This window comes from Dendropsophus ebraccatus, chromosome 5 (assembly GCF_027789765.1).
Source record: "Dendropsophus ebraccatus isolate aDenEbr1 chromosome 5, aDenEbr1.pat, whole genome shotgun sequence".
Lineage (NCBI taxonomy): Eukaryota > Metazoa > Chordata > Amphibia > Anura > Hylidae > Dendropsophus > Dendropsophus ebraccatus.
Genome location: NC_091458.1, coordinates 161,368,029 through 161,434,092, shown reverse-complemented (window position 1 = coordinate 161,434,092; position 66,064 = coordinate 161,368,029). Strand labels below are relative to the sequence as shown.

At 46.6% G+C, this 66,064-nt stretch overlaps 2 protein-coding genes across 3 annotated transcripts in view; both read left to right on the top strand.

The window, feature by feature from the left end:
• Positions 1–5,519: 5,519 nt before the first annotated feature.
• Positions 5,520–35,558, top strand: INTS2 (integrator complex subunit 2). The gene is made up of 24 exons (XM_069971785.1): positions 5,520–5,787; positions 9,973–10,269; positions 10,349–10,487; positions 12,438–12,540; positions 13,530–13,643; positions 14,890–15,020; positions 16,346–16,519; positions 16,968–17,188; positions 17,667–17,792; positions 18,339–18,410; positions 18,822–18,936; positions 20,231–20,299; positions 21,185–21,319; positions 22,696–22,978; positions 24,209–24,313; positions 25,698–25,862; positions 27,060–27,261; positions 29,552–29,677; positions 29,762–29,966; positions 30,091–30,273; positions 31,549–31,656; positions 32,068–32,173; positions 33,215–33,391; positions 33,731–35,558. The coding sequence occupies exons 2-24, from the start codon at positions 9,977–9,979 to the stop codon at positions 33,901–33,903; spliced, it is 3,525 nt and encodes a 1,174-aa protein (XP_069827886.1). The 5' UTR covers positions 5,520–5,787; positions 9,973–9,976; the 3' UTR covers positions 33,904–35,558.
• Positions 35,559–55,245: 19,687 nt separating this feature from the next.
• BRIP1 (BRCA1 interacting DNA helicase 1) overlaps positions 55,246–66,064 on the top strand; it is a 176,841-nt gene continuing 166,022 nt past the window's right edge. The window contains exons 1-2 of one of the 2 annotated variants that reach the window (XM_069972725.1): positions 55,246–55,386; positions 65,114–65,211. In XM_069972725.1, coding sequence (XP_069828826.1) covers positions 65,119–65,211 — 93 coding nt within the window. In that variant the 5' untranslated portion in view covers positions 55,246–55,386; positions 65,114–65,118. The remainder of the gene's footprint in view (positions 55,387–65,113; positions 65,212–66,064) is intronic. The other variant, XM_069972726.1, reaches the window with a different exon arrangement.

Sequence of the window (66,064 nt, the reverse complement as noted above, 5' to 3'; positions counted from 1 at the left end):
GGGGAGGGATCATAGAGCAGCAGGAACCAATGAGAGGAGCGCAAAAAGGGGCGTTTTGCGCCTGATTGGGTAGAAACAAGCGGGAAGGTAATGGGAGCAACCATTGTGCCGGCAGAAAGGTGCGCGGCCGTGAGCGCGTACAGGCGACGGAATTCCACAGAATTTATTCGTGAGAATTCCATAGTCTGAACTAGGGATGCACGATGCACCAAAAAATCGATACTACGATGCTCCCAAACCAAATCTTACCTTTAAGTATTTTGAGCAGTTTCCTTTCTGGCTGCTGCCATTCTTGTGTTACAAGTTTTTCTAAAAGCCAGTCTATAGCCAAGATGGCGCTGGCCAGCAAAATCCGTTTCCCTGCATAATACTATTTTCTTTGTTCTCTGTTGCGGTGCCTGGCTGCAGATCTCCTCCATTGCTTTCTACCTCCTCTTTCTTTCCCCCTTGGGCTTGGCATACTGGCGATTTCCTGGTGGGTCTCTTCTGGACTTTGTCCTCTAAGATCTTTTATTTTTTATTTCTCCTTTCCCTTAAGAGCGGTCCTTCTGCTTCTTGGTTTCTTCTGCTTCCCTACTCCCTTTCCTTCTTCCCAACCCTCCCCTTTGTCTCTCCTGCCCTCCTTTTTTGTTGTTGTGTTGTTTGTCGGATTCTCTGTCTGTTTCCTCTTCCCCTTGCATGTCGGTAGACAATAGTGTCCCTCCTGGCTGACCTCCGGATTGGGCCTACATGACCCTGGTAAGTGTTCAATATTGCTGAACTTCCTAAAGAAACAGAAACTTCATGTTGCATTCCTTTAGGAAACGCATCTGCAACAATCTAACCGTACCTCCCTCTCTAAATCTGCATTTCCCTCTGTCAACCATAGCTTTTCACCAAATCCTAAATCCTGAGGATCTTGTACTTTTTCACTTTTGCTCCTTTTTACTTACCTACAATGGGCTAAGGGGAAGCCTTGTCCTCAATGTTGAAGCTCCTGGACGACTTTGCAGAGGGGATGCTGGTTCTGGGGGGAGACTTCAACTTAGTGCTAGTCCCCCGGTTGGACACTTTAACAGGCAGGACACACTTGAGTTAATTGTCGCTAGGATGGGTTTGCCAGACCTTAAATGACCAGAGGTTAGTGGACGCTTGGCGTCTTTGTCACCCTAGTGATAGGGACTACACATTCTATACCCAGGCTCACAACGTCTATTCCACAGCTACCTTCCCTCCAACGTCCCAAGTGGCAATGGAGATTGAATTCTTCCCTTCTCCAAGATGAGGTAGTCCGAAAAGATGTTGAGACCACACTGACACACTACTTTCAGGATAATCTAGCGCCAGAGACATCCCCCATGACGGTCTGGGAGGCCCACAAATGTGTACTAAGAGGAGTGCTGGTGAAACATGGAGCTCGCCTTAAGAAGGACAGAACCCTGAAGACGATTAAATTGCTAGATCAGCTAAGGGAGGTGGAAATGGCCCACAAAAGCTCAGACTCCAGACTCTACAAGGCCTTGATACAAAAACGCGATGAACTGCGCACTCTTTTGCTCCACAAAGCTACCCTGTCTAAGTGTAGACATCATTATGAACACGGTAACAAATCAGTCAGATGGCTAGGGCGTTGCGCGTGCAACAAGAACGGTCCTATATCCCTAGGATACAGACCAGACATTGCACGATAGCTCATCTGCATTCCGAGACTTCTATGCTGATCTTTACTCTATAGATACCTCCAACTCCAATGTGATTAGTGGAGGCTTAAGGAAGCGCATCCAGCAATATCTTGTTCAGTCGGGCCTGCCTCGCAGATGCACTGGAGGGACTGGAGAGCCCATCTCTCAAATTGAGCTTTCTTTGGCCATCCAAGGATTCCCTACAGGCAAAACTCCAGGCCCTGACGGTCTTTCTTTGGCCTACTATAAATCTTTCCAAGGCCTCTTGGCCCCCCACTTTCTGTCAGCCTTTAACTCAGTCTCTGGATTAGGGGCTCTGCCCCCGGACTCCACACGAGTGCATGTTGCTGTAATCCCCAAAGAGGGAAAAGATGTCTCACAATGTAGCAACTATCATCCCATATCACTTTTAAACATTGACCTGAAGATTTCTGCTACGAGGTTGTCTGCTTTGTTAGGGTTCATTCTGACCAAGTTGGCTTCATGCCCAGCAGGGAAGCGAGAGATAACACCATAAGGGCCATTTCTTTAGATTTATATATATACTGATAAGTCTAAATTTAGATGTTGACCCCTCTCTATGGAGAAAAGTCAAATACCCAGGATAAAGGATGGTTATCAATTGATAGCTAGAGCTGTAACCTGCAGTATTACCAACTCGTCACTTATAAATCACGGACACAGATAAGACATTGTATCATGATTATAAGCCTGGATAATGGCCACGTTTTATTATGGTAATCACATTTTATAGACAGAATATGGGGCGGTACTACTCATTCATATGAAATATGTAACATCCAATACAGGCGGGGTTCCAAGTCACAAGACACATACATGTCACACTCTGGTAGGCCGGTCCATATATGGTCAGTAGCTTCCTGTACTGCACAGTCAGGGTAACACAATGTTTTATTATTCAAAAATTGTTTATAGATAAGAGTCTCTGCTTCGTTCCTCCGTTCCTTGGGTATTGTGACTATAAATGATAACTTTCCAGGAGCTGTTCTCATTGACGTGCTTCCAGAATTCCTCTTCTTCATCCAGAACATCTCTCGGTCACCCTCTGATCATCTCCAGTCTCTTCAGAGGGCAGTATATATAGGTGTAGTCATATAGGTATGGTGCAAGTAGGTAAAATCCCAATACCTGGCCTTATCAATACACACTTTGATATGCTTACACCTATACACTTTTGTATGCTTACCCCTATATACTGTGTAAGCTTACATCTATACACTTTGCCTGCTGAAGACACAAAGATTGCACCTTCACCTGAGACTACACCCAAGATGATTTCATCTAAGTCCAAGAGGAAGAGCGGCCATATGAAGAAACAACCAATCCTGAAGTGACCCGTCCACTATGGAATGTTTGTGCAGGGCTTTGCACACAGCACCGGACCCAGCCACCTATATAAACAACTGTAACCCACAATAAAGGAGAGAAGTCTCTTACAGCTGAGCTTGTGTTTAGTGTGTGATTCTTCCAGTGCATGCACCAATCTTCACCTATTTGGACGGGGGCAGACATTTGCAGTGGTACACATTAAAGTACTGATCCAAAACAAACTTACTTCTCAAGATCTTGTCTACAGACACCGAAAAGGCCTTTGATAGGGTCAATTGGCCCTTTATGCTAGAGGTGTTATGTTATCTAGACCTCGGCTCCAATTTTATGAACTGGATATTATCCCTGTACAGTAATCCTTCAGCTAGGGTGAGAGTGAACAGTCTCCTCTCTGGGGACTTTACCATTAAAAACGGTACAAGGCAGGGCTGCTCTGCAAAATCAGGTCCAACCCAGATATTGGGGGGCTGCCTGTGCGTGACACCATCCATAAGGTAGCAGCGTGTGCCAATGATTTATTATTTTTTATCTCCAATCCAGTCATATCCCTGCCTAATTTGATGGATGAATTGAATAATTTTTTTCAGTTGTCCAACTTCCAAGATAATTTTTTTCCAAGTCGGAGGCTCTCAACGCTGGCTTATCAGATGGGTTGGTGTCATCGCTCAGGTCGTTCTTCCGATTCCGGTGGGCATCAACTGCTATCCGTTACTTGAGTATTTTTCTCCCTGCAGACCTAAAAAAGTTGTACTCATTGAATTTCCAGCCTCTTTTAGCCAAAATATAGAAGCAATGCGCTTCTCCCAAAGCTTCTCTATTCCTTTCAGTGCATCCCGACCCGTATCCTTCCTTCCTTTTTAAAACACTGGCTTCACTACATATTACGTTTATATGGAACAATCAACGTTCCTGTATTCGGAGATCTGTCCTGCATCGCCCTAAACAGAGGCGGTTTGGGCCTGGCCGACCTTCGTGCCTATCACATGGCAGCTTTGTTGACCCATGCAATCGACTGGTGTCGTCACGTGGAAACTAAGCCCTGGTTGGGCCTGGAACAGTTCTTCACCAGCATTCCTCTCAAATGTGAACTTGGATTCACCCGGCGCATTTGGCTAGATTACGGTCACATCCAACTATAGGCCCTACTTTTCTTGCATGTGCCAGCTCTACTAGCTGATCACATCTTCTCCTGATGCATTCAGCTCAGTTCCCTATCTTGGGAAATCCTATGTTCGCTCCTAGACTAGAGGACCCGACTTTTCGGGCCTGGGTGAAGGCAGACAAGTGTAGAGTGGAATCCTTTCTGACGCTGAGTGGTTATCATTTACAGCATTGTAGAATCAGCCAGACCCTGTCCCTTTGGGTCCATGGTGGGCTGCACAATTGCGCCACTTTCTACACACTCTGCCTAATCTCTCTCAATTTTTCTAGGACTTACTTTGAGGCTCTCTGTCTGGATCCTGGCCCTTTCAGACATTCTCTATCCCTAACTCAGCCTCATTGCCCCCCCCCCCCCCCCCGACTATCTACTAAAATGGGAGACTGACCTGAATCTGACGCTTACTTCAGCTCAGAGAGAGCGTCTATTTATTCTGGTGCATAATTCATCCATGTGCTTCTGTGATTCTGACCCGTTGGTGCAGAGTCCCAACTAAATTACCCTCTATTTGGCCTCATGTGGATCTGTTGTGCTGGTGGTGCGACTCTTCAGAGGTCACCCATTTACACATTTAAGAATTAAAAATAAATAAAAAATCTATGGAGCCATACATTAGTGGCTGTAGTAGTACAGTCATCCATGGAGCCATACATTTGTATCTGTAGTAGAATATGGAGCCATACATTAGTGTCTGTAGTAGAATATGGAGCCATAATATTATCTGTAGTAGAATATGGAGCCATACATTAGTGTCTGTAGTAGAATATGGAGCCATACATTAGTGTCTGTAGTAGAATATGGAGCCATACATTAGTATCTGTAGTAGAATATGGAGCCATACATTAGTGTCTGTAGTAGGATATGGAGCCATACATTAGTATCTGTAGTAGAACCCTCCTCCATGGAGCCATACATTAGTATCTGTAGTAGGATATGGAGCCATACAGTAGTATCTGTAGTAGGATATGGAGCCATACATTAGTATCTGTAGTAGTACCCTCCTCCATGGAGCCATACATTAGTATCTGTAGTAGGATATGGAGCCATACATTAGTATCTGTAGTAGAACCCTCCTCCATGGAGCCATACATTAGTATCTGTAGTAGAACCCTCCTCCATGGGACAGGTAGTGCCCGCCACTTACTGGACTCACGTTACACTCCACACACATCTGCTATCAGTATACAAAAACAGCGCGCTGTATACGGCCTACAGCGTGCCGGTGCGGCCAGCCAATCACAGGCGTCCTTACAGAGCGTCACCTTTAAGAAACCTTCTGCTATTGGTTACAGTCGTTCAGGCCTCTCGTTAGTTGCACATAATGAGAGGCGGGGCTAAACTCTCAGGGGAAGTGGACGCTTCGGCTGCTACCTACTTCCGGTCCCCTGGCGCACACTCATCCCACGGTCAGAGGTTCCGGGCTGGATGGTACCGCCGGGATCTGATATAGACCGCAGTACCGGCTGTCCGGGATAAGTGTGACCCGTCTCCTATACGATGAGCGCTCGGGGCCGCGGGTCTCATCCCGGACATAGGACGACAGCGCGGCCGTGTATTGTAGTAAACGGGAACTAAGTGTCAGTTGTGTCCCGCAGAGCGGTGTGTCCTCCCTGTCAGGTACAGTACAGTGATGGAGGAGAGAGGGCAGAGTGATGGAGGAGAGAGGGCTGAGTGATGGAGGAGAGAGGGTGATGGAGGAGAGAGGGCAGAGTGATGGAGGAGAGAGAGTGATGGAGGAGAGAGGGCTGAGTGATGGAGGAGAGAGGGCAGAGTGATGGAGGAGAGAGGGTGATGGAGGAGAGAGGGCAGAGTGATGGAGGAGAGAGGGCTGAGTGATGGAGGAGAGAGTGATGGAGGAGAGAGGGCAGAGTGATGGAGGAGAGAGGGCAGAGTGATGGAGGAGAGAGGGCAGAGTGATGGAGGAGAGAGGGCTGAGTGATGGAGGAGAGAGGGCTGAGTGATGGAGGAGAGAGGGCGATGGAGGAGAGAGGGTGATGGAGGAGAGAGGGCTGAGTGATGGAGGAGAGAGGGTGATGGAGGAGAGAGGGTGATGGAGGAGAGAGGGTGATGGAGGAGAGAGGGTGATGGAGGAGAGAGGGCAGAGTGATGGAGGAGAGAGGGCGATGGAGGAGAGAGGGTGATGGAGGAGAGAGGGCGATGGAGGAGAGAGGGTGATGGAGGAGAGAGGGTGATGGAGGAGAGAGGGTGATGGAGGAGAGAGGGTGATGGAGGAGAGAGGGCTGAGTGATGGAGGAGAGAGGGTGATGGAGGAGAGAGGGTGATGGAGGAGAGAGGGTGATGGAGGAGAGAGGGCTGAGTGATGGAGGAGAGAGGGCTGAGTGATGGAGGAGAGAGGGTGATGGAGGAGAGAGGGTGATGGAGGAGAGAGGGTGATGGAGGAGAGAGGGCTGAGTGATGGAGGAGAGAGGGCTGAGTGATGGAGGAGAGAGGGCAGGGTGATGGAGGAGAGAGGGCTGAGTGATGGAGGAGAGAGGGTGATGGAGGAGAGAGGGCTGAGTGATGGAGGAGAGAGGGTGATGGAGGAGAGAGAGTGATGGAGGAGAGAAGGTGATGGAGGAGAGAGGGCAGAGTGATGGAGGAGAGAGGGCAGAGTGATGGAGGAGAGAGGGCTGAGTGATGGAGGAGAGAGGGCAGAGTGATGGAGGAGAGAGGGCAGAGTGATGGAGGAGAGAGGGCTGAGTGATGGAGGAGAGAGGGCTGAGTGATGGAGGAGAGAGGGCAGAGTGATGGAGGAGAGAGGGGGTGATGGAGGAGAGAGGGCAGAGTGATGGAGGAGAGAGGGCAGAGTGATGGAGGAGAGAGGGCAGAGTGATGGAGGAGAGAGGGGGTGATGGAGGAGAGAGGGCGATGGAGGAGAGAGGGCTGAGTGATGGAGGAGAGAGGGCAGAGTGATGGAGGAGAGAGGGGGTGATGGAGGAGAGAGGGTGATGGAGGAGAGTGAGTGATGGAGGAGAGAGGGCTGAGTGATGGAGGAGAGAGGGCAGAGTGATGGAGGAGAGAGGGGGTGATGGAGGAGAGAGAGTGATGGAGGAGAGAGGGCAGAGTGATGGAGGAGAGAGGGCTGAGTGATGGAGGAGAGAGGGCAGAGTGATGGAGGAGAGAGGGCTGAGTGATGGAGGAGAGAGGGTGATGGAGGAGAGAGGGTGATGGAGGAGAGAGGGCTGAGTGATGGAGGAGAGAGGGCTGAGTGATGGAGGAGAGAGGGCTGAGTGATGGAGGAGAGAGGGTGATGGAGGAGAGAGGGCTGAGTGATGGAGGAGAGAGGGCGGAGTGATGGAGGAGAGAGCAGAGTGATGGAGGAGAGAGGGCAGAGTGATGGAGGAGAGAGGGCAGAGTGATGGAGGAGAGAGGGCAGAGTGATGGAGGAGAGAGGGCAGAGTGATGGAGGAGAGAGGGCAGAGTGATGGAGGAGAGAGGGCTGAGTGATGGAGGAGAGAGGGCTGAGTGATGGAGGAGAGAGGGTGATGGAGGAGAGAGGGTGATGGAGGAGAGAGGGCTGAGTGATGGAGGAGAGAGGGCTGAGTGATGGAGGAGAGAGGGTGATGGAGGAGAGAGCAGAGTGATGGAGGAGAGAGGGCGGAGTGATGGAGGAGAGAGGGTGATGGAGGAGAGAGTGATGGAGGAGAGAGGGCAGGGTGATGGAGGAGAGGGTGATGGAGGAGAGAGGGTGATGGAGGAGAGGGTGATGGAGGAGAGAGGGCTGAGTGATGGAGGAGAGAGGGCTGAGTGATGGAGGAGAGAGCAGAGTGATGGAGGAGAGAGCAGAGTGATGGAGGAGAGAGCAGAGTGATGGAGGAGAGAGAGTGATGGAGGAGAGAGCAGAGTGATGGAGGAGAGAGGGCTGAGTGATGGAGGAGAGAGGGTGATGGAGGAGAGAGGGCTGAGTGATGGAGGAGAGAGGGTGATGGAGGAGAGAGGGCTGAGTGATGGAGGAGAGAGGGCTGAGTGATGGAGGAGAGAGAGTGATGGAGGAGAGAGCAGAGTGATGGAGGAGAGAGGGCTGAGTGATGGAGGAGAAAGAGTGATGGAGGAGAGAGCAGAGTGATGGAGGAGAGAGCAGAGTGATGGAGGAGAGAGGGCAGAGTGATGGAGGAGAGAGGGCAGAGTGATGGAGGAGAGAGGGCAGAGTGATGGAGGAGAGAGGGCAGAGTGATGGAGGAGAGAGGGTGATGGAGGAGAGAGGGCTGAGTGATGGAGGAGAGGGTGATGGAGGAGAGAGGGCTGAGTGATGGAGGAGAGAGGGTGATGGAGGAGAGAGGGCTGAGTGATGGAGGAGAGGGGGTGATGGAGGAGAGAGGGCAGAGTGATGGAGGAGAGAGGGCAGAGTGATGGAGGAGAGAGGGTGATGGAGGAGAGAGGGCTGAGTGATGGAGGAGAGAGGGTGATGGAGGAGAGAGGGCTGAGTGATGGAGGAGAGAGGGCTGAGTGATGGAGGAGAGAGGGTGATGGAGGAGAGAGGGCTGAGTGATGGAGGAGAGAGGGCAGAGTGATGGAGGAGAGAGGGCAGAGTGATGGAGGAGAGGGTGATGGAGGAGAGAGGGCAGGGTGATGGAGGAGAGAGGGCAGAGTGATGGAGGAGAAAGGGCAGAGTGATGGAGGAGAGAGGGCAGGGTGATGGAGGAGAGAGGGCAGAGTGATGGAGGAGAGAGAGTGATGGAGGAGAGAGAGTGATGGAGGAGAGAGAGTGATGGAGGAGAGAGGGCTGAGTGATGGAGGAGAGAGGGCAGAGTGATGGAGGAGAGAGGGCAGAGTGATGGAGGAGAGAGGGGTGAGTGATGGAGGAGAGAGGGCGATGGAGGAGAGAGGGCTGAGTGATGGAGGAGAGAGGGCTGAGTGATGGAGGAGAGAGGGCAGAGTGATGGAGGAGAGGGTGATGGAGGAGAGATGGCTGAGTGATGGAGGAGAGAGGGCTGAGTGATGGAGGAGAGAGGGCAGGGTGATGGAGGAGAGAGGGCAGGGTGATGGAGGAGAGAGGGCTGAGTGATGGAGGAGAGGGTGATGGAGGAGAGAGGGCTGAGTGATGGAGGAGAGAGGGCTGAGTGATGGAGGAGAGAGGGCTGAGTGATGGAGGAGAGAGGGCTGAGTGATGGAGGAGAGAGGGCAGAGTGATGGAGGAGAGAGGGCAGAGTGATGGAGGAGAGAGGGCAGAGTGATGGAGGAGAGAGGGGTGAGTGATGGAGGAGAGAGGGGTGAGTGATGGAGGAGAGAGGGTGATGGAGGAGAGAGGGCAGAGTGATGGAGGAGAGAGGGGTGAGTGATGGAGGAGAGATAGCTTAGAGGGAGTGCTGGCGAAGTTCTGGCAGGTTGATGGCGGAGGGGTTGCTGGCGGAGTGAGTGCTGGCGGAGTGAGTGCTGGCGGAGGGGTTGCTGGCGGGGTGATGGCTGAGTGCTGGCGGAGTGAGTGGTGGCGGGGTGATGGCTGAGTGCTGGCGGAGTGAGTGCTGGCGGGGTGATGGTTGAGTGGTGGTGAAAGTAAAGCGGTCTTCCAGACGCTGGAGAGAGATTCAGCTGCGCACTGGGCAGTCAGTTTCCTATGATAAGCGAGCGGCTGATGCGCACGGATCCTGTTACTGATAACCGTGTATGATACTCGCTGGTGGCAGAAGTTGTGGAAGCCTCCCAGTGTGCGGGCTAATATCCATGGACGTCCCTTATTATAATATATTACTCAGGTACAGGATAATCCATCATGGTTCTATGTCAGAGAACGATCCGGAAGGTATTGGAGGTGACTGTGCTGTTTTGCTTTCACTCACTTGAGTATATGATTTCCTTCTTCAGGACGATGGGGGAGAGCTCGTGTCTGCAGTATGTCAGCCCGTACGCCTTTGAGGCCATGCAGAAGGTGGATGTGGTGCGTCTGGCGGCCCTGAGTGATCCGGAGCTGAGACTTCTGCTGCCCTGTCTGGTGCGCATGGCCTTGTGTGCTCCGGCCGACCAGAGCCAGAGCTGGGCCCAGGATAAGAAGCTGCTGCTCCGGCTGCTGTCCGGCGTGGAGGCGGTGAACTCCATCGTGGCCCTGCTCTCCGTGGACTTTCATGCATTAGAGCAGGACGCCAACAAAGAGCAGCAGCTGCGGTACGTCCTAGTGTCACTCTTCTCCTTCACTCTTCAGCCTGTGGATTGTGTATGACTGCCAGCTTCTTCTTCTCCTCAGACATAAGCTCGGTGGAGGGACAGGAGAGAGTATCCTGGTGTCACAGCTCCAGCATGGCCTGACATTGGAGTTTGAGCACAGCGATTCTCCTCGGCGATTACGCTTGGTCCTCAGTGAGCTCCTGGCTATAATGAATAAGGTATGGACTCCAATATGGTCGGGGAGAGGCCGCTAGTGACAGTGATAAGTGCAGTGCACAATATTCTGTGTCAGGGCTGTAATACTGCTATATTCCCCGACCACCCTTATCTAATAGGGCCAGTGCTGTATTACTGATATATCCCCCGACCACCCTTATGTAATAGGGCCAGTGTCCTATTACTGATATATTCCCCGACCACCCTTATGTAATAGGGCCAGTGTCCTATTACTGATATATTCCCCGACCACCCTTATGTAATAGGGCCAGTGCTTTATTACTGATATATTCCCCGACCACCCTCATCCAATAGGGCCAGTGCTTTATTACTGATATATCCCCCGACCACCCTCATCCAATAGGGCCAGTGCTGTATTACTGATATATCCCCCGACCACCCTTATGTAATAGGGCCAGTGTCCTATTACTGATATATTCCCCGACCACCCTTATGTAATAGGGCCAGTGTCCTATTACTGATATATTCCCCGACCACCCTTATGTAATAGGGCCAGTGTCCTATTACTGATATATTCCCCGACCACCCTTATGTAATAGGGCCAGTGTCCTATTACTGATATATTCCCCGACCACCCTTATGTAATAGGGCCAGTGTCCTATTACTGCTATATCCCCCGACCACCCTTATGTAATAGGGCCAGTGCTTTATTACTGATATATTCCCCCGACCACCCTTATGTAATAGGGCCAGTGCTTTATTACTGATATACTCCCCGACCACCCTTATGTAATAGGGCCAGTGTCCTATTACTGATATACCCCCCGACCACCCTTATGTAATAGGGCCAGTGTCCTATTACTGATATATTCCCCGACCACCCTTATGTAATAGGGCCAGTGTCCTATTACTGATATATTCCCCGACCACCCTTATGTAATAGGGCCAGTGTCCTATTACTGATATATTCCCCGACCACCCTTATGTAATAGGGCCAGTGTCCTATTACTGATATATTCCCCGACCACCCTTATGTAATAGGGCCAGTGTCCTATTACTGATATATTTCCCGACCACCCTTATGTAATAGGGCCAGTGTCCTATTACTGATATATTCCCCGACCACCCTTATGTAATAGGGCCAGTGTCCTATTACTGATATATTCCCCGACCACCCTTATGTAATAGGGCCAGTGTCCTATTACTGCTATATCCCCCGACCACCCTTATGTAATAGGGCCAGTGCTTTATTACTGATATACTCCCCGACTACCCTTATGTAATAGGGCCAGTGTCCTATTACTGATATATTTCCCGACCACCCTTATGTAATAGGGCCAGTGTCCTATTACTGATATATTCCCCCGACCACCCTTATGTAATAGGGCCAGTGTCCTATTACTGATATATTCCCCCGACCACCCTTATGTAATAGGGCCAGTGTCCTATTACTGATATATTCCCCCGACCACCCTTATGTAATAGGGCCAGTGTCCTATTACTGATATATTCCCCGACCACCCTTATGTAATAGGGCCAGTGTCCTATTACTGATATATTCCCCGACCACCCTTATGTAATAGGGCCAGTGTCCTATTACTGATATATTCCCCGACCACCCTTATGTAATAGGGCCAGTGTCCTATTACTGATATATTCCCCGACCACCCTTATGTAATAGGGCCAGTGCTTTATTACTGATATACTCCCCGACTACCCTTATGTAATAGGGCCAGTGTCCTATTACTGATATATTCCCCGACCACCCTTATGTAATAGGGCCAGTGTCCTATTACTGATATATTCCCCGACCACCCTTATGTAATAGGGCCAGTGTCCTATTACTGATATATTCCCCGACCACCCTTATGTAATAGGGCCAGTGCTGTATTACTGATATATTCCCCGACCACCCTTATCTAAAAGTACGATGTGTATCCGGTGTAGGTTTTGTATATTCTATTTATTGCTCTTTTTAATTTTTTTAATAGGTTGCAGATTCTAATGGTGAATATTTTCTGAAGTCATCTGAGCTCTTTGAAAGTCCTGTGCACATGGAGGAGGCTGCCGATGTGCTCTGCATTTTACAAGCCGGTACGGGTTTTTTTTCTCCTGCACATCCAAATACTGAGATCTGCTGAAGGGCCCCTGCCACTAACAACCTTTGACTTGTCTTAGAGAAGTTTGATCGGTGGGGTCTGGGTGCTCAGTTCTCCGTGATTGCTAGAACCAGTGGGAAGAATTGTGCATAGATGGCCGCCTCCTGCTGCGAGGACAGTGTGTGGGAAGAGGGCATTAGAAAGTGCTTGTCCCCACTTGTTCCAGTGATCAGTGGGGGTCCGAACACACAGACCCTGACCAGAACATTGCTATAGACAGGTTTTATCGAGCGTTCTCTCCCGATTTCCTGGATGACAGTCTCAGGGTTATGACTAATTTCTCTTCTCATCACAAAATATTTTAACTTAATTATTTGTCAAATTTTTTTGTGTTCAAATCTAGTGCCCCGCCCTCTGATGCGCACCCCCCCCCCCCGCCCTCTGACGCACCCCCCCCCCGCCCTCTGACGCACCCCCCCGCCCTCTGATGCACCCCCCCGCCCTCTGATGCACCCCCCCGCCCTCTGATGCACCCCCCCGCCCTCTGACGCACCCCCCCGCCCTCTGATGCACCCCCCCGCCCTCTGGTGCACCCCCCCGCCCTCTGACGCACTCACCCCCCCCCCCGCCCTCTGACGCCCCCCCCCCTCGCCCTCTGACGCACCCCCCCGCCCTCTGACGCACCCCCCGCCCTCTGACGCTTCCCCCCGCCCTCTGACGCCCCCCCCCCCGCCCTCTGACGCCCCCCCCCCCCGCCCTCTGACGCTTCCCCCCTCCCTCTGACGCTTCCCCCCTCCCTCTGACGCTTCCCCCCTCCCTCTGACGCTTCCCCCCTCCCTCTGACGCTCCCCCCCCTCTGACACTCTCCCCCTCTGACACTCTCCCCCTCTGACACTCTCTCCCCCTCCCAGCCCTCTGACACTCTCCCCCTCCCAGCCCTCTGACACTCTCCCCCTCTTACCATTTTGCTGTGTTCATTCCTAGAACTGCACACACTCCTCCCTATCACCGACATGGCTGAAGCTCTCCTTCATGTTCGCAATGGAGCCTGGTTCCTTTGTTTGCTGGTTGCCAATGTTCCGGACAGCTTTAATGAAGGTGAGCGACTTTTCAGACTGACTTTGATGATCACAGCTGATCTCTCACTCTGCATAGGAGACACATGGTCCCTTTCCTGTATCTTTCTGGGCTTTCAGAAAAATTCTTTTATTTATTGGTGCAAATTGTCAGAGTGGTTTTCTGATGTGCTGAGACCTGTAGTGCCTCCTATTCCTGACAGTGCAGGAGCCATGGGGCAGCATGAGGCAAACTCCGGAGCTGCCATCATGTCTGGTACGTCCTGGCCGCTGTCACCACTCATCGCTTTGGCATCAGTGATCATAGACTGGAATGGCAGGTCTGAAGGAAATAGAATCTTGCTGTTATATTGTAAAATAATACTGGGCATGCGGTGGTCCTGCTACCAGTGCCGGGGTCTTCTTACTAAATAATTTTACCTATAGTCCATGTAAAAGTACAATGAAAATGATGCTTCTAGTACTCCTCTAGGCCAATTTTAAGTGTGGGGAAAAGCCTTAAAAATTGAAATGAATGTACCAGCAGGTGTACCGCTTTAAGATCTTTACATCGATAGACTAGCACCGACGTGGGGGGGATATCAGTGGTGTCACTTCTTGGGGACGAGGACAGGCCGATCCCGCTCTGCTGACATGTGTGCAGGTTATACTCACACAAAGCTCAGCTTAGCGTTGGACCAGGGATGTGCGGCTTGTTTCTCTTCTTAGGGCGCACTTTGTAGCATTTTTGGATCATTTTTGCCGAGCTTCAGCGGCTTTGATTCCTGGTTGTCCTATATATAAGTGATAAAACAGGAATTTTTGCTGCTTACCTGTAAAATGTATTTCACACTTGGTTCATTGGGGTCACAGCTCCGCCCAGTTACTCTATGCTGTGGTATTGGACACTTGTTGTTCCTTCTTTTGGCTCAGCTCCTTTCGTTCTTGGCGCTTATCCATTTGGACGTTTGTCCTGGTGTTACCTATCATGTTGGTTCCTCCTCTTTTCCTACTGCTTGCCTACAAATGGTTTATCCAGTGTCTGCGGGAGGGTCAGGCTCTGTGCGGGAGGGTCAGGCTCTGTGCGGGAGGGTCAGGCTCTGTGCGGGAGGGTCAGGCTCTGTGCGGGAGGGTCAGGCTCTGTGCGGGAGGGTCAGGCTCTGTGCGGGGAGGGTCAGGCTCTGTGCGGGAGGGTCAGGCTTTGTGCGGGAGGGTCAGGCTCTGTGCCTGCAGATAAGTGACAGGTTCCCTTTAAATACTCACTGATAACATTCATATATTTTGTATAGTGTGCAGAAGCTTGATAAAAAATGGAGAACGACAGGATGAAGAAAGTGCCGGAGGGAGGCGCAGAACTGAAGCTCTTCGTCAGCTGTGCAAGATGAATCCGGCTCAGGCCCTTAAAGTGCGAGGCATGGTGGTAAGTAGTCTATTATATAGTTACTATAAAGCATGGGTCTCCAAACTGCAGCCCTCCAGCTGTTGCTAAACCACAATTCCCATCATGCCCGGACAGCTCAAGCTTTGGCTAGTATTGCAACAGCTGGAGGGCTGCAGTTTGGAGACTCATGCTATAGAGCAGGGGTGGGGAACCTCCGGCCCGCGGGCCGCATCCGGCCCCTGAGACCTCCCGATGCGGCCCGCAGCTCCCCTGTGATGCGCGCCGCTCTGGAGGAGGAAGGAGCCGGCATACACAGCATCCTCCGGTGTCTGTGACAGCTGCCGGATACAGGAGGATGCTGTCTATGCCGGCTTCTTCCCCAGCAGAGCAGCGCGTGTCTTCAGTCTCCTGCGGGCCGCGCGCGATGACGTCATTTCATCGCGCGCCGCCTGCAGGAGAAGACCGGCACAGAGGACATGGGCAGCGTGGGAACGGAGGTAAGGTGAGTGGGATGTTTATTTTTTTTATTTGGGGGTTAACTAGGCCACCAGGGACATGTCTGATGGGGTTAACTAGGCCACCAGGGACATGACTGATGGGGGTTAACTAGGCTACCAGGGACATGCCTGATGGGGGTTAACTAGGCCACCAGGGACATGCCTGATGGGGGTTAACTAGGCTACCAGGGACATGCCTGATGGGGGTTAACTAGGCCACCAGGGACATGACTGATGGGGGTTAACTAGGCCTACCAGAGGCATCACTGGAGCGGTTAACTAGGCCACCAGGGACATGCCTGATGGGGGTTAACTAGGCCACCAGGGACATGCCTGATGGGGGTTAACTAGGCCACCAGGGATATGCCTGATGGAGGGTTAAATAGGCCACCAGGGACATGCCTGATGGGGGTTAACTAGGCCACCAGGGACATGCCTGATGGGGGTTAACTAGGCTACCAGGGACATGCCTGATGGGGGTTAACTAGGCCACCAGGGACATGCCTGATGGGGGTTAACTAGGCCTACCAGAGGCATCACTGGGGGGGTTAACTAGGCTACCAGGGACATGACTTGGGGGTTAACTAGACTACAAGGGGCATCACTGGGGGGGTTAACTACAATAGCAGGGGCATCACTGGAGGTTAACTACAATAGCAGGGGCACTAGGGGAACAATACTTTGCCTTGCCCCGGGTGCTGCAAACCCACGCTACTAACTGCTGCGCACGGTATGCGGCCCTCGAATGATTTTATTAATGCCCGACCGGCCCTCGACATGGAAAAGGTTCCCCACCCCTGCTATAGAAGAACCATAATGACACGCTCTAGAAAATCGAGGTTTATTTGTCTATCTTCCTTGTGACAGGTAGAAGAATGTCACCTCCCAGGGCTCGGCGTAGCATTGACATTGGATCATACCAAGAATGAAGCTGGTGATGATGGTGTCAGCAACATGGTGTGCTTTGTAAGTGGACTCCTCCTCGGGACCAATGCAAAAGTTAGGACCTGGTTTGGCACGTTTATTCGCAATGGTCAGCTGGTAAGATTTCCTTTCTGTGTCTTGATGATGATGATGATGGTATAACCTTCTGTATCTTTATATTATTATTATTATTATTATTATTATTATTATTATTATTATTATTATTATTATTATTATTATTGTATTATGGGTATAACCTTCTGTATCTTTATAATATTAATATTATTATTAATGTATTATGGGTATAACCGTCTGTATCTTTATTATATTATTATTAATAATAATAATAATAATAATAATAATAATAATAATAATAATAATAATATATTATGGGTATAACCTTCTGTGTCTTTATGATGATAATAATGTATTATGATATAACCTTCTGTATGTGGATTAAACCTGGAATTTACAGAGAACTTCTGGCCATTAATAATGTAATTTACATTCTACTGTTTATTTTCTACTTTTGCCCTAAAAATGTTAATTCTGCTTCCCACTTTAGAGGAGACGAGAGACCAGCAGCTCGGTGCTGTGGCAGATAAGGCGGCAGCTCCTCTCCGAGCTGATGGGTATTCTCCCTACGGAGAAGAAGCCGCAGCTATCGGAGGGAGGACATATTGAGCCTGAAGGATCTGCGTACTGTGCGCTCAAAGAGGAACATGTAGTCAAAGCCAGCGCCCTGCTTCGCCTGTATTGCGCCTTGATGGGAATTGCCGGCCTGAAGTAAATACCATCTTCTTATCTTGCACTGTTACCAAGTCTGGGAAAGCTGAGGTCCTGTCAACTGTGCCGACCAGACTTTTGTCTTATTAATTCTGCGACAATTTAGTAAAAGAGGCACATAACCTAAAATACACTTTAAATGGGCAAAAACAAAAACTACAGTGTGGGCAGGGGGTGTCAGGAACATAATAAATAATGTATACTTACCAGTCCCTGTGCCCCCACAGTGCTGAGTCAGCAGACTCCCAGACCCCTGCGACATCACGGTGACTGCAGCATGTTCTGTCCTAGTCACTGACTGGCTGAGCGGCACATCCATCAGCTGTGTTGTGATGTTGCAGGAGGATGCTGGTGAGGGTCCTCCGCTGTATTTTTGTTTTCCCCCAGAGTACCCCTTTAAGTACTTCTACAGATGGACCAAACATCAATAATCACTGGAAATTATACATTTTGCACCTTTTTATTTTTTTTATTTTAGGCCAACAGATGAAGAAGCCGAGCAAGTGCTTCAGCTCATGACCAGCCGCCCTCCTGCAACTCCTGCCGGGGTGCGATTTGTCTCACTCTCTTTTTGTATGTTGCTGGCGTTTTCCACACTAGTAAGGTAAGATGGGCAGCACAAGTTTTATTTTTACCTGATTATAGTCTAAGGGACCGTTCACACTATGGAATGGGGGCTAAAATTCTGTGCTGAACTTGGCGCACAATCCTGCCTACTATCTGTTTGAATGGGACGGTTCGCGCACCTGTGCTCTCTGCGCCTCTCCACTTAAAGACTTGACATGTCAGGCGCGGAGACCGGGGAAGCACGAGCCCTTCCATTCAAACAGTAGGCGAGATTTGGTGCTGAGTCAGTGCGGGGGTTCCGCATGGAATTTCTGTGCTGATTCCATAGTGTAAACAGGCCCTAAGACTTGACATTGATTGGTGATCCAGGCATGGTTCAGTTTTCCTACATCTTTTAAAAGGCATGCAGGGGTTTAGAGGGTTAAGGTTCCAGTTCATCCAGCAGTATCTTCCCTGATGCATATGCGTAGGTGTCCTATAGCAGGAGTCTGTGCTTTGGCTTCCACTATATACGTGTTATATTGGCCGCAGGCTCAGGTACATGGGTGGGGCTTTGTCTCATTATTTTGCACATTTCTTTCAGTACCCCGGAGCAGGAGCAATTGATGTTGATGTGGCTCAGCTGGATGATAAAAGAGGAAGCTTATTTTGAAAGGTAAGAGCCCTATTACATGGGACGATTATAGTGGGAAAAATCGTTATATCGTTCAAATTTAAACGATAATAATTTCATGTGGATGCAGGCAGCAATTGAAAAATGGTATGATTGTCGATCTTTTGAGCTGAACCTAAAATCATTGCTAATCGGTCAGTGTTTTCCACATCGTTTCTTCATTCGCTGGGATCAGATAGAGAGAACGACCATAGTAACTATTGTAAATAACAACTATCGTTCTGTGTAATATGGTACGATTTCAGGTAGCTCTCGTTTTCAATCGTTTTCTTTAATCGTTAACAATCGCTTTCTCTAATAGGACCCTAAGTCTTTGTGGAATGAGAGTAGCGTGTACATGTAATGTAGGTGGAATCGGTAATTGTAATCTTATTATTAACCTGTCGTTTACAGCACAGCCGGAGTCTCGGCCTCGTTTGGAGAGATGCTGCTTTTAGTCGCCATGTATTTCCATAGTAACCAGCTGAGCGCCATCATCGATCTGGTCTGTTCCACGCTGGGAATGAAGGTAAATAAAGCCACATTACTGCTGCTGAGTATTGGGGGGGCGTTCCTGCTGTTTTGTATAGAGAATATTCTAGGCTTCTTTCATACTACTAGTCTGTAAATTCTTCCAGTCCTGGTACCTGTGGCAGACATGCACTTATTGCCATACATTGGTTTGATCATGTTACAAGGTAAAAAGATAATTATCCTGATATACCATCATTTATCATACAGGTGTCGTATAGAGAAATGCTCAGGCACTCGACTCCACCATGTAACCAGGCGCCTTTACTTGGCAGAAACGGAGGGGGCCTGGTTAACCTATATAACTGTTTTTGTTCTAATTTTTGTATACTTTGTCCCTAGAAGAGCTGTGTAAACAATACAATAGGTTTCTACAAGACACATTAGGGCTGGGTTCACACTATGTATATTTGAGGCTGTATTTGGTCCTCATGTCAGGTCCTCATAGCAACCAAAACCAGGAGTGGATTGAAAACACAGAAAGGCTCTGTCCACACAATGTTGAAATTGAGTGGATGGCCGCCATATAACGGTAAATAACTTCCATTATTTCAATATAACAGACGTTTTAAAATATCTGCACATATTTGCCATTAAATGGCGGCCATCCACTCAATTTCAACATTATGTGAACAGAGCCTTTCTGTGTTTTCAATCCACTCCTTGTTTTGGTTGCTATACAGCCTCAAAAATACGTAGTGTGAACATAGCCTAGAACTGCGTAGGCATGCCCTCATACTGCTGGAATTCTTAGACACAGTATGGCGGCGTACCACCGGCAATCTAATGTGTTTTGCAGAAATCTGTTGTCTTTTTTTCTTTTGTCCTAATTTTTGTTTACTTAGTTTATACAGCCCTTCGAGGGACAAAGTATACAAAAAAAATAGAACGGTGGGGGGGAGCTATACCTGACGGCCGAGTTATCATGAAGGTGTATGGCCACCATTACCGGAGCACCACAAGCAAACGATCTCTATGCTCACTCAGCACCAGTGTCAAACCATTACCCATTATTTATTGGGTGGAAAACTGTGGTAACTGGTTTTATATCTAGTACTTCATGAAAAGTTCTCCATGGTGGTGCACCGCTCTCAGCATGTGGTACCGTACCATTAGGCTTCTGTTTTATATGTGTTAAATGACGTGTTTAGTATCCATCTAGAACAGGCCAGGAAATGTTTCTGGAGCCTTCTCTGTGTAACGTTTTGTGGGAAGTATTGTGTTAGCCGACCTTAAAATGCACCGATATAAAAGATGGCGGAAGTGTAACTAATTCATGTATTCTTTTTCAGATTGTCATTAAACCGAGTTCTCTTAGTAGAATGAAGACGATTTTCACTCAGGAGATATTTACAGAGCAGGTAACAGCATATCTTCTATCATCTATCAGGAGTATACAGACCTGTATCATCTATCAGGAGTATACAGACCTGTATCATCTATCAGGAGTATATAGACCTGTATCATCTATCAGGAGTATATAGACCTGTATCATCCATCAGGAGTATACAGACTTGTATCATCTATCAGGAGTATATAGACCTGTATCATCTATCAGGAGTATATAGACCTGTATCATCTATCAGGAGTATACAGACCTGTATCATCTATCAGGAGTATACAGACCTGTATCATCTATCAGGAGTATATAGACCTGTATCCTCTATCAGGAGTATATAGACCTGTATCATCTATCAGGAGCTCTACAGACCTGTATCATCTATCAGGAGTATATAGACCTGTATCAGGAGTATATAGAATTTAGCCTGTTCATCTAATTGGTGACTGCAGTGGTGTCCCACCCCAGTCGCTGGCTAAGTGAGGTGTCAGTCAGCCGGGTTGTAACGTAGGCGGAGGGGAGCTCAGAAGACTGTGGGGTCCAGGAGTGGGATGCGACCCTGCACAGGTGCTGGGACAAGTGAATATGACCTTTTTTTATATATAATGCCCCGTCCCCCCACCCACCTCAGGGATCCGTGATATCGTTGTGTGTTCGGTAGCTCTCTATAACTCCATTTCTAGGGCTGATTGAGCCGCCATATACCATAGCTATGAGGATGACGTCCATGATTGTCTTGTCTTATTTTACTCTGCTTTTTCCCTCTATTCCCTTTGTTACCCGCTGTGATGTATGACCCTCGCTCGGCTATTGCAAAGGGAAATTAAAAATGGAAAACCTACACCTTTTGGAGCAATAGTGACCTGATAGTAATCAAATTATTGTGCTGCTTGTGTTTTGTGTGCAGGTGGTCACGGCCCATGCAGTTCGGGTCCCTGTTACCAGCAATCTGAGTGCAAACATCACCGGCTTTCTACCTATTCACTGTATATATCAGCTACTACGGAGCCGAGCGTTCACCAAGCACAAAGTCTCCATAAAGGTAGGATCCTCCTAATGTCTGACGCTGAGCCGCCTCATTGTGCTCTGTATATATGTTAGACAATATCCCATGTAGATGAATCCCGCTCATGTGGATCCTCTCCTGGATGAGGTAGCAAGGTGTCCCAGTGACAGAGACAATTGCAGCATCTGAAGAAGCTGGATGCCTCCCTAAGGGTGGCTTCACACGTACCGGATCTGTAGCAGATTTCACGCTGCGGATCCAGTACTGTGAAGCTGAATGAGTCTCATACACACAGCCTGTATGGGACCCGGCCCCTATAACAACCCCCCCCCCCCCCCCCCCCCCCACTGCCGGCCAGCCGCCTGCCCGCAGCCCCGAGCATACATTACCTGCACTCCCCTCGCTCATCAGCCAATCACTGCTGCCATGCACTGATTGGCTGAAAAGGAGTGAGGGGAGCCTTGAGCTTCACACAGCGGCGGCGCCGTGCAGGTAATATATGCTCGGGGCCGCAGGTGGGCGGCCGGCGGCAGGGGGGTTAAAGGGGCTGGATTTGAAATCCACCTTGTGGGAAGAAACGTGTCATGTCACCTCTTGCACTTTTGTTATATATACAGTAGATGTGTGTGTGTGTGTGTGTGTGTGTGTGGGGGGGGGGTGCTTTGTTTTTTCACAGTGCAGTTATTCTCTAGGTCATTCTACTTACAATACCCATGTGTGCATAACTTTTGCTATCTGTATACCGTTATGTGCATTGATCAGTGGGACTGACGTTCTTCTAGGCAGGCTATAGCAAATTGCCAAGTGGCAGTACAGGGGTTTAAAGGGTTACTTTGGTGAAAATGATTTTCTTTCAAATCAGCTGGTGTCAGAAAGTTATACAGATTTGTAATTTACTTCTATTTGAAAAAAAAATCTAATCTTCCAGTACTTATCAGCTGCTGAATGTCTTGCAGGAAGTGGTGTATTCTCTCCAGTCTGACACTGTGCTCTCTGCTGCCACCTCTGTCCATGTCAGGAACTGTCCAGAGCAGCAGCAAATCCCCATAAAAAGCCTCTCCTTATCTCCAGACTGGAAATAATACCACTTCCTGCAGGACATACAGCAGCTGATAAGTACTGGAAGACTGGAGTTTTTTTGTTTGTTTTTTTAAATAGAAGTAAATTACAAAAGAAGTTTTTGTTGTTGATTTCTTAAAGAGGTTTTTGCTCTAGAAGTAGCGGCTGACATGTCTGTTGGACATAGGGAGTTTACCAGGAATTGCTGACTATAGTGACTGGTCCGTCTACAGAGGAAGGTAGATCCGTCTGACCTGCTGCTAGAGTCACCTTACAGCTTTGTGCTATAGAAGGATGGTTGTGCCCTGAACGTCCCCGGATAACTTCTTACTATAAATGACCCGGTGTTACAGGACTGGATCTACACGCAGATCTGTGAGACCACCACCCCCCTGCACCAGCAGCTGATCCCACTCATTGATGTCTACATCAACTCCATCATCACTCCAGCCTCAAAGTCCAGTCCAGAAGCCACCAACAAACCAATCACCGAGCAGGAAATATTAAAGGTTTTCCAGAGTCACATGGGGGAACATCTGCGCCAAAACCAACGTAACAAGATCACCACCCAGCTGCTGTTACTCTATTACCTCCTCTCCTATGAGGAAGCTCTGCTGGCCAATTCCAAAGCCTTAGGTAGGTTGTTTTATACATAAACTATTCAGGATTCTGGTTATGAAACCTATAATACTAGGCCGTTCCTTGAGTTTTTGGAGAAGAAGTCAAAAAACGCAGAAGGCAGGAGTGTTCGGGAAAATAACAAAGTATACTTACCTGTCCTTGTGCCGCTGTAGCGCCTCTCCCAGGTCTCTCTGACAAGCAGCGGGGGTTATATTCAGCTGGAATCCGGTCATGTCATGGTGTCCTGTCACTGATTGGCTGAGCGGGCAGTCGCTCAGCTGGGCATGTGATGTTGCAGCTGGAAGAGCTGCAGGACACCAGTGGCTGCCAACAGGACCCAAAAGTGTCGCTACAGGCACAAGGATAAGGAAGGTTTATTTTGTCTATTTTGCACCCCCCTGCCTTCCTCCGTTTTTTGACTTCTCTTTTAGGGGACGTTTACACTTAGCGGATCTGCAGCAGATTTCATTTAAATTACTGAACACCGCATCAAATCTGCACCATCAAATCTGCTGCGGATCCTGTAGGTGTGAACGCACCCTTAAGGTGGGCATACACTTTAAATAACCATTATCTCTCCTGTCCTACCCATACACAGGAACGTTTGGCATAGCCGAGTGTTCCTGTGTTCTCTTTGGGGAGGTGTAAACCTCAGCCAGACTGCTTTGACAGTAGCTTATGTCTCCATGAACAAAGGGGTTTGGCAGTGATTTTTCATCTCCACTGACATGATCTGTTGATGGAGTGACAGGAGCGCCCCTTACACCCTATACCATGAGCGGAGGGTACGGCCAGCGGATGTATAAAGTGCACGGGGACCTTTAGAATTTCTGCAGCTAAAACCATCTATTCCAAGGTCCTGTATTACTCTGGTCCTGTAATGAGATGGCGTTGTGCAGTAGGGCTAGGAGCATATCGCTCTCACCAGCAACATTTGTGCAAAATACTTTATATTTGTAGATCTTTTGGCTGCTTATTACAGACCAGAGATGGTTCATGTCCATCTATCCCAGAATGCTGCCAATAGAAGCTACTAACCCGAGGCACTACTACTACTTATAGCTTCCTATCGCAGATGACCTCTCTGTATTGAGTTATAATGCGGACTTTGCGGGGCTACATCGGGTTTACATGCAGCTCAAACACTGACTGTATCAGCTGATGAAATAACATTGAGAATAGAAATACTAAGCAATAATGTGGGAAAAATAGATAAAAATGTGTTTATTTTCCTTGTAATTACAGCGGCCATGCAGAAGAAACCAAAGTCTTACTCCTCATTATTAATGGACCAGATACCAATCAAATACCTTATCAGACAGGCCCAGGGTCTACAGCAAGAGCTTGGAGGTAAGTGTATGGGCCTGTGTGTTTTTGGTGTTACGGTATATTGTTATACGTGATGACATTGTGTTACATAGATGCTACCACCACACGCATCATATTTCATTGGGGTGCAATTTAATGTAGCATTGAATGTGTTGTCTGCTAGAGAGGCTGATGTGCTCTGTAATGGGATTATTGGGTAGGATCTCCATGGAGAATGGGTTATTGGCTTGGATCTCCATGGAGAATGGATTATTGGCTGGGATCTCCATGGAGAATGGATTATTGGCTGGGATCTCCATGGAGAATGGATTATTGGCTGGGATCTCCATGGAGAATGGATTATTGGCTGGGATCTCCATGGAGAATGGATTATTGGCTGGGATCTCCATGGAGAATGAGTTATTGGCTAGGATCTCCATGGAGAATGGATTATTGGCTGGGATCTCCATGGAGAATGGATTATTGGCTGGGATCTCCATGTAGAATGGGCTATTGGCTGGGATCTCCATGGAGAATGGATTATTGGCTGGGATCTCCATGGAGAATGGATTATTGGCTGGGATCTCCATGGAGAATGGATTATTGGCTGGGATCTCCATGGAGAATGGATTATTGGCTGGGATCTCCATGTAGAATGGGCTATTGGCTGGGATCTCCATGGAGAATGGATTATTGGCTGGGATCTCCATGGAGAATGGATTATTGGCTGGGATCTCCATGGAGAATGGATTATTGGCTGGGATCTCCATGGAGAATGGGTTATTGGCTGGGATCTCCATGGAGAATGGATTATTGGCTGGGATCTCCATGGAGAATGGATTATTGGCTGGGATCTCCATGGAGAATGGGTTATTGGCTGGGATCTCCATGGAGAATGGATTATTGGCTGGGATCTCCATGGAGAATGGATTATTGGCTGGGATCTCCATGGAGAATGGGTTATTGGCTGGGATCTCCATGGAGAATGGGTTATTGGCGATTATATACCTACCCCTATGATTGCTGCTTTATCTGAAATCTCCAAAAACAGCGATCTCAAGATCTCCGCAGCTAGAATTACATAGACTATGTAGACTGCACACACAGACTATGGTCAGCACAATGCATAGCTGGCCCAGAGAGTGTCACCCGTGGGCTGCCCACATTTATGGATGTGAGGCCCATAAAGCCAGGGCCGCAGATGAGCTCTGTATAATTACATGTCCTATTTGTGGTCTGGGAGGATGCACGGGCCGTGGCCCATAGACCAGCGTGGGTCTGATACTGCATGCGGATGGAAGTTACAGATGTGTGCAAATATTGTGACTGTGTCTGCTTGTTACAGCTTATAGCAGTGTATGTGAAGGCCAGCAGAGGATTGTTATTGGAGGAGGTTACGTGACCACTACTGCTGTCTGTTTTCCAGGGTTACACTCGGCCCTGCTGCGCTTGCTGGCCACTAACTACCCCCATCTCTGCATTGTGGATGACTGGATATGTGAGGAGGAAATTACTGGCACTGACGCTCTCCTAAGACGGATGTTGATGACAAATTCTGCCAAAAATCATTCACCAAAACAGCTGCAGGATGGTGGGTAACCAGTATGACTATAAGACCTGGGCTCTAATGGAGGCGCTGTAACATTGGACAAGTAGTTACTCGCCATCTCGAATGATTCTCTAGTGTGGAAAATCTTCCCTTTCTGTTGGACGGTGGAATGGAGGGGATATCTGTCCATCATCTTCCTGAATCCATTGTAAGGGGGGGGGGGGGGTCGTCACATGTACTGGATCACAGCAGAGTTCTGCTGCAATATTCTGTCATTCCCTCATTTCAGTGATAATGTAGCCCCTGGCCACGTAACCCACCAAGTGCCAGACTAATACATTACCTGTCGGCGCTCCTCTCTGCTTCTCCGGCTCCCTGACGTCCCGTTCAGCCAATCAGTGAGAACAGCGGGACAGCGCAGTGATTGGTTGAGCGGGACGTCAGGGAGCCGGAGAAGCAGACAGGAGCGCGATTGTATGTGCAAAGGCATGCTAAGATAGAACCTATACACCTTGCTAGAAACCACATAATGGTGCTATCTGCTTAAGCCTGAATGTGGTCACTAGCCGAGCCGAGGACATTCAGACCATTACAGTGTCTATCATTGACTCTCTGCATTAACCCCTTAATGACCATATTACGTCTTTTATCAGCGACCATAGTAGCCTGGCACTGGACTCCTGTGCAGGATGTTACATGACGGCAGGGCCCCTGCGCTAACTATCAAGAGCAGAGAAACCTCCAATCCTTGTTGTTTAACCCCTTAGGTGCTTCAGTCTAATTGTTATTGTGGTATTTAAGTGGTTTCTGGGCTTTTGTCCCCCAATTAAGTACCTGGGTGACCCAATCGCTGGGATGCAGATTATTTTCTAGAGCAGCAGGAGGCTAATGGTTTTGCCTCTGGCAAGGCCGGTTGGGTCAACTAGGATAATACACTGCGCTATACTAGTAGTACAGTATACTGAATAAGTCCCCTTTGTGGGACTAATAAAAAGTAAACCTTTTTGGAAAATATAATTTTATTATATGTATCTAAAAATGGTGCCAATAAAAAAATACAACTTGTCCCACAAAAAACAAGCCCTCGTATAGGTATATCAACTAGTAAATGAAAAGGTTATGGCGACAACAAAAAAACATGAATCTGTTCCGTAAGGTGTTAGAGCTTTGTGTATATTATATACAGTAGTTTTTCAGTGTTAATACTGTGTGTGTTAATGTCCTTATTTTTTTGTGAAGCGTTCTTACAGCTGCAGAGTAACCACACACAGGTGATGCAGATCCTCGAGCACCTGACCTTGCTTAGTGCCAGTGACCTCATCCCGTACGCAGAAGTTCTCACTGCCAATATGAGCCTTCTCTTGAATGTCGGTGCTCCACGCAGGATACTGCAGACAGTCAACAAACTTTGGATGACCTTGAACACAGTCATGCCAAGAAGGTAAAACTTATATTGTCCTTTCGGATTGGGAATTTCTACCTTTTAGTTTACATATATATATTACATATATAAATAAATAAATATATATATATACCTGGTGTATACATATATCTATCCTAAGATAATAAGAAGGGAAATACTAAAAGGGCCGAATAGATGGACCCAGTGGTCTTTTTCTGCCCACAATCTTCTATGTTTCTTATTTCAGACAAACTGTCATGAATACTTTTCACTTCACTTTTCCACTTAAAGGGAATCTGTCACTAGGTTTATTCCGCCTTAAATGAGGGCAGCAAAAACTAGTGACAGAAATGCTGACCAGATCATGGTATGACTTACATCATCTTGTTCAGCTGTTCTCCTAATATGCAGGAGAATAGAATTCTTGCTCCCCTTTCAGATCTTGAAAAATAAATGGAACTTAGGAGTGAGTTCTCCGAATCGACCTCCAGCACTGGTGTGAACCTGGCCTTATTTCATTTTTTGCACTGCACAAATTAAAGCACACTCTGTGTGAGAGGGAGCAGCAGGGCTCTGAGCCTCCTATACACTGCCGCCGGCTCTGAGCCTCCTATACACTGCCGCCGGCTCTGAGCCTCCTATACACTGCCGCTGTCTCTGAGCCTCCTATACACTGCCGCTGGCTCTGAGCCCCCTATACACTGCCGCCGTCTCTCTGAGCCTCCTATACACTGCCGCCAGCTCTGAGCCTCCTATACACTGCCGCCGGCTCTGAGCCTCCTATACACTGCCGCTGTCTCTCGGAGCCTCCTATACACTGCCGCTGTCTCTCGGAGCCTCCTATACACTGCCGCTGTCTCTCTGAGCCTCCTATACACTGCCGCTGTCTCTCGGAGCCTCCTATACACTGCCGCTGTCTCTCGGAGCCTCCTATACACTGCCGCTGTCTCTCGGAGCCTCCTATACACTGCCGCTGTCTCTCGGAGCCTCCTATACACTGCCGCTGTCTCTCGGAGCCTCCTATACACTGCCGCTGTCTCTCGGAGCCTCCTATACACTGCCGCTGTCTCTCGGAGCCTCCTATACACTGCCGCTGTCTCTCGGAGCCTCCTATACACTGCCGCTGTCTCTCGGAGCCTCCTATACACTGCCGCTGTCTCTCGGAGCCTCCTATACACTGCCGCTGTCTCTCGGAGCCTCCTATACACTGCCGCTGTCTCTCGGAGCCTCCTATACACTGCCGCTGTCTCTCGGAGCCTCCTATACACTGCCGCTGTCTCTCGGAGCCTCCTATACACTGCCGCTGTCTCTCGGAGCCTCCTATACACTGCCGCTGTCTCTCGGAGCCTCCTATACACTGCCGCTGTCTCTCGGAGCCTCCTATACACTGCCGCTGTCTCTCGGAGCCTCCTATACACTGCCGCTGTCTCTCGGAGCCTCCTATACACTGCCGCTGTCTCTCGGAGCCTCCTATACACTGCCGCTGTCTCTCGGAGCCTCCTATACACTGCCGCTGTCTCTCGGAGCCTCCTATACACTGCCGCTGTCTCTCGGAGCCTCCTATACACTGCCGCTGGCTCTGAGCCTCCTATACACTGCCGCCGGCTCTGAGCCTCCTATACACTGCCGCCGGCTCTGAGCCTCCTATACACTGCCGCCGGCTCTGAGCCTCCTATACACTGCCGCCGTCTCTCTGAGCCTCCTATACACTGCCGCCGTCTCTCTGAGCCTCCTATACACTGCCGCTGTCTCTCTGAGCCTCCTATACACTGCCGCTGGCTCTGAGCCTCCTATACACTGCCGCCGTCTCTCTGAGCCTCCTATACACTGCCGCTGTCTCTCTGAGCCTCCTATACACTGCCCCCGGCTCTGAGCCTTCCAGGCCGGCCCATTCCAATGGCCGTTGAGGGGGCCAGCCTAGGGGCCTAATCCACTAATAATAAGCATTTTTGTCTGGACCAAGAACCAAGAAATCTATTATAAAGTAAGGCATGAAAACCTGTTAAGAGAAGTCCTCATACAGAAAGAGGGTGACAGTGTCGCTGTATCCATGCTTTCCTGACAGCCCCATGGCTGCATCCATCTTCTGCAGCCGCTAGGAGTCAAATGTTTGGCTACAAAGAACGTTGCCGAACTCGAACAGTTTTACAGGTTCATTCAGCCAGAAGATTGGGTAACCATAGATAGGTCCACACCAGGTGAGCTCCGTGCCCCATCTGTGGACGTATCTGTGATTACCTGATCGGCTGCACATGAGCCCCGGATATCCATGAGCCTCTGCAGTAAAATCCTATGATCTGCTTTGCCATTAATCTACTCTTCCTTTCAGGCTATGGGTTATGACTGTGAATGCGTTACAGCCCTCACTGAAACTCTCTCGGAACCATAAGTATACCCAGAATGATCTGATGATCGACCCCTTGATTGTCCTGCGCTGCGATGGCCGAGTCCTGAGGTTGGTTCTTACTTGGCTTTCTGTAGAATTACGTGTCTGCTAGTCTGGATTTGTAGCGACCATGTGCTGCTTCTGTGCTTCCAGGTGCCCACCTCTGATGGATATCACCCTACACATGCTGAACGGCTACCTTCTCGCATCCAAAGCTTACCTCAACTCTTACCTCAAAGAAACCGCTGACCAAGATATTAAACCTTCTCCCAGTAACACAATGGCCGCTCTAGCAGGTCAGACCGAAACTATGGAGGTTACCAGAGAAGAGCTAAAAAATGCTTTACTTTCAGCCCAGGTAACATAATCCTCAGCATCTAAGTCAGGGATGGGAACCTTTAGGCATGATGGGAGTTGTAGTTCTCACTGTCTAGCATCCTTTGCGGTACCCCTATAATAAAGCTGCTGACCTGTGTCCTTAGGATAGTGCGGCGGTGCAGATCCTGCTGGAGGTCTGCCTTCCGTCAGACGAGAAGATTCCGGAGCAGCTGGAAGGAGAGGACAGTCTGCTGTGCAATCTGCGGGAAGTCCAGTGCCTCATCTCTTGTCTTCTGCATCAGATGTTCATTGCAGACCCAAACATTGCAAAACTTGTTCATTTCCAGGTAGGTGTTATGTCTCATAAGAAATCTGTCATGTTACTAGAAGATTTATAGATTTGGTCAGATATGATTATCGTATATTACCCAATAACTATAGAAAAGAAGAACAAACAAAGCAATTGATGAGAAATATGGGCTTGATCTTGCAGGCATAATTTATATAACATTTATTTGTTATATTGTAATATAAAGGGTTACTCCGGCTGAGACCCTTTTCTGCAATACCTGGGGGGGGGGGTGGGGGGGAACAATTCATGCACTTTCGCTTGCCTCCCCGGCTCCATTGCTGCCACTGTGGTCCCCTGGACACTTCCTGGTCTGACATGGGACTAGAGATGAGACATGACGTGGCCGGCCCGCTCAGCCATTCGGCAGCACAGGCAGGACACTGTCTGAAGTCCCTAGTCAGACCAGGAGACTGCCAGACATCGGAGGACCAGAGCGGTGGAGTGCGGGTGGCAGTGCTGGAGCCGGGGAGGTAAGTGAGTGTAATTGTTTTCACCCACCCCCTCCCCAGGCATTGCAGAAAAAAGGGTACCGGCTGGGTACCCCTTAAAAGAAAAAAAAAAATTCCGGCTGACCTAGACCTAGACAAAAAGTCAAACAGGCAAACGTTTCCAGGCGTGCTTTATCTATTAGGAGGAGCGCATATTTTACTTTATTAAAGGGGTACTCCCACGGCAACTAATAAATATTTCCACATTTATATTTAAGTTGTGGTTGGTAACCTAGACAACGAGCTGTCAACAATGGGAGGAAAAGAGTGGACGTATCAGGAGAGGGAAGAGGGTGATTTGTATTTGCAAAAAAAAAATTCAATTTGACGAGCTCTAAAAATGTAACTCTGTGTGGATGGGAGTCCTCCTTAAAGGGAATCTGTCAGGTCCCTACCAGGTAGAGCTGCAGACAGGTGCGGCACTTCAGATTCCAAGGACAATGCTACGAGCAGATAGCGGTGGCACTTCAGCTTCTGAGGAAAAACGCTATTTTATAACTTTGCAAATGGCCATCAGCAAAGACAAAAGCATCACCTGTTTTATCTCCTTCCCACCGATCTGCCGGTGTCGGCCGCTCTCTACTTGTTATGGACCTGACAAAGTCCCCTTAATGTTATGTTTTCAAATACACAGGCACAAAATACAGCAGTATTAGTAAATGTGAGTAACGCTCTCTGATATAACACCATATATATATTATAGTATATGTATGTATGTATAATATCATTGAATTTCAGACTAAATGTCCTCTCTTCTCTCCCCCCCCCCCCCCCTCCGCCAGGGTTACCCGTGTCAGCTTCTGCCTCTGACGGTTGCCGGAATCCCATCCATGCACATCTGCCTCGATTTTATCCCAGAACTCATAGCTCAGCCAGAACTGGAGAAACAGGTAACAGGTTATTGTAGTATTGTAATGCCCAATGAATGTAGATTCTCTCCAACCTCTAAGCTACTGCAACAAAACACATGCAAATAAAATAAATTGTGCAAACAGACCTATCTGCACATACATAATACACACACACACATATATATGTATGTGTGTGTGTGTGTGTGTGTATATATATATATATATATATATATATATATAATATATTCTGCACAGACACATATTTACCCATATATATCTGCACAGACACATTTGTACGTGTTTGCTATTTATTAAAGAGTCCACCAATAGTAGTTCCTGTAATAGAATGTATATAATAGTCCGGCAGTAGTGTACCTCTATATATGTATAGTAGTTATACACATTTGGTCCCATATCGGGTCCATTACTAACTTCTTTTTACTATTGCAGATATTCGCCATCCAGCTTCTCTCACACTTGTGTATCCAGTATGCGTTACCCAAATCTCTCAGTATGGCTCGTCTGGCTATAAATGTAATGGGGACTCTCCTTACAGGTAGTGTTCTTTCTCTATCTACAAAAGCTGAAATTGAGCTGTAAGTGGCCAGAATAGCCAGCCTATGGCCCTCCTCTTCCATCATGTTGTCTGTGCTCCACAGGCTGAAGCTTCAGCACACAGACCTCCTGCTCTGCCCGCTCTTCGCATTCACTCTGCATATAATACTTTTATTACTATCCCTAGTACTACGAGCTCTCTGCTGACTGGCTGCTAATTTTCAGCTTTCTTGTCCAAATACAGGAGCAAGTGGTTAAAACAGAGCAGAGCTTTCAGTATAAGGTTACGTTCACACTATGGAATTTGGGCGAAAATATTAAGCATAGGCCCTGAGTCCACAGTCCGCCCAAAGAAGTGACATGCACGGACCACCGTAGTGTAGGGGGCAGGCAGAGCAGGATGTCTGTGCGGTGCAGCTTCCACCTGTAGCTGCTGAGTGTGGGGAGGGGGGTCATTTTTGGCAACTTCTGTTGTACAACCCAGTAACACAAGGCCATTTTGTTTTCTCCTGTGTACAGAGAAAAATTTTAATCCGTCAAGATTTTTCACTTTGATACGCCATTCCCATCACCTAAACTTTTGTTAAGTGATATGAAATGCAAAAAAAAAAAAGAAAATCTGCAAATACATTGCATTAGCCTAGGATCCCGACCACCGCTCTCAGCTATGAGAGTGGTGGCCGGGCAGTGACTGGTCTGGTAGTCAGGACCTGGCAAGTATGATTTTACTACTTTTATTTCCCTCGGACATCCCACATGTCTACAGGGCTTGGATTGTCTCTGAGTGTAATGTCCGGGGGAGACACAGCTGTCCTGAGCCGATCACCGCTCCGTCCTCTCCTCGCTCCCCCGAACCTTGAAGTGAGATTGGGAAGTGGCAGAGCGTGTTGAAAAGGGCACAACCCATTTAATGTACCAAAGAGAAGCTTAGCTTCATGTCATGCTTGGATGAAACGTAGATATTATTTACTTAGTTTTTTTTAATATTCAGCCATGACTTACTATTTGCTATAATATTTCTTTGTATCTTAATATCTTGCAGTGTTGACTCAAGCCAAGCGATTTGTATTTTTTATGCCAACATTGCCCTGCTTGGTACCGTTCTGCCAAGCGTTTCCTCCATTATATGAAGACGTCATGTCACTCCTCATACAGATTGGGCAGGTCTGTGCATCCAATGTGGCTACTCAGACCAGAGATGTTGACCCAATTATTACACGTAAGTTCATTGTTGGCGACAGAGACTGAGCAGATGTGTCTAACAGATTTGGTTGATCCAAGTAAAGGAATATGGTGGCTTAAATTGTAAAAAGTGTGGCATATGGATTTCATGTGGACGTAGCTCTGAGATATAGTACTGTTAGGTTCTTGGTATAAGTACAAGATGAGTTATTTATATACATATATATCTCATAATGATGGAATGGGGTGTTCAGTGCAGTTGCAGGAGATGCACTAAATACAGATGGCAAATGCACAAATGTTAGAGGGATGATCCGCACCACGACGCCTATTTAGTATGTCTGTTGCAATATTAATCTGTTCTTCTTCTCAATAGGATTGCAGCAACTTAAAGAGAAACCAAAGGAACTCTCCAGTGCATTTAACCTTTTCCCACTTCCGGTTGCTGCAACAAAGGATCTGGAGAGTTTGGATCCAGATGTACAACTCTGTCATCAAGTTGAAAATACCATCATTGATATCATTAACATAAGTGTCACCGGAGTGTGAAGACTTTCCCTTCAGCTCGTCACTGATGTAGATATGACGGGGAGGAGGCAGATGGGAGGGACATGAAGAGAGACAGAGTGATGGCACCAGGAACCGCTGTGACCTAAAGGGTTGCTGTCATTTAACAAAACATGTGATTGGTCATGGACTGGTTGTTCAGCCCCACACTGATAGCCCGGTGCTGCTCTTCTCATCTCGCTGTAGGAGACGGACACTATAGGAAGTCTATAGAGGCAGGGAGAGAAGTGCTGAGCCAGTTGCTTCCCCCGGCATGTTCTAGAGATCGATGGGCACTGTACACCCAGACCCCGACCAGTCATAACTTTGGACATGTCTCTTTAATGATTATTTTTGCTGTTAAATAACTACTATTACTATATGTTATATTAATGATACTGTGTGGGGATATGCAAAAAAAATCCTGCTGTTCAGAGTACATGAAGCCTATGTCCTTCCTGCAATGTATCTCTGCATTGCCTATATCATTTGCTTCATACTCGTAAACATGGAGCAAAGCTGGAAAAACCTAGGAGAGAGGTTTTTGAAAAAGTACAATAAAATATTGTGGAAAAAAAAAGAAAAGAAAAACCTATGAGATGCAGTCGAAAGAAACAGCACTTAATGGTGCCACAAGGTACTACGTGTACTATAAGATACTACCCATATGCTGAACATTCAGGTACAGCTGCCTTTCGTAGGTCAGCATGACATGTACTTGCTTCTTTACCTCCCAAGTGATCCTTGTTCTGTATATTAGCTAGCGGATGGTATTAAAGATCCACTGTGATTGTGTGATGTTAACACTCTGAATACTTCCTTAGTGTACTTGGTGTTTGCTTCTAGCGGATGATGCTGTATCAACAATATCACAAGTACTAGTACATATTTGTACTGACAGACTGAGAAGACGGGCTGTATCCATGTTCCCGGACTGCATCCAACTTCTTCCGCCACCGGTATTCGATGCCGCACGATCGGACTCAAGCTGCTCGTTGTGTCATCTCTAGTCTTAATCTTTAGCAGAACTTATGACCCAGGTTTGTTTTTAAAATAATAGTTGTGAAAGCTATTACTTCAGTTAAAGGGAACGTTCTATCTGGTACATTTGCTTGTGTTACACATGAACGATGCGCCAGTCTACTACCGAGCATTGGAGGTGAGACCACCCGCCCGAGTCGGAGGAAACCCCTGCCCCTCTATTGATTCTTCTCCAAAGAGCAGCACCTGATGGTACATTCACTTTAAATTCCATTTGCCACAATCTGTTAATAATTTTTTAAAACCTTTTACCTGTATATATTTTTCATGTACGGGATGTCATGTATTTACACAGGCAAATTAGTAACGTTGCAATGAAAAGTGACTCTGGAAAAAAGCTGAAAATAAGGTGTCCAGCTCCATCATAGAAGTGCATTAGATTGGAGATATCCAGGCAAGACATTGCTATTCTGTGCTCAGCTGTATAAATATTCAGGATGTTTTCATGTTTTCCACCATGTAGCGGGTCGGATGTGAAGCACTGTAAAATAAATTTATATTTTTTACTGTAATTTTTGTTTTTAATCTATGGTCAGTAAAATACAGCCGAATGTATGACTCTTAAAGGGATTATCTAGGGATTTGGCTAGGGTAAAAATAAAATCGATCCTCACCTGCTTCGGCTCCTGGTAAACTTCTTAGTTATTTTCTAGTCACTGAGACGCATTCTCCTTGCAGAAACTACCCCGCTCAGTCAGTGCACTGCCACATACCTGGGAACTTTCACAAAATGTTGGCAGGTCCTATCTGTTTATTTGTTGCCACCTACTCTTTTCCTCCATAGAACCTCTTAAAAGGGTACTCCAGCCCTTTAACTTTATTTATATATATATATATATATATATATATATATATGCACTTTTATATCTATCTATCTGCACTTTTATAGAAAATAGTCTATTCTTACCTGACCACCTCCCCACACAAGGTCCTCCTGCGGTGAGACACTAGTCTTGGCAGTGACAGCCTGCTCAGCCAATTACTGACTAAGAAGGGGCTGAGCAGGTTGTCACTGCCAAGACAAGTCTCCCTGCAGACTCCCAGAGCTGTGCGGGCTGTGGCTGCTGGAGAGGATGATGGCAGGGGGATGCTTAGTGTCCCTCCAGTGCCCTGTGTACCTGATTGTCCCCCTGCCATCATCCTCTCCAGCAGCCACAGCCGCACAGCTCTGGGAATAGGGGCGTGACATCACCGTGTTATCCAGGAAGTGACATCAAAATGTTATCCAGAAAGTGAAGCCTTGATGCAGTAGTAAGTGCAGGGAAAAACACTTTATAAGCTTTTCCTGTAATAAATCTATATTGGTGATTTGTATAACTTTTGGGGGGCAATACAATAATTTAATAAAAATTTCCCTATCGACATGACAGCACCACCAGAGAGAGAGACTCCGCCCCCAGGAACAGGAAACCTGGAGAGATAAAAGGAAAGGCCCTCCTCTCCCTCCTCAGTGGTTTCCTGTTCCTGTGGGAAGCCTGGAGCAAGCAAGCAAGCCTAAGTTGCCGGAGCTCTCCCTATTCCCTGGGGCACTGTCAGGCCGAGGGGGAGTTCAGACGGACCGTAGGTCGGTCTTAGACCCTTTCCCTGCAAACGACTTACCAGGCAGGATTTTCGGTGAGTCGGCCAGGCCGGAATCTACGTGCGCAGCGTACGACAAACACCTGCAGGGCGAGCGGCTGTCTTCCGGTCTGGCGGCGGGACCCGAAAGCGACGCCGCACGCCGGAATCAACGTCACGCCGAGCGCTATTCAGTGAGGAGTCGCAAGCGTGCTCTGACTGTGCGGTGGGGAGAGGGCCGGCACCGTCCGAGAGCACGAGGCACCATGAGCGGCAGCGAGAGGAAGGACGCAGGCTCTTCGGGCAAATCCAGGGTAACCGGCGAAGGCATCGACAGGCTGGGTGAGATACTCCATGTATAGTCTGTTACTGACGCAATGTATGCTTTGTATAGGAGGAGGAGAGCAGGAAGTCTGTAAAGAAAGCCAAAAGAGAATGCAGGATTTGCAGGGGGAAACTTACTTCAGAGTCTGAGCAGTCCACATGTGAAGCTTGTATTGCCAAGTTGGTAGCAGCTGAAACTCCAAATATGTCCTCTTTCCTATCATCTATGAAGTGAGCAATGTTGTTGGTGTTCTGTTTTATGCCGGTTTATGTGTTCAACTCGGTAAAGGGGAAATATTTTCCTCTTTTATTTTAGAGATTTAATTAAGGAAGTGCTTAATAAATTCCTTAAGCATCTACCTCCCGCATCCTCCTCTGCTTCTACTTCTGTGGCTGAGTCACCGAGTGAGCCACAACCATTAGTGCTTGATTCTCAACAAGATCCAGAGGAGGAAGTAGTGAATAGAGATGGATCTGAGGCTTCTGAGGCTTCAGAAGATGTGTCCACAGGGAGATCATTATTTGCCCTGGAAAATGTGGACACTCTGGTAAAAGATGTTCGCTCAACCATGAAGTTAGAAGAACAAAAAAAGCAAAGATCAGTGCAGGACATAATGTTCAGCGGCTTGGACTGTAAGAAAAGGTGGGTATTCCCAGTCCATAAAAGTATATCCGCTCTCATTAAGAGAGAATGGGCTAAGCCGGATCGTAAGGGATTTATCCCAAGGGCCGTTGAAAGGAAATATCCTTTTGAGGATACAGAGAACCCGGGTTGGGACCACCCCCCTAAAATAGACGTTGCGATAGCAAAAGTATCCAAAAAAGCCTCACTCCCTTTTGAGGATCTAGGGGCCTTGAAGGATACTATGGATAAAAAGGCTGATGGATATTTAAAAAAATCTTGGGAGGCAGCAGCAGGATCATTTAAACCAAGTATAGCGAGCACATGCGTTGCCAGATCCATGATGGTTTAGCTGGACCAGTTGGAGGAAGGCATTAAAACAGGACAGTCGGTGGAAAGTTCACTGAGTTCGCTATCTCGCCTAAAGAAATCTGCTGCCTTCATAGCCTCAGCAGATTCATTAAGATTTTCAGCCAGATCTGCGGCTCTGTCAAACTCGGCCAGAAGGGCAATCTGGCTAAAAAACTGGTCTGGGGATGCAACGTGTAAGGCGAAACTCTGTAATATCCCCTGTGAGGGTAGCTATTTATTTGGTTCAGTCCTGGAAGACCTCCTAGAAAAGGCAGGAGACAAGAAAAAGGGGTTTCCCTCTACCTTTCAATCAGGACACTATAGGTCCTTTCGTCCCCAATCAAGGGGTGGATTTCGTGGCAGAGGTTCTGACGCCAGAGGAAAAGGAAGAGGTGGGGGAAAAACCTGTGGATTTATGTTTAATCAGAAATCAGAACCAAATAAAAAAACACCACCTAATAGGTGTGGGGAGCAAGTAGAGGGTAGGCTTCAGTTTTTTTTTCAAGAATGGAGTAAAATTTCTGTAAGTTCCCGAGTCCTGAAATATATTAAGGACGGCTTAGATTTTGAGTTTACTTCCCTCCCCCCTAATCGTTTTGTAGTCACCAGAAGCTATATGGGTGACATGAGCAAAAGACATTGGAGAAAGAGGTCATTTCTCTAATAGCCAAAAAGGTGTTAGTCCCGGTTCCGGTGTATGAAGAAGGACGGGGGTTTTATTCCACGCTTTTTTTGGTGCAAAAACCAGATCGCTCGTACAGAGTGATAATTAATTTGAAGCCCTTGAATACGTTTTTAAAATACTATAGGTTTAAAATGGAAACAATAAAATCCACAATAAATTTGTTAACCAAAGACTGCTTCATGGCGTCAATTGATTTAAAAGACGCTTATTTGCATGTACCCATACATAAAAACTACCAAAATATTTAAGACTGGCGATTTTTTTGAATGGCTCACTTTGTCACCCTCAGTTTCAGGCATTGCCAATCGGCATAGCGATTGCGCCCAGAATTTTTACAAAAGTTGTGGCGGAAATGGCAGCGCACATGAGAGAGGGTCCAGGTTTGTTTGTTCCCTATCTGGACGATTTTTTGTTAGTAGCTGATGCGGAAAAAAATCTACAGTCCAAAATATCTAGGACTTTAGGTGTTATAAAACAGCTAGGGTGGATAGTTAATGTGGAGAAATCTTCTTTATCCCCAGCTCAAAAGAAGAAATTTCTAGGGATTGTCTTAGATTCCTCTTCACAAAAGTCGTTTCTTCCAGAAGAAAAAGTCCAGAAAATAGAGGCTACAATTTCTTTAATCCTAAGGAATCCTTTAACTACAATCAGAAAGGGTATGTCCCTGTTTGGGTTGTTTACAGACGCCATACCAGCTGTGCCTTGGGCCCAAATACACTCTAGGCCCCTACAGTTATACCTTCTGGGGTTATGGGATGGTTCCCCGAGTGGGTTGGATAGGAAGGTCACTCTTTCTCAAGAAGTATTGCAGAGTCTCCACTGGTGGTTAGACAGAAAGCATACTACAGGTGGTCTTAGTTGGGTAAATCCTTGTCCCATAATTTTTACCACGGATGCCAGCCTTAGGAGGTGGGGAGCCCATCTAGGTGAGTTAGATTTTCAGGGGTCCTGGGATAGATCCTTCAGGGATAGATCCTCTAACTTTAGAGAAGTAGTGGCCATTTTAAAAACCCTTAATGTTGCAAAAGATTACATCCAAAATTCTAGTGTCCGTGTGTTATCAGATAATTCTACAGCAGTCACAATAATAAATAGGCAAGGAACAACAAGAAGCCAGTCTCTGTTAAGTCTTTCATACCAGATTTTTTTGTTTGCAGAAACAAATCTCTTAAGTCTGTCAGCAGTCCACTTAAAGGGTTCCCTCAATGTGCGAGCAGACTATCTAAGCCGCAACCAGCTTCGCCAGGGAGAGTGGCAGTTGAACCCGAAGGTGTTTCAAAAGATTACACAATTATGGGGGGGTGCCAGAAATAGATTTATTTGCCACCCGAAGGAATCCACAAGTAAGGAAATTCTTCTCACTGTCCCCGGAAGATCACCCCTTAGTGGTGGATGCTCTGTCTCAGAGCTGGAGGTGGGACCTGATGTACGCCTTTCCCCGGCAGCTCTTCTTCTAAGGGTGCTAAAAAAGATAAGGCAGGAGAGAGCCAGAGTTATCTTAATTGCACCATTCTGGCCCCGAAGAACCTGGTTCTCTTGCCTGAAAGACTGGGCCGTGACAGATCCATGGGTGCTGCCGGATCAGCCAGACCTACTACTTCAGGGGCCAGTACAACACCCGCAGGTCAAGCAGCTGCATTTGACGGCCTGGCTCTTGAAAGGTTAATCCTTAGGGGGAAAGGTCTGTCAAATGTAGTTATCACTACAGTGCAGAAGAGTAGGAAGCCTATAACATGCAAAATTTACTTTAGGATTTGGCAAACCTTTTTTAATTTTGTTGGGCAGAGTACACTGGATTTTGATAAACCCAATCTGGCGCAGATTTTTTGCAAAGGGGTTTGGAAAAAGGGCTCAAAACAGCGAGATTGAAGGTTCAGGTCTCAGCTCTAGGGGCTCTGTATAACCAACCTCTAGCCAGACATCCATAGGTTATAAGATTTTTTTACTGCTATGTCTAAACTTTGCCCTATGATTATAAAAACAGTTCCCCCTTGGGACTTAAATATAGTTCTGAATGCACTTATGAAGGCACCATTTGAACCAATCATTGATGCATCTGTTAAGTTAGTTATGCTCGACATTATAGGTTGGATCTTTCCTCTTCTTCTGATATGGCTTTTGGGAGGAAAGTGTTGCAAGCTGTTGTCCCACCCCAAGTACTCTTCTCTGGTATTCTCTCTGGTGGTGCTGTCATGTCGATAGGGAAAACAGGAGTTACTCACCAGGTAATGATGTTTCCCAGAGTACATGACAGCACCATCACATTCCCACCCTTTATTTTCCTTCTTTTCTGCACTAAGGTGTTCACGGGGGTGTTTTTTTGTTAGGTTATGTGGTGTTTCTTTGATTATGAAATATATAGACATATGGCTGTTTAATAAGGCTCTCTTCGGTCTCGGAAATTCACTGAGGAGGGAGAGGAGGGCCTTTCCTTTTATCTCTCCAGGTTTCCTGTTCCTGGGGGCGGAGTCCCTCTCTCTGGTGGTGCTGTCATGTACTCTGGGAAACATCATTACCCGGTGAGTAACTCCTGTTTTTCGCCGGACTTCTCCTTTAACCCTTTAAGGACATGGCCTATTTTCGTTTTTACGTTTTCGGTTTTTCCTCCTTGTGTTTAAAAGGTCATAGCACTTGCATTTTTCCACCTAGAAACCCACATGACCCCTTATTTCTTGCGTCACTAATTGTACTTTGCAATTACAGGCTGAATTTTTGCATAAAGTACACTGCGAAACCAGAAAAAAATTCAAAGTGTGGTGAAATTGAAAAAAAAAACGCATTTCTTTTATTTGGGGGAAATGTGTTTTTACGCCATTCGCCCTGGGGTAAAACTGACTTGTTATGCATGTTCCTCAAGTCGTTACGATTAAAACGATATATAACATGTATAATTATATTGTATCTGATGGCCTGTAAAAAATTCAAACCGTTGTTAACAATATACATTCCTTAAAATCGCTCCATTCCCAGGCTTATAGCGCTTTTATCCTTTGGTCTATGGGGCTGTGCGAGGTGTCATTTTTTGCGCCATGATGTGATCTTTCTATCGGTACCTTGATTGCGCATATACGACTTTTTGATCGCTTTTTATTACATTTTTTCTGGATTTGATGCGACCAAAAATGCGCAATTTTGCACTTTGGGATTTTTTTGCGCTGACGCCGTTTACCGTACGAGATCAGGAATGTGATTAATTAATAGTTCGGGCGATTACGCACGCGGCGATACCAAACATGTTTATTTATTTATTTGTTTACTTTTATTTAAAACCTGGGAAAAGGGGGGTGATTCAGACTTTTATTAGGGGAGGGGGCTTTTTACTATTAACAACACGTTTTTTTTTTTTTTTTTACACATATACTAGAAGCCCCCCTGGGGTTAGGGTTATTCCCCCTGGGGTTAGGGTTATTCCCCCTGGGGTTAGGGTTATTCCCCCTGGGGGACTTCTAGTATATACACTTTGATCTCTCATAGAGATCTCTGCAGCATAGATATGCTGCAGAGATTCATGAGATCGGCACTCGTTTGCTTTCGGCTGCTGCAGCCGGAAACAAACGAGTGCCGAGCCGAGGACGGCGCCATCTTGGACGCGTCCCCGGCCGGCATCAGTAACGGAGATCGCTCCTCCGGGACAAGGTCCCGGAGGAGCGATCTCCCCCACTAGACACCAGGGAAACGTTGCCTCCGGTAATCGGAGGCAGCTGTCAACTTTGACAGCTGCCTCCGATTAGCTAATTAGCGGGCACGGCGATCGGACCGTGCCCGCTAATAGCGGCGGTCCCGGGCTACACGCGGCACTCGGGATCGCGGCACTTCAAAGCGGGGCCGCCGCGCGGCCCCGCTTTGAAGTGCTAATGAGGACATAGGACGTACCGGTACGTCCTATGTCCTTAAGAGGTTAAATAGCTGGTACAGAGGATCACGCCATGTCTGCTATTAGCAGCATCCTGAATCTGCTCTATGTGATGAGGAGTCTGCTCCATACAGGCATGCTCGTCCTGTGACATCAACTGGTTAATTAGTATGAAATATTTCCTTTCTGTTGTCCGTCCAATATAATATATATATATATAGTTAACAGTCTGTATGTTAATGTGTTTTCCCTTTAATCCCCACAGCGGCACAATAATGGGGTATTCTTGCCCCTTTGAGCTTGGCAGGACTAAGGAATTTTAATAGTAAACCAATTAAACAAGAGAAAGACACTCCTCCTCCCAGGAGTATATAAGGTGAACTGCCCTCAACCACAGCGAGTAACTGTCAAGTAAAAATAAAAGATAACATAAGAACAAGGGAGGGGAGCTTGTGCCGCAGTGGGGACTAAAGGGAAAACACATTATCATACAGAATGTTAACTTCCCTTACATGCCACAGTGGCACAATAATGGGGATTTAGCACGTAACAACCCCCTATCGGAGAGCCTCACACACTGCTGATGATAACACGGATCTAGCAAAGGGCGTGGTGGAGGATGTTAAACTAGAAATTTTATAATGCGAAACGAACATGGCATAGACCAAGAGGCTCACAAACAAATCTGGTCCAGGGGTATCAAAGCCTTCTCCACCCACGAAGTAGACACAGCCCTTGTATGGGTGTTGGTAAATTCTGGAGGCTTTTGACCTTGAGTGGAGTAACAAAAGTTAATATATTCTGAAATCCACCTGAAAATAGTGGGTTGGATACATTTGCACCCTTCATCTTCCCTGCAAAGGAGACAAATAAGTTCTCCACTTTCCTGAATTCTTCAGTTCTCTGAATGTAAGTTTTCAAACATCTGACAACATCCAGACTCTCCAACAATGGATCTTCAGGTGAGATGAAAGGAATTGACATCATCTGATTCATATTTGAAAAAGGATATTTGGAAGAAAAGGATGGTAGATATCTTAGCAATACTTTATCGTCCATAAAGGTAGTATATGGTTCCTTTGCAGAAAAGGCTTGAAGCTCTCCAATTCTTTTTGCTAAAGTAATAGCCAGCAAAAATACAATCTGCATAGATAGAAGTTTGAGTGATATAGACTCTAGGGGTTCAAAAGGAGCAGAACCTAAGGCTTTGAGGATGAGCGACAAATTCCAGGGATTAACCAGCCTACAAATCCTGGGTCTTAAAGGGGTTATCCAGCGCTACAAAAACATGGCAACTTTCTTTCAGAGACAACACGACTCTTGTCTCCAGTTCAGATGCGGTTTGCAATTAAGCTCCATTCACTTCAATGGAACTGAGCAGCAAAACCCCGCCCAAGCTGGAGACAAGAGTGGGGCTGTCTGTGGAAGAAAGTGGCCATGTTTTTGTAGCGCTGGTTAACCCCTTGGGGTTTGGTCTTGATGAAATCTTTAATCCCCTGGATTTGGAGAAGCCTTTTATGAAAGAACGCAGACATAGCCACCAGTTGAACCTTCAATGTACTTTGTGTCAATCCATTATCATATCCATCTTGGAGGAAGTTTAGGATCTGCGGCACCGAAAGGAGCACTAGGGTCTATGTTCTTAGGGGTGCACCAATTTTGGAACAGTCTCCTGACTCGCTCATGTGACTGGTGGCTTCACTTCTAGAGTGAGACAATGTCACCAAAACCCTTTCAGAGAAACCAATGGTTCTTTATAGGGGGCGGTCAATCTCTATGCCATCAGATTCAGGGACCCCAGATTCTGGCAGAGCTGCGTGCCCTGAGACACCAGATTCCACACAGGTGGAAGTCTCCAATATGTGCCCCGACTCATGATCATGAGATGGGCAAACCAGGATGTCTTCAGCCAGAACGGAATTACTGCTATTACTGACAGCTGATCCTGTCTTATCTTCACCAAGACTCGTGGTATCATTGCAGTTGGTTGAAATATATATGCCAGATTGAAGTTCCATGTGAAGGTCATGGCATCTACTATCTCTGGATTGTCCTCTGGATAGAGGAAACAGAACCTGGGTACTCTGGCGTTCTTGTGTGTTGCCATCAGATCTATTTCTGGCAATCCCCACTGAACCACTAGTTGATTGAATATTGTTGAATTGAGTGTCCACTCCTCAGGTATGGAGAGATTCCTGCTGAGTCTGTCCGCGAGGACAATCTATGTTTCCTTCACATAGACGGCAGCTATCCTCGTTAGCGAATTCTCTTCTGAAGAGAGGATCCTTTCTATATCTATCAACAGGGCTGGAGAGCGAATGCCTCCTTGTTTGTTTATATTATAAACTGCAGCCATGTTGTCCGTTATCACTTTGACTGCTTGCCCCTGGAGGAGAGGAGAAAAATGAAGAAGAGCCTTGTAGATGGCTTTTAACACTCTCTCGTTTAAAGAGGATTCTTTCTGAGCTTGACCATACTCCGGAGACTTTTTTGTCTCTTAAATGTGCTCCCCATCCTGACCCTGAAGCATCGGTGGTTAGGAGGTTCCATCTTGGCTCTAGGAGACTGGCACCATCTTGAAATTGTAGCCACAAAGTTAGAGATCTTCTTGACTTGACAGAAAGAATGATCTTTCTGTCTAGGTCTGTACACCTCCTTTTCAATACGTGAAGCACCTCCATCTGGAGTGGTCTCAGATGCCATAGAGCCCATAGTACGGCTTCTCCTGCTGATGATAGCAGGCCTAAATAACTCAGTGTCCTGACAAAGACTCGACGAGGTATCCTCAGAAATCTTGCGCTGTTTTGGATTCTGGCTTTCCTCTCTTCTGTCAGGAAGAGTCTCATGCGTAGAGCGTCTATGACAAACCCTAGATAGCTCTTTGTGGTAGATGGGCTGAGATTGGACTTTTCTTGATTTACAAGCCAACTCAAAGAATCTAGAGGTTCTAGAGCGACACAGACATGCTGATTTAGGAGATCTTTTGATCTGGCTAACAGGAGCCGATCGTCCAGATAAGGTACAATGTTTATGGCTTGCACTGAAGCCACAACCTTTGTAAAAACAAAGGGGGCAGATGTTATCCTGAAGGGGAGGTCCTTGAATTGAAGATGTTTCAATTGGCTTCAGAGGTAGACCGCAATCCTTAAAAATTTTGTGACCTGCAAATATTGTAATATGGAAAGATTCATCATTGAGGTCCAAGGATGTCATCAAGTCCCCTTCTTGAAGAATCATCTTGACCGACCTTATTGTTTCCATTCAAAATCTTGCTTTGGAAATATAGCAATTGAGCAAACGCAAATCTATGATCAATCTCCACTTGGAGGGTTTGGGTACTAGAAAAACTGGAGAGTAAACTCCCAGCCCTAGTTCTTCTTCTGGTATTGTCTCCACAGCTGATAACTATTAGCTCGAAAATGGATCTCTCCAGTACTGTCTGTTTGTCTGGAGGAAGACGAGAGGATACTAAGGGGGTAGAGGATTAAGTGGCAAGTAATAACCTCTCGATTTTGTTGAGGACTCATGAATCTTTTATTGCCTTCTCCCATGTTGGAAGGAATTGAGAGAGGTGACCCCCTACTAGAAGAGGGTTGGCGTCAGAAGTCCTTTTTTTGGAGAGGACTTCTGTCCTTTGGTACCACCTCTTCTTGAGCTGCCTGCACCTCTACCCATACCATGAAAGCGGTTTGTCTTCCTCTCTGGGGGTACCTGTTTTGTCTCCTACGAAAGAAGCTACGACTTTAAGGCAAAGATTTACCCTTGCGGTCAGACAGGTCTTCCATAAGAGAGTCAAGTTCTGACCCAAACAAGCTCCCTGGTGAGAACTTCATATTACATATACTGTACTTTAAAGAGACATCCGCTGACCAGGGTCGCATCCATAAAGCCTTTCAAGCTGCAGTAGATAGAGTCATAGCTCTAGCTGCCAGCTTAAGCTCCGCCCACTTCCGGGCCCGTGGTGTACAAAGACCCCCTGGTCCGGAAGACATGAAAAAAATCATGTTGCACAGCTTTATTAGTACCAAGGGTAAGCCTTGAAAAAAATACTGCAGAGTTAACGCAGAATGGGGCTATGCTAACCTATTTCCGGTTCTGAGGCAGTTGGGCGCAAACAGCATACCACCCGACCGGAAGTTGTGTGCCCTAACTTCCGGTCCGGACACAGTTGCACTATGTTAAAGGCCCAATGATCTCCTGACCGCGCTCTGCAGCAAGGCATCTGGAAACAGCAAGACCAGATCTGTAGAAAAAAACAACAGGCTACGTGAATATAAACCAATTCTCTAGGAAGGAATCTCCCAGGGAGAGTCCTGCCATACTCAAAGGACAAAAAAAAAATCACTGTGGTTGAGGGCAGTTCACCCTATATACTCCTGGGAAGGGGGGTGTCTTTCTATTGTTTAATTGGTTTACTATTAAAAATTCTTTTGTCCTGCCAAGCTCACAAGGGAAAGAATACCCCATTATTGTGCCACTGTGGGACGTAAGGGAACAGTGTTTCTTAACCTATTCAAGCGGAGTACCCCCAGGTGATCAGATGTTCCAGTCGAGTTCCCCCAGGTGATCAGATGTTCCAGTCGAGTTCCCCCAGGTGATCAGATGTTCTAGTCGAGTACCCCCAGGTGATCAGATGTTCTAGTCGAGTACCCTCAAAGATACAATTATAAACATTTGTCTAGATGAGGTGAAGATCACATTGCTGCCGAAGACTACGTGTAACATCTCTGTCAGCTGATTCTCGCAGATCAGAGACCCTGATAACAATGTAACTATAAAATTGCTGAAGTAGCCCTGTAGCCATTATTACCACCTTCCCCAATAATAATGCCCCCTCTATTCAGGTACAATACTCTGTAGTTATTTATTCCCCCTATAGTCAGATACAATACCCTTTGTAGTTGTATATGCCCCCTGTAATCGGATACAATACCCTTTGTAGCCAGGTGTGCCCCCTGTACAATGCCCTCTGTAGTCCTATATACCCCCTGCAGCCACATGCTCCTTGTTACCTGCTTTCCCCAGCCGGCTCTATAGCAGCTATTTCCCATAGCTGGGAACCTTCTCGGCCCCTAGTGGTCAGGTCCTGAATAGATCCAGTATTTAGCCATTTCATAGTGAATTTCCCATCACTCAGCAGGAGTTGGTCCTCCCCTGTCACGTAGATTAGCCGGCTCCACAGCCGCTCTCCATTTCCCATCATCTGCAGAGACCATTTTTTCCCCTATAAGGGTCAGTTCACACTGAGGAATCAGCAATGAAAATCCGAGCGGAATCCCCGTTGCAGATTCTGCTCGGAATTCCGCCTGCCTCAATGTAAGGTGTAGGGCGTCGGGGCTCTACACTGAAAGAAAACCTTACGCTGAGACAGACGGAATTCTGAGCGGAGTCTGTGATGGGGATTCTGCTTGGAATTTCACAGCTGATTCCTCAGTGTGTACTGACCCTTATGGTCCTTTTAAACGGAACGATTAGCATTCGAACGTGCACGATAACGATGGCATTTGAGCGATAATCGTTCCGTGTAAACACAGCGAACGATCAAGCGCCGAGCGAGAAATAGTTCATTTTGATCTTTCAACATGTTCTCAAATCGTCGTTGCTCGTTCGAAAAAAATTTGCAGATCTTTCCGTGTAAACAGTCTTTCAACGATTTCACCTGCCCATGGCTAGAATTAGCTTGGAAGAAAGGGAAGAGTTGGATAGACCAATAACTCTAACAGAGTTGTATAAGGCGCTGGATGACTCTAAGGGAGGATCCTCTCCTGGAAATGACGGCCTTCCCTATGGATTATATAAGGAACACAGGGAAATCCTGATCCCAGCTCTGTTCAAGGTATTGGAAAAGGCAATAGAGGTTGGGGAACTGCCTAAATCGATGGGGGAGGCGGAGATTGTACTAATTCTAAAGGAGGGGAAAGATGGATTAGACGTCCAGTCCTATAGACCTATTTCCCTAATTAATACGGACGCCAAGCTGTTTGCTAAAGTTTTGGCAAACAGACTTGGCCAGGTATTGGGCGGAATTATAAATCAGGACCAGTGTGGGTTTCTCCCGGGACGGATGCTTAAGCATAATGTTAGGCGGGTGCACGAGAATGTTCAGTTGGTGAGGAACCCCGTTTCTCACTCCATCCTGTCTCTGGACGCGGTGAAGGTCTTTGACAGGGTGGAGTGGGAATATTTGTGGGAGACCATGAGACGTGCTGGGATTGGCCCCAGGTTTGTGAGTATGGTGAAACTTTTGTATAATGGTGCCTCTGCTTCTGTTTCAATTGAGGGGAGGGTGTCAGACTCATTTTTGTTGGGAAGAGGTACGAGGCAAGGTTGTCCCCTCTCCCCCTTACTCTTTGCCCTAAGTATAGAACCCTTGGCAATAAAGATAAGATCTGATCCAGATTTGGCTGGGTTTGGGGCGAGGGGTGAGGGGGACAGGGTGGCATTGTACGCAGACGACCTGTTATTATTTATCAAGGAACCGATGGTTGGGGTACCCAAAGTAATGAATTTGGTGGAAGAGATTGGGAGATTATCTGGATTGGCAATTAATTGGTCAAAATCTATTCTTATGCCCTTGAACCCCCATCTGAAGTTGAGTTTTCCCCAATTAAAGGTATTAGAGAGTGAGGGGAGCTTTAAATATCTGGGAGTGGAGATCTCAAGGAGATTAGAGGAATTTAATGTGAGAAATATTAAGCCAGTGGTGGAAGAGCTGGAAAAAAAGGTTGATATCTGGACAAAGCTCCCAATCTCTAAAATAGATAGGATTGTACTTATACGTTCAGTTTGTCTGCCAAAGTTGCTGTTTATTTTTTCGGTTGCACCTGTATGGATTGAAGAAGGGTATTTCAGGAGAATAAGAGCCTTATTTAACTCTCTCATATGGGGTAGAAGAAGAGTACGCATGAAGTTGGAATCGTTTTATCCTCCAAAGGAAAAAGGGGGAATGGGTATACCGGACATGAAGCGATATTTTTTGTCATCACAGATATATTGGTTGGGCTCTCAGAGATCCGAGGATTTCTTTCAGCATTTAGGGGAAGTAACGACAATGGGACAATATGATATATTTCAGAAATTAGAGTCTGGGTATCTGGAAGCTGGAGGGTGGAGGGAATGGATTATGGTTAAAGGGTTAGTTACTATCTGGAAAGAGTTGAAGAAAGAGAGGGGGGTACAGGGTTTGCTTAGTCTCTCACCGCTATGGAGGAATAATAAACTGCCAGAAGTTAATAAAATAGAGTTTCAGAGACGGTTATGGTGTGGTGGGATTCGCTCACTTGGGGATATATGGGGAGGAGGTCCTATTAAGAACTGGGATCAGGTAAAAAGAGAATATAATATCCCTGATTCAATGTGGCTTCAGTATGGGAGATTAAAAACTGCACTTGAAGCGGATATTGAATGGGCAAAGGTAGAAAACGGAGGTCAGGATTGGTTGATAAATAAAGTAAGAGATCAACAAATAAAAAAGAAAGAAATATCAACAGTCTATAAATATCTTGGACTGGAGAAAAAGATAGAGTTTAGCTCCCAAAAGAAATGGGAAGAAGAGTTAGGAGGAAATCAAAAACTAGATTGGTTAGTGATATATAAAAATATAAGGAGAGTGTCAAAAGCAGGGAATCATAGGTTAATTCAATACAACATTGTGCATCGTCTGTACTACACCCCGTTGTTTCTTTGTAAAATTGGGAAATATACTCATGATAAATGTCCTAGATGTGGGGAGGAAAGAACGGATTTCATTCACTTACTATGGTCCTGCAATGAGCTTTTTAATTTCTGGTCTCAAGTTTATGGTAAAATAGAGGAGAGGATTGGATTTTGTATCCCTAGAGTTATCTGGCAGTACGGCAGTACTGGGTGATACATCAGCGATTAAAACTTCTAAAGAAAATATCAATATTATAATAAGATGGTTGTTTTATGCCAAGTTGGTGATGGTCCGAAGATGGATCTCTAGGGAGACCCCTAGTGTAATGGATTGGGAGAGATCTGTATTAATATATGAACGGTTTTGGCAGTAAATTTGAGTAAAGAGTGTTGACTGGAGGATGGTTAGTTTTTTTTTTTGAGTTGTTTGAAGACCAGTGGATGGGGAGGAAGGGGGGGGGGGGGGATAAAGGAGGTTGTAACTTTGTCTCATTTATTTTCTTTTCCTTACGCTGCCTTCCCTTCTTTATAAAACAAATCTTCAAAGAAAAATAACTAGTGGGGGGGGGAAGGGGAAGAGAGAAATGTAACCTGTGGGGTACTTTCGGGGCGCCTGTAAGAACTTAATTATAATAGATGAATGGGTGGTTGAATGGGGTGGTCGGCTGGCTGCGTCCGCGTCCCTTCTGCGCTGGGGGGCGGGGGCTGGGGAGAGGGGTGTTCAGAACTACCTAATGTATTTATAGAAGAAGAGGAGTGTCATGAGGATGGCAGTGAGAGGGCCGGAAATCAAGACAATCGATTGGTAATTAAAAGAGAAGGTGTTGTATGGATGGGAGGTTGGAAGTGGAGGAGCCTGACCGCCCGGAAGTGGCTGCTGTTCATTATACGTGGGCGGTGAGACCTTTTGGACTGGTGGGGCCAGCTGCTCATGGGACCTGGGGGACCGGGTTCATGGGCAGTTGGGATGAATGAAATACAGCCTGCTCTTCCCTGGTGAAGCCCTTGACAGGGGTATATCTGGTGGAGGTAAAGAGCTAGAAGAGTGGATGAAATCAACACGCTGAAATGGTAAATGCAAAGATTATTTTTTCTTTATTTATTTGTGTTATAGAATGGTGGCATTGGGTGGGGATGGATTTTGACCCGGCTTCGTGGCTCCTCGCCTCTCGGTGTCGGGGGGGGGGGGGGGGCGCGGCTGACCGGCGACCTGGGGGTGTGAATGGGATATAAGTGTTAGTATAAATTATAGAGGGTGGAGGGTAGGATATAGTTGATAGGAGTAGAAGTTAAAATAAAAGAATGGCGCCCTGCAGGTTTGACTCAACAGGAAAATAATGATATGTTGGAAGGGAAAGGGGGGGAGGGGTCAAGGGGGGAATGGGGTGGGAGATTGGTAAGGGAAAAATGATGTAATAAGTTGATAATTTGTTAATTTTGGTAATAATATATATTAATTATTAAAAACAAATTAAAATAAAAAAAAAACAACGATTTCACCTATGTGTGAGATAGGCTTAAGCGATCGCAAAACGATTTTACCGTACGATGTATCGTTCCGTCTAAACGCTGATCATTATAAAAAACACATAGTTCATTCAAAATCGTTAATCGTGCGAATTATCGCTCTGTCTAAAAGGTCTAATCTAATCAGTATTTTCTTTGGGGGGGGGTCACATGTACGAAATGGCAGCAAAATCCGCTGTGATCCCCGATTCTGTCAGTCTGTATGAGTCTGCGGTGTCCCACTATGGGTGTTACTATTATTCACACCCTACATAAATGTCTGTACTTTTGTGGTCTTATTGCAGCTAAAGTATTACTAAAGATGACCACTAGATGTCGCTGTATTGTATATGAAAGCTGAAGTGTCTCAAAGGGTTATTGTACAGTCATGGCCAAAAGTTTTGAGTGACACAAATCTTCTATTTTCCCATGATCCCCTGCCCTCTGGTTTTTCTGTGTGTTTGTCAGATGTTTTATCACATACAGAAATAATTGCAATCATATTATGAGTAACAGAAGTTTATACTGACAGTTAGAATGAGTTACTGCAGCAGGTCTATAATATTTGCAGTGTTGCGCCTTCTTCTTCAGGACCTCTGCAATTCTCCCCGGCTGCTCTCATCACCTTCTGGACCAAGTCCTGACTGATAGCCGTCCATTCTTGCACAATCAATGCTTGCATTTTGTCAGAATTTGTTGGTTTTTGTTTGTCCACCCGTCTCAAGTTCCCAATGGGATTAAGATCTGGGGAGTTTCCAGGCCATGGACCCAAAATCTCTATGTTTTGTTCCCTGAGCCATTTAGTTATCACCTTTGCTTTATGGCCAGGTGCTCCACCATGCTGGGAAAGGCATTGTTGGTGGCCAAACTGCTCTTGGTCGGTTGGGAGAAGTTGCTCTTGGAGGACATTCTGGTCCCATTATTTATTCATGAATGTGTTTTTAGGCAAGACTGTGAGAGAGCCGATTCCCTTGGCTGAGAAGCAACCCCACACATGAATGGTTTCAGGATGCTGGTTACAGTTGGCATGAGACAAGACTGGTGGTAGCGCTCACCTCGTCTTTTCCCAATAAGCTGTTTTCCAGATGTCCCAAACAATCGGAAAGGGGATTCAGCAGAGACAATGACTTTCCCCCAGTCCTCAGCAGTCCACTCCCTGGACCTTTCCCCCAGTCCTCAGCAGTCCAATCCCTGGACCTTTCCCCCAGTTCTCAGCAGTCCACTCCCTGGACCTTTCCCCCAGTCCTCAGCAGTCCACTCCCTGGACCTTTCCCCCAGTCCTCAGCAGTCCAATCCCTGGACCTTTCCCCCAGTCCTCAGCAGTCCACTCCCTGGACCTTTCCCCCAGTCCTCAGCAGTCCACTCCCTGGACCTTTTGCAGAATATCAGTCTGTCCCTGATGTTTTTCTGGAGAGAAGTGGCTTCTTTGCTGCCCTCCTTGAGACCAGGCCTTGCTCCAAGAGTCTCCGCAGTCTCACAGTGCAGATGCCCTCACACCTGCCTGCTGCCATTCCTGAGCAATCTCTGCACTGCTGGTAGCCCGATCCCGCAGCTGACCACACTTTTACGGTCCTGGCGCTTGCTGGTCTTTCTTGGGCACCCTGCAGCCTTTTTGGCAACAATGGAACCTCTCTCCTTGAAGTTCTTGATGATGCGATAGATTGGTGACTGAGGTGCAATCTTTCTAGCTGCGATACTCTTCCCTGTTCGGTCATTTTTGTGCAGTGCAATGATGACTGCACGTGTTTCTTTAGAGATAACCATGGTAACAGAAGAGAAACAATGATGCCAAGCACCAGCCTCCTTTTAAAGTGTCCAGTGGTGTCATTCTTACTTAATCATGACAGATTGATCTCCAGCCCTGTCCTCACCAACACCCACACCTGTGTTATTGGAGCAATCACTGAAACAATGTTAGCTGGTCCTTGTAAGGCAGGGCTGCAATGATGGGGAAATGTGTTTTGGGGGATAAAGTTCATTTTCTAGGCAAATATTGACTGTGCAAGTAATTGCTGTTAAGCTGATCCCTCTGTATAACATTCTGGAGTTTATGAAAATTGCCATTTTAAAAACTGAAGCAGAAGACTTTGTAAAAATTAATATCTGTATCATTCTCAAAACTTTTGGCCATGACTGTATTTGTATGTACCAGATTCTGTGAACCAGTAGGATCTTTCCTTTATTCTGTCCTATCATCTCTTCCCTTTCTACTCTTCAGTTGCACTCTTTCCACCCAACCACAGCGCACCTTACACGCTGGTTAGGAAGTTAGTCCCTTGGGTAAAGGAGAAGTCTTAGCCAAGCTTCGGTGGAGAAAGGACGCAGCTCGGATAGCTCTCCACACTGGTTCTACCTGGGCCCTGGCCCTCTGCCAGGTTCCCTCTACAGAAAAGACTTAGTCTTAGTCAGTGTCTCGCATGGGTAGGTTGCAGGGCAAAGCCCTCTTACAAGGTTCTTTCTTGAAGTGCCTGTACCCTGCATGATGCAGTGCTAAACCCTTTAGGAGAGGACTAGCCAACAGCTCATCTCAGCCCACACTGAGGACTAGGAGTAACTACAGTGCAGGACAGTATCCACTAAAGAGCCAAAGAGCTAGGAACTGATCCGGGTGAAGCAAAGTTATTGGAAAGTCTACGAACTCCATCTCGCAGCGCGAGTGTCAGCAGGAAACCCTCAGCACTCTGCTCATCCCAGGTAACAAGGTCTGGGGCCTGTGTCACCCACCAGGCACTGGCGTCACCTGACCAAACCCTAGGGTCCGGCTGTGTCTCGGCCATCCACCACCAGTAGTGGCGTCACACTTCCACCTAGCAAGTGACCGGCCGTCCCACCGCTACATCACAATCCAAGGGCTCACCACAAGTTTATATACTGGCAGCTAATTTTTCATTCCACTGTACGTAAAGTCTTCTCCACCTTAACCCATTGCTGCCTGGCTAATAACACTACAGCCCCCCCATCCCTGCAGAACATCGCATAACACTACAGCCACCATCCCTGCAGAACATCACATAACACTACAGCCACCATCCCTGCAGAACATCACATAACACTACAGCCCCCCCAGCCCTGCAGAACATCACATAACACTACAGCCCCCCATCCCTGCAGAACATCACATAACACTACAGCCCCCCCAGCCCTGCAGAACATCACATAACACTACAGCCCCCCCCATCCCTGCAGAACATCACATAACACTACAGCCCCCCCCCCCATCCCTGCAGAACATCACATAACACTACAGCCCCCCCCCCATCCCTGCAGAACATCACATAACACTACAGCCCCCATCTCTGCAGAACATCACATAACACTACAGCCAACATCCCTGCAGAACATCACATAACACTACAGCCTCCATCCCTGCAGAACATCACATAACACTACAGTCTGGGAAAAAAACCAGCTAGAGCAGCGCAAGAGTCCAGCACACAGCGACTCCACAGACAAGAAAGCGCGGGAACACAGCCGACAGCTCCGCCCACACCGATCACATGAACATGACGTCATGAAAGGTCCTCGTGAGCTCGGTGCTAGCCGTCTATATAACACAGAATAAGCCCGGAGCAGGACGACTACGTGATACAGAGCAATGTGCGCATGTCTCACCCAGCCTGTCCGCTCAGCCAATCAGCGCCCGCCCTCCGCAGCCAGTAGCTCTAGAATGCTGCTCTGCTATTGGCTCACTGAAAGCGCAGAAGCTATTGGTTGCGATGGGGGATATGGGCGGGGCGTATTAGACCCGGGAAGAATTGTCTGGTGTTCCTCAGTTCCGGGGTCCGTAGTGTGCGGGACCGTCCATACATTCACCCCAGGTATGACTGACACCTGTCAATCATCGCCGTGACTGAAGTCCTGTTAACATTGACATTCCAAAGTGCTGAGCGGGTGAGGCGGCAGCTGTGACTGTATATTACATTATATTACTGTATATTACATTATATTACCGTATATTACATTATATTACCGTATATTACACTGCTGTCCGTATATTACTGTATATTACATTATATTACCGTATATTACACTGCTGTCCGTATATTACACTGCTGTCCGTATATTACATTATATTACCGTATATTACATTATATCACCGTATATTACACTGCTGTCCGTATATTACATTATATTACTGTATATTACACTGCTGGCCGTATATTACACCGCTGTCCGTATATTACATTATATTACTGTATATTACACTGCTGGCTGTATATTACACCGCTGTCCGTATATTACACCGCTGTCCGTATATTACATTATATTACTGTATATTACACCGCTGTCCGTATATTACACTGCTGGCCGTATATTACATTATATTACTGTATATAACACTGCTGGCCGTATATTACATTATATTACTGTATATTACACCGCTGTCCGTATATTACACTGCTGGCTGTATATTACACCGCTGTCCGTATATTACACCGCTGTCCGTATATTACATTATATTACTGTATATTACACCGCTGTCCGTATATTACACTGCTGGCCGTATATTACATTATATTACTGTATATTACACTGCTGGCCGTATATTACATTATATTACTGTATATTACACTGCTGGCCGTATATTACATTATATTACTGTATATTACACTGCTGTCCGTATATTACACTGCTGGCCGTATATTACACCGCTGGCCGTATATTACATTATATTACTGTATATTACACTGCTGTCCGTATATTACACTGCTGTCCGTATATTACACTGCTGGCTGTATATTACACCGCTGTCCGTATATTACACCGCTGGCCGTATATTACATTATATTACTGTATATTACACTGCTGGCCGTATATTACACTGCTGTCTGTATATTACATTATATTACTGTATATTACACTGCTGGCTGTATATTACCGTATATTACACTGCTGTCCGTATATTACACTGCTGTCTGTATATTACATTATATTACTGTATATTACACTGCTGGCTGTATATTACCGTATATTACACTGCTGTCCGTATATTACACTGCTGTCTGTATATTACATTATATTACTGTATATTACACTGCTGGCTGTATATTACCGTATATTACACCGCTGTCCGTATATTACACTGCTGTCCGTATATTACACTGCTGTCCGTATATTACATTATATTACTGTATATTACACTGCTGTCTGTATATTACACTGCTGTCTGTATATTACACTGCTGTCCGTATATTACATTATATTACTGTATATTACACCACTGTCCGTATATTACACCGCTGTCCGTATATTACACCGCTGTCCGTATATTACCCTGCTGTCCGTATATTACCCTGCTGTCCGTATATTACACTGCTGGCCGTATATTACATTATATTACTGTATATTACACTGCTGTCCGTATATTACACCGCTGTCCGTATATTACACTGCTGGCTGTATATTACACTGCTGTCCGTATATTACACTGCTGTCCGTATATTACACTGCTGTCCTTATATTACATTATATTACTGTATATTACACCGCTGTCCGTATATTACACCGCTGTCCGTATATTACACCGCTGTCCGTATATTACACTGCTGGCTGTATATTACACCGCTGGCTGTATATTACATTATATTACACTGCTGTCCGTATATTACACTGCTGTCCGTATATTACATTATATTACATTATATTACTGTATATTACATTATATTACTGTATATTACACTGCTGTCCGTATATTACACTGCTGGCTGTATATTACACTGCTGGCTGTATATTACATTATATTACACTGCTGTCCGTATATTACACCGCTGTCCGTATATTACATTATATTACATTATATTACTGTATATTACATTATATTACTGTATATTACACTGCTGTCCGTATATTACACCGCTGGCCGTATATTACATTATATTACTGTATATTACCCTGCTGTCCGTATATTACACCGCTGTCCGTATATTACACTGCTGGCTGTATATTACACTGCTGGCTGTATATTACATTATATTACACTGCTGTCCGTATATTACACTGCTGTCCGTATATTACATTATATTACTGTATATTACACCGCTGTCCGTATATTACACTGCTGTCCGTATATTACACTGCTGTCCGTATATTACACCGCTGTCCGTATATTACACCGCTGTCCGTATATTACACTGCTGTCCGTATATTACATTATATTACACTGCTGTCCGTATATTACACTGCTGTCCGTATATTACACCGCTGTCCGTATATTACACTGCTGGCTGTATATTACATTATATTACCGTATATTACACTGCTGTCCGTATATTACACTTCTGTCCGTATATTACACTGCTGTCCGTACATTACACCGCTGGCCGTATATTACAGTGCTGGCTGTATATTACACTGCTGGCTGTATATTACTGTATATTACACCGCTGTCCGTATATTACACCGCTGTCCGTATATTACACTGCTGTCCGTATATTACACTGCTGTCCGTATATTACATTATATTACACTGCTGTCTGTATATTACACTGCTGGCTGTGACTTAATATTACACTGGTGGCTGTGACTGTACATTACACTGCTGGCTGTATATTACACTGCTGTCCGTATATTACATTATATTACTGTATATTACACCGCTGTCCGTATATTACACTGCTGTCTGTATATTACACTGCTGTCCGTATATTACATTATATTACTGTATATTACACTGCTGTCCGTATATTACACTGCTGTCCGTATATTACATTATATTACTGTATATTACACCGCTGTCCGTATATTACACTGCTGTCCGTATATTACACTGCTGGCTGTGTATTACACTGCTGTCCGTATATTACATTATATTACTGTATATTACACCGCTGTCCGTATATTACACTGCTGTCCGTATATTACACTGCTGGCTGTGTATTACACTGCTGGCTGTATATTACACTGGCGGCTGTGACTGTATATTGCACTGCTGACTGTATATTACACTGCTGGCTGTGATTTAATATTACACTGGTGGCTGTGACTGTACATTACACTGCTGGCTGTATATTACACTGCTGTCCGTATATTACATTATATTACACTGCTGTCTGTATATTACACTGCTGGCTGTGACTTAATATTACACTGGTGGCTGTGACTGTACATTACACTGCTGGCTGTATATTACACTGCTGTCCGTATATTACATTATATTACTGTATATTACACCGCTGTCCGTATATTACACTGCTGTCCGTATATTACACTGCTGTCTGTATATTACACTGCTGTCCGTATATTACATTATATTACTGTATATTACACTGCTGTCCGTATATTACACTGCTGTCCGTATATTACATTATATTACTGTATATTACACCGCTGTCCGTATATTACACTGCTGTCCGTATATTACACTGCTGGCTGTGTATTACACTGCTGTCCGTATATTACATTATATTACTGTATATTACACCGCTGTCCGTATATTACACTGCTGTCCGTATATTACACTGCTGGCTGTGTATTACACTGCTGGCTGTATATTACACTGGCGGCTGTGACTGTATATTGCACTGCTGACTGTATATTACACTGCTGGCTGTGATTTAATATTACACTGGCAGCTGTGACTGTATATTACACCGCTGGCTGTACATTACACTGGCGGCTGTGACTGTACATTACACTGCTCGCTGTATATTACACTGGCGGCTGTGACTGTACATTACACTGCTGGCTGTATATTACACTGGCGGCTGTGACTGTACATTACACTGCTGGCTGTGACTTAATATTACACTGGCGGCTGTGACTGTATATTACACTGCTGGCTGTACATTACACTGGCGGCTGTGACTACATTACACTGCTGGCTGTATATTACACTGCTGGCTGTGACTTAATATTACACTGGCGGCTGTGACTGTATATTACACTGCTGGCTGTACATTACACTGGCGGCTGTGACTGTATATTACACTGCTGGCTGTACATTACACTGGCGGCTGTAACTGTATATTACACTGCTGGCTGTACATTACACTGGCGGCTGTGACTGTACATTACACTGCTGGCTGTATATTACACTGCTGGCTGTGACTTAATATTACACTGGCGGCTGTGACTGTATATTACACTGCTGGCTGTACATTACACTGGCGGCTGTGACTGTACATTACACTGCTGGCTGTACATTACACTGGCGGCTGTGACTGTATATTACACTGCTGGCTGTATATTACACTGGCGGCTGTGACTGTATATTACACTGCTGGGCGCTGGCTGTACATTACACTGGCGGCTGTGACTGTACATTACACTGCTGGCTGTACATTACACTGGCGGCTGTGACTGTATATTACACTGCTGGCTGTACATTACACTGGCGGCTGTGACTGTACATTACACTGCTGGCTGTACATTACACTGGCGGCTGTGACTGTATATTACACTGCTGGCTGTACATTACACTGGCGGCTGTGACTGTACATTACACTGCTGGCTGTATATTACACTTTCGTTTGTGACTGTACATTACACTGCTGGCTGTATATTACACTGGCGGCTGTGACTGTACATTACACTGGCTGTACATTACACTGCTGGCTGTACATTACACTGCTGGCTGTATATTACACTGCTGGCTGTGACTTAATATTACACTGGCGGCTGTGACTGTATATTACACTGCTGGCTGTACATTACACTGGCGGCTGTGACTGTATATTACACTGCTGGCTGTACATTACACTGGCGGCTGTGACTGTATATTACACTGCTGGCTGTACATTACACTGGCGGCTGTGACTGTATATTACACTGCTGGCTGTACATTACACTGGCGGCTGTGACTGTATATTACACTGCTGGCTGTACATTACACTGGCGGCTGTGACTGTATATTACACTGCTGGCTGTACATTACACTGGCGGCTGTGACTGTATATTACACTGCTGGCTGTACATTACACTGGCGGCTGTGACTGTATATTACACTGCTGGCTGTACATTACACTGGCGGCTGTGACTGTATATTACACTGCTGGCTGTACATTACACTGGCGGCTGTGACTGTATATTACACTGCTGGCTGTGACTTAATATTACACTGGCGGCTGTGACTGTACATTACACTGCTGGCTGTATATTACACTGGCGGCTGTGACTGTACATTACACTGCTGGCTGTATATTACACTGGCGGCTGTGACTGTACATTACACTGCTGGCTGTGACTTAATATTACACTGGCGGCTGTAACTGTATATTACACTGCTGGCTGTACATTACACTGGCGGCTGTGACTACATTACACTGCTGGCTGTGACTTAATATTACACTGCTGGCTGTGACTTAATATTACACTGGCGGCTGTGACTGTATATTACACTGGCGGCTGTGACTGTATATTACACTGCTGGCTGTACATTACACTGGCGGCTGTAACTGTATATTACACTGCTGGCTGTACATTACACTGGCGGCTGTGACTGTACATTACACTGCTGGCTGTACATTACACTGGCGGCTGTGACTGTATATTACACTGCTGGCTGTACATTACACTGGCGGCTGTGACTGTACATTACACTGCTGGCTGTACATTACACTGGCGGCTGTGACTGTACATTACACTGCTGGCTGTATATTACACTTTCGTTTGTGACTGTACATTACACTGCTGGCTGTATATTACACTGGCGGCTGTGACTGTATATTACACTGCTGGGCGCTGGCTGTACATTACACTGGCGGCTGTGACTGTATATTACACTGCTGGCTGTACATTACACTGGCGGCTGTGACTGTATATTACACTGCTGGCTGTACATTACACTGGCGGCTGTGACTGTATATTACACTGCTGGCTGTACATTACACTGGCGGCTGTGACTGTACATTACACTGCTGGCTGTATATTACACTGGCGGCTGTGACTGTACATTACACTGCTGGCTGTACATTACACTGGCGGCTGTGACTGTACATTACACTGCTGGCTGTATATTACACTGGCGGCTGTGACTGTACATTACACTGCTGGCTGTATATTACACTGGCGGCTGTGACTGTACATTACACTGGCTGTACATTACACTGCTGGCTGTACATTACACTGCTGGCTGTATATTACACTGCTGGCTGTGACTTAATATTACACTGGCGGCTGTGACTGTATATTACACTGCTGGCTGTACATTACACTGGCGGCTGTGACTGTATATTACACTGCTGGCTGTACATTACACTGGCGGCTGTGACTGTATATTACACTGCTGGCTGTACATTACACTGGCGGCTGTGACTACATTACACTGCTGGCTGTATATTACACTGCTGGCTGTGACTTAATATTACACTGGCGGCTGTGACTGTATATTACACTGGCGGCTGTGACTGTATATTACACTGCTGGCTGTACATTACACTGGCGGCTGTAACTGTATATTACACTGCTGGCTGTACATTACACTGGCGGCTGTGACTACATTACACTGCTGGCTGTATATTACACTGCTGGCTGTGACTTAATATTACACTGGCGGCTGTGACTGTATATTACACTGGCGGCTGTGACTGTATATTACACTGCTGGCTGTACATTACACTGGCGGCTGTAACTGTATATTACACTGCTGGCTGTACATTACACTGGCGGCTGTGACTGTACATTACACTGGCGGCTGTGACTGTACATTACACTGCTGGCTGTATATTACACTGGCGGCTGTGACTGTATATTACACTGCTGGCTGTACATTACACTGGCGGCTGTGACTGTACATTACACTGCTGGCTGTACATTACACTGGCGGCTGTGACTGTACATTACACTGCTGGCTGTATATTACACTTTCGTTTGTGACTGTACATTACACTGCTGGCTGTATATTACACTGGCGGCTGTGACTGTATATTACACTGCTGGGCGCTGGCTGTACATTACACTGGCGGCTGTGACTGTATATTACACTGCTGGGCGCTGGCTGTACATTACACTGGCGGCTGTGACTGTATATTACACTGCTGGCTGTACATTACACTGGCGGCTGTGACTGTATATTACACTGCTGGCTGTACATTACACTGGCGGCTGTGACTGTATATTACACTGCTGGCTGTACATTACACTGGCGGCTGTGACTGTATATTACACTGCTGGCTGTACATTACACTGGCGGCTGTGACTGTATATTACACTGCTGGCTGTACATTACACTGGCGGCTGTGACTGTATATTACACTGCTGGCTGTACATTACACTGGCGGCTGTGACTGTATATTACACTGCTGGCTGTACATTACACTGGCGGCTGTGACTGTACACATAACACTGACACAGCCGCCTGTCTCCTGCAGCAGCTAAACATACAGGTGACATTAGAGGCGCAGCTGATGCAGCAGTGTGATGCAGACATTAGATGCATTGAGTATCAGCGGCTCCATAGGTTGCATCTTGTCTCCTATCATCTCCTAGCAATCTAACTACTGGATCTGATGGACTGTAATGTGATGGAATTCACTGTAAACGACGGCTTCTCGTCTCAATAAATCTAATTAAAGCCCACAAGCTACACTGTTTCCACATTTCCTATTAAAGTCCATGGGAGTTAAAAGGGTATTCCACTCACACTTAAAGGGAACCTGTCTCCCGGGAGGCGGGCACAGAGCCCGCCTTACCCCCTGGTGCAGCCCCGGATACTTACCCTTTCCTGCAAATCCCACTCCTGGAACCGATCCCGGGACAGAGATATCGGTGCCCGAAGCTGAGCGCGAGCTGTATGCTAATCAGCAGAGATGAGTCCGATGCCCATAGAGAATGAATGGAGTCATCATTCTCTATGGGCATCGGACTCAATTTTGCAGCGTGCACGCACCGCTTCGTCCCGGGAACAGTTCCACTAGTGGGACTTGCAGGAAAGGCTAAGTATTTGGGGCTGCAACGGGGGGTCGGGCGGACTCTGCGCCCACTTCCCAGGTCACAGGTTCCTTTAAACTTTTGGTATGTTGCTGCCCATGGTGAGACTAACAATTCCTTCTATTCTGTCTCCTTCCCCCAGTTCTCAGCAGCTGCTTTCTGCTAAAGACACAAAAAACTGTGTGTGAGCTTTTCTCTCCATCTTCCCCTCCTCCCCCCTCCCTTCTGAGACAGCTGATGTAAACAACTCCCTGGCAGGCTTTATTTGCAGATTTGTTATGCTGGTAGGATTAATCACAGTGAGTTCTTCAGCAACTTGACCTCAGATTATCCCTCTAAGCATTGCAAAGAAGCTACAATGTTCCAGATACAGCCTGCCAAGGAGTTGTTTGCATCAGCTGTCCCAGAAGGGAGGAGGGGGAGACAGAGAGAAAAGCTCACACATAGTTTTTTGTGTCTTCAACAGATAGCAGCAGCTGAGAACTGGGGGAAGGAGACTGAATAGATAATAACAGGTATGGATAATAACAAGTATGGAAGGAATTGGTAGTCTCCTCATGGGCAGCAACATATCAAATGTTTTTTTTTCCAGCAGAATACCGCTTCAAGAAAGTTGCTTAAAGAAGAAGCCGGCCCTTAGGTTTTTATTAAATGACAGGGCTCGGGGGAAAACAGCAACCGGCACTAACTTCCCTCTCCCCCTGCTCGCGATCTGCCATCTGACCGGCCCCAGGACCCCCGCCAGGCTCTGCATCTCCTGTGACGTCACAATCTGGCTGGTGGACTGGCCATTCAGCCAGTCAGTGATTGGGGCGGGGTGCTGCTTCAGTCACTGATTGGCTGAGTGGCTGTCTATTAGCCAGGGCGGGCATTCTCCACCGATCTGTGACATCATCACATCTTGGGGGGAAAATTACTTGCAGCGGGGGTCCTGGGACGGTCAGATGGCGGATTGCACCATTTTAAACAAAAAAAGCGGAGGCCGGAATTCTCCTTTAACTTTCCAAATTCTGTAGTTTTCTGCTTCCCGACTAACTATAGTGGCTGCTGGAGGCAAGCTGTCACCGTGATGCTTAAAGTGTCACTGACATTATAACAAAAACTTCAAGGTCAGAGAAATCTCAGACATGTTGACCGGTCCGAGTGTTCACACCCTAAGAGCTCGTACCCACTGAGCCATAGAGGCTGAATCTACGAGCTGAGTCTGCATGGCGGAACATGTGAGCTGAGAGCAGAGGCGCGCAATTCTGATCACCACACAGCGGCGCGGTCCTCTCCCGGCTCTGTCACGTGATAAGCTCATTATGTAAGTCTATGACCCCGACTCACTGACGCAGAGCGGACCGGTCCTCTCCTCGCTCGTTCTCACGATCAGTATGGTTCTGAATACTGAGTCCCGGACTGACAGTGTCCAGTAGATGTTTCAAGGCTTTGTTAGCACATCCAGGTACAAAACACAAGCAACGTTTCTACCCATGTTTTCTTTATCAAGCATTAAGCCCAGCACCACCACCATGTTGTGAGACATTTTCTGCATGCCGTCGGATGTGATGTGACCGCTCCCTGGATTGCTGACCCCCGGCCTGCATCCTCCAATACCCTCTCATCTGTGGACCTTCACCCAGAGGGGCTGTTATGTGTCTCTGACATGTTTTTATAATGACAGTGGTGGGTGGTGCGGGTAACAGAGCTTGCATGGTCTCATACTTTATATACCTGCATTCAGGATGGAATTCTTTTTAAATCCTTGTAGATAAAATGTCGTCCTCCTGTGCTGAATATACAATTGGTGGAGTGAAGATTCTGTTCCCATGCAAGGCCTATCCCTCCCAGCTGGCCATGATGAATTCAGTAAGTACTTGTTATGGTGGTTTTACACGGAACGATGTATCGTTTGAATTTGCACGATAACAGTGGCATTCGAACGATAATCGTACGTGTAAACGCAGCAAACGATCAAGCAACGAGCGAGAAATCGTTCATTTTGATCTCTCAAATCGTCGTTGATCGTTCGCAAAAAATTCGCAAATTGTTCAGTGTAAATAGTCTTTCAACGATTTCCCCTATGTGTGAGATAGGCTTAAGCGATCGCAAAACAAATATTCCGTACGATGTATCGTTCCGTCTAAACGCTGATCGTTATAAAAAAAATCGTTCATTTAAAATCGTTAATCGTGCGATCGGGCGAATTATCGCTCCGTGTAAAACCACCATAAGTAATTAGTAGTTTAAGTATCTCACACATAGGTGAAATCGCTGAAAGACTGTTTACACTGAACGATCTGCGATTTTTTTGCAAACGACCAACGATGATTTGAGAACATGTTGAAAGATCAAAATGAACGATTTTTTGCTCGTCGTTTGATCGTTCGCTGCGTTTACACGTACGATTATCGTTCGAATTCGACCGTTATCGTGCAAAAACGAACGACCAATCGTTGCGTATAAAAGGACCATTACACCATAGCCCTCACTACTGCTCAAGAAGCGCACGGAGATGATGTTTATTTTTTTTACCGGTGGCTCGGGTCATGACGTGTCTATTCTTTGGGTGGATGGCGGAGTACACTAGAGACATCCTATTCATACAACTGGCAGGGGGAACCTCACTGTGCAGACTCCGCTTGACATTAGGTGCTAATCCCGGAGGCTGGAACCACACAGGGCAGTTTGTTTGGAATACTGATCCTGGAGTTTTTGCGGC

Bases quoted from the DNA above. Each gene is read 5' to 3' on its own strand.
- INTS2 (XM_069971785.1), top strand. From the start codon at position 9,977: ATGGGGGAGAGCTCGTGTCTGCAGTATGTCAGCCCGTACGCCTTTGAG. The intron at 21,320-22,695 runs GTAGGATCCTCC...CCGGTGTTACAG, and splicing joins AGCACAAAGTCTCCATAAAG to GACTGGATCTACACGCAGAT. The intron at 33,392-33,730 runs GTAAGTTCATTG...TCTTCTCAATAG, and splicing joins TGTTGACCCAATTATTACAC to GATTGCAGCAACTTAAAGAG.